This window comes from Microcaecilia unicolor, chromosome 9 (genome assembly GCF_901765095.1).
Source record: "Microcaecilia unicolor chromosome 9, aMicUni1.1, whole genome shotgun sequence".
Taxonomy (NCBI): Eukaryota; Metazoa; Chordata; class Amphibia; order Gymnophiona; family Siphonopidae; genus Microcaecilia; species Microcaecilia unicolor.
In genome coordinates, this window is record NC_044039.1 from 169,315,267 (window position 1) to 169,384,851 (window position 69,585).

Genomic DNA, 69,585 nt, shown 5'->3' on the forward strand with positions numbered 1-69,585 from the left:
CAAATCGGCATAATCAAAAGCCGATTTTGGGCATCATCAACTGCTTTCCGTCGCAGGGATGACCAAAGTTCACGGGGGCGTGTCGGAGGCGTAGCGAAGACGGGACTGGGGCATGCATAACACATGGGCATCCTCGACCGATAATGGGAAAAAGAAGGGTGTCCCTGACGAACACTTGGATGACTGTATCTGGTCCTTTTTTTCTTACGACCAAGCCACAAAAATGTGCCCTAAATACAGCTAAACACACATGCATTGTGGCACTTTTACCATTTATTAAATTTGCTATACCACTTTATTGCAAACAAATTAAAGTAGTTTACACTAAAATAATAAATACAATTAAATAAACACAGAAAGGAACGCCAATTTATGATATGAAAGAATAAACTACTAGTCACTCACACAACAGGATTCTATATATAGCACCTAAAAAAATCTGCACGGAAAACATTTCCTCCTAAGCATATTCTATAAGCTGCGCCTAGATTTAGGCACAGAACTAAGCACATCCATTTACACTAACAAAAACATGGTGTAAAGTCCGGCATGTAGATTTATGCGTACTGGGCCATATTGTATAACAATGCACATACATTTTGAAGCACCTATGAAATGTCCATTTCCCCACCCATAACCATGCCCCCTTTTGCCTGTGCACATTAAAATTTAGGCACAATGTGTAACAGAATACGCTTAGCGATTTGTGCATGGAAATTTTAATTATTGGCAATTAGTGGTCATTATTTCTTGTAAAGTGCTCCTAACAATGCTGATTGGCTTGTTAAGTCAATTAAGTTACGTGCATTGTTATAGAATAAGCTTGAATTTCCGCGCAAACATCTTGGCGCGATATATAGAATCTGGCAGAATGTGCCTACCAAAGAGAAAAGGATTAACAGATGGTGGAGATAGAGACCCAGTAAACCAACAGGCAACAGTTTTATCAGGATTCAAAACCAAATGATGATCATGCAGCCAACCTGCAACATGATCCAGGCAAGTTTGAATGTTAGGAGGCTTCTATAGTAAAAACATTCAATTAGACTTTGGCAAGAGGAAATATTTTTGCTTGATTGCATTGTTGATGTGAGTTTGGTCTTCTGAATTTCATATGACTCACATGATTGCAGTCTCAAGAGGGGTCATGTCTCCTCTGAAACATGATCAAAGAGTGATATAGCATTCCATATTTGTACTGATCCTATATAATAAAACTCACCCTCAACGTTCTGAGGACACTGACGTCACTGTCAGGTCCTCCGGGCACTTCCTTCCGGTTCAAAGCCTTCGTGGTGGTGAAGCCACCGAAAACACTGTGTTGGGGCCCCGCCCTCACGTCAAACGTCATGACATCGAGGGCGGAGCAATGTCATCAGATTGAAGGTGGTGCCGAGGTCCGCAACAATGGCGGACGAACGCCGACAGGGTGAGTAGGGATGGGGGGGAGGTCCGGAAGGAAACTGTGCTTGCGCCCGTTTCATTGCCGCAAGAAATGTGCAAGTTTTACTAGTATTTTTATAAAATATTAATATTCAGAAATTTCTATGATATTGATGACATAGGCTGTGTTCATGCTTACATAAAAATTAAGCAAACTTACTGAGTCTGTAGCCATTATAGTTGACCTAAAAGGAAATCAAAAACAAAAATTTGTCAGTAGATGTATTTTTACCAATATTGTAAAAAATGAAATACAAACCATACTTAGGTGAAAATGACTACTGGTAACACATTAGAAACCTGTTGCAAGCACTGCATTGCATTTATTAATGGATTATTTTATCACTATTGATCTGCTCTAGACTATATTATACATCAATAATTTAAGGGTATGTAGTTTGAGGGGCATTTTCAATATGACATTTAACTGTATATAATATGTAAGCCGCATTGAACCTGCTATGAGTGGGAAAGCGCGGGGCACAAATGTAACAAAAAAAAAATCTGTCGTTTTGCTCAAAACATCCCAAATTCAAGGGACAAATATAGTGATTTTCAAGACAGAAAATGTTTATCTTTGCTAGACATTATTGTACTCAGTGCATCTATCTTTTTGGAACATTTTTGAAAAAAAAAAAAGTCCAAGTGAAAAACACACAAAATCAAGCCATTGGGATGTAGGGGGAGCCAACAGGGGACTCGCCACACAGACATCCCAGCAGAGCAGTGGGGCACCCTAGGGGGCAATGCAGTGGACTTCACCTAAAAGGTCCCAGGTACATATCTCACTATTAACCCCTTATATTGCATGGTGAGCTCTCCAAAACCCACCAAAAACCTACTGTACTCAACTAAATACTACTGCAATTGCCCTTAAACCTGCAAGTGTCACCTATATGTAGATACAGTAGGTTTTTTGGTGGGTTTTAGAGGGATCACACTGTCCACCACAGGTGTAACACTTAGAGTGAGATATAGGCCTGGGTCCACTTCTCAACAGTACACTGTACCAACCACTGGGCTACTCCAGGGACCTGCTTGCTGCTCTAATAGAACAGGTTATAACATCTGAAGCTGTCAGAGGCTAATATGTACTGTATCTTTCACATCATTAGGGGAGTAAGGGAGGGGGTCAATGGCATGGATTTTTAAAAAGGGTTCCAGGGGGTGATCTGAGAAATTACAGACAGGTAAACCTGACTTCACTGCCGGGCAAAATAGTGGAAACTATTATAAAGAATACAATCACAGAACAAGTAGACAAACATGGTTTAATGAGACAGAGTCAGCATGGATTCAGCCAAGGGAAGTCTTGCCTCACCAGTCTGCTTCATTTCATTGAAGATGTGAATAAATATGTGGATAAAGGTGAGCCAGTTTATGTAGTGTATCTAGATTTTCAGAAATCGTTTGATAAAGTACCTCATGAGAGACTCCTGAGAAAATTAAGGAGTCGTGGGATAGGAGGCAATGTTCTGGTGTGGATTAAGAATTGGTTATTGGACTGAAAACAGAGGGTAGGGTTAAATGCCCATTTTTCTCAATTGAGGAGGGTGAATAGTGGAGTGCTGTAGGGATCTGTACTGGGGCCGGTATTATTTAACATATTTATAAATAATCTGGACTTTGGAACAACAAGTTAGGTGATTACATTTGCAGATGACACAAAACCACTCAAAGTTGTCAAAATGCATGTGGATTGTGAAAAATTACAGGAAGACCTTAGGCAACTGGAAGACTAGGCATACAAATGGCAGATGAAATTTATTGTGGACAAATGCAAAGTGATGCACATTGATAAGAATAATCTGAATCATAGTTATCTGATGCTAGGGTCCACTTTAGGAGTCAGCACTCAAGAAAAAGACCTAGATGTCACTGTAAACAAATATGCTGAAATCTTCTGCCCAGTGTGTGGTGACGGCCAAAAAAGCAAACAGGATATTAGGAATAACTAGGAGATGGATTCAAAATAAGACCAAAAATATTATAATGCCTCTGTTTTGCTCCATGGTGTGACCTCACCTTGGGTATTACATGCAATTTTGGTCGCTGTATCCCAAAAAAGATATAGTGGAATTAGAAAAGGTTCAAATAAGAGTGGCCAAAATGATAGAGGGGATAGAACTGCTCCCATATGAGGAAAGCCTAAAGAGGTTAGGGCTCTTCAGCTTGGAAAAGAGACGGCTGAGGGGAGATAAGTTTGAGGTCTACAAAATCCTGACTGGTGTGCAGCGGGTGGAGGTGAATCAATTTTTCATTCATTCAAAAAGTATAAAGACTAGGGGACACTCAAGGAAGTTACATGGAAATATTTTTAAAACAAATAGGAGGAAATATTGTTTCACTCAAAAAATAGTTAAGCTCTGGAACTTGTTGCCGGAGGATATGGTAACGATGGTTAGCATATCTTGGTTTAAAAAAGGTTTGGACAAGTTCCTTTAGGAAAAGTCTATAGCCTGTTATTGGGATGGAAATTGGGAAAGCCACTGCTTACCCTGGGATTGGTAGCATGGAATGGTGCTACTAACTAGCTTTCTGCCAGGTACTTGTGATCTGGATTGGCCACTGCTGAAGGAAGTAGGATACTGGGCTAGACAGACCATTGATCTGGCCCATTATGGCTATTCTTATGTCACAACTTCTCACAGCAGCTTGCAGTACTTACCGTGAGGCTGCCTTGAGAGGTTGTGGCAGCCATTTTCTTAAGGCAGCCACAAGGGACAGGAGCAAGTGGGCATCACTCCTGTCCCCACTGGACCACCAGGGAGCTAAGTGTCACGATTGTGACTATATCCCATGCCTATACTCACCTTGCCCCCGGGTGACTGGGCTCTGTTGTTGCTGTAGACTTTTTTTTCCCTGTTTCCTAGACATCTTTCAGATTCCATTCCAGTCCTGATGTTCCAGCACTCCAGACTTGCCCTGATGTTTTTACTGACAAGCAGGGCTGTGCCTAGGGTCTCTGGCGCCCCCCTGCAGCCTATCAGTTGGCGCCCCCCCCCCCTGCAGCCTATCAGTTGGCGCCCCCCCCTGCAGCCTATCAGTTGGCGTTGGCGGCGGCCCTCCCCCCCCCCCCGAAAATGATCGCTCACCACTTGCCACACTGACAGGAATTGTCAGCAATATTCTTAGAAACAAATTGCTATACATTGCAAAATAAGATAGCAGATGTAAATTCTCAAAGTGGACATATTCCAAACACTAAAATGAAAATAAAATGATTTTTTTCTACCTTTGTTGTCTGGTGACTTTCTTTTTCTGATCATGCTGGCTCAGTATCTGATTCTGCTGCTATCTGTCCTCTTAACTTCGTTTCCAGGGCTTCCTTTCCATTTATTTCTTTCCTTTCCTCCTTTCTTCTTCATTTCTGGTCATCAGCTTCTGCCTATTTTCTTCATCCATGTGCAGTTTTTCTCCTCTCTTCCTTTTCCCTCATTTCATCTCCTTCATCTCTCTTCCCTCCCCTCTATGTCCAGCAATTTCTCCTCTCTCCCTGAGCCCTGCCCTCCCAATCCATGCCCATCCATGCTCCTCTGTCACCTGCCCCCTCCATTCATCCCTATCCAGCAATTCCCCTCTCTCCCTGAGCCCTGCCCTGCAATCCATATCCATCCATGCCCATCTGTCCCCTCCATTCATCCCTATCCAGCAATTCCCCTCTCTCCCTGAGCCCTGCCCTCCCAATCCATGCCCATCCATGCTCCTCTGTCCCCTGCCCCCTCCATTAATCCCTATCCAGCAATTCCCCTCTCTCCCTTCCATGACCCCCCCTCGCATCCATGCTCCTCTCTGTCCTCTCGCTCCCATGTCCCAGCCTGGCCCACCCTCTTCTCCCCCCTTCGCATCCATGCTCTCGTTTCTCCCCTGCCCTCCCACTCCCATTGTTCAACTGCCCGCCCTCTTCTCTGCCCCCAACATCCCTTTTCTTTTTTTTTCTTTTTAAATTTACCTCCGTGGCGGTTCTGGCAGCGCAGCGTCAGGGAAGGAGGCGGCGCTCCCGACGTCTAGCCTTCCCTTCGCTGTGTTCCGCCTTCTTCTGACGTCATCCTTGACATCAGAAGAAGGCGGAACACAGCGAAGGGAAGGCTAGAGACGTCGGGAGCGCCACCTCTTTCCCTGATGCTGCGCTGCTGGAACCGCCACCACGGAGGTAAATTTAAAAAGAAAAAAAAAGAAAAGGGATGTTGCGGGAGGGCGAGCGAGGTGAGCATGGTGCGGCGGCGCCCCCCAGAGGGAAGCGCCCCCCTGCCATGCTTACCTCGCTTACCGTGTTAGCACGGCCCTGCTGACAAGCCTCACCTTTGACCTCCTCTGCTACTGCCTTTATCAAGCTCCTGAGAATTGTCAGACTTGCCTTTGCAACAGAGGTCTTCAGATGTGCTTTCGTCTGTGAGTGCTGGTTGCAGTTCTAGCTCTGCTAGTCCCTTTCTTGTTTGCCTTTAGCTTCTGTTCCCTACTGTTTGTATTTGCCTTGTTTGTTTTCAGCTCAGTTTCCTCTCCGGCTGTAGTTACTCTGTGTGTCTTTAGCTTCTGCTCCTTTCTGGTGTTTCAGCCCTGCGTGCCTTTAGCTTCTGTTCTTTACTGTTTATATTTGCCTTGTTTGTTTTCAGTTCTGTTTCCTTACCGGTTGTAGTTACTCTGTGTGTCTTTAGCTTCTGCTCCTTACTGTTGTATCAGCCCTGTGCGTCTTTAACTTCTATTCCTTACTGCGTGTCTCTGCCCTGTCTGTCTTTAGCTTTAGTTCCCTTCCTGCTTGTGCATCATACTTGTCCTTAGCTTCTGCCCTACCCTGCTTATGTCTGCCTTGCTTGAAAGCCCTGAATCCAGTCTGGCCAAGCCAAGTCTGTTCCAGCATCTGGTTCCATCTCAGCCAAGCCAAGTCCGTTCCAGCTTTTGGTTCCAGTTCGGCCAAGACAAGTCTGTTCCAGCATCTGGTTCCAGCTCAGTCAAGCCATTCCAGCATCTGGTTCCAGCTCAGCCAAGCCAAGTCCGTTCCAGCTTTTGGTTCCAGTCCGGCCAAGCCAAGACTGTTCCAGCATCTGGTTCCAGCTCAGCCAAGCCAAGTCTGTTCCAGCATCTGGTTCCAGTCCGGCCAAGCCCAGTCTGTTCTAGCATCTGGTTCCAGTTCAGCCAAGTCAAGTCCGTTCCAGCATTTGGCTCCACTCCAGCCAAACCAAATCTGTTCCAGCGGTTTGGGTGGTTTTCCTGCTGTTGCAGGTCACTGGCAGCAGCCCAAGGGCTCACTACTTCGGATTGCGCGTAGCGGCGTGACACTAAGGTAAGCCTTGGAGGTGTTTGTGTGATTGTTCCAGAGGGGATAAGGGGTACTTAAAGGCATGGGCTTTGGGGGGGGGGGTTTCCCTGGGTTTATCTCTCTTGTATATACATGGTATCCGAAAAAATTGGAACCCCTTGCATTTTTTTAAACATTTAGAGGCCCTTTCACCAAATGGCAGTAAAAGGTGGCATCAGCGCGTGGGATTGCCGTGCAACAATGCACGTTTTACAGCCACCAGTAAAAGTGTCTTTTTCTTAAAGGGCCAGTAAATGGCCATGCAGTAATTATATTTTATAGTTTGTTAAAACTTGATATACTACTGTTGCAACAGCATTGATCTCAGCAGTTTATATATTAAAAAAACATAAAAGTTTTAAAAGAAAAGAATGCCATAATTAAATAGAATATAATCACACATGCCACATGGACATTTACTGCTGGTGCCCTTACTGCCAGTGAGGGATCCAGTGGTAACCGACCGGTAATCAGGCAATGTGTGGCACTGCCCAATTACTGCAGAGCACACACAAATTAAAAGTATTTTCTAGCACCAGAAATGGTGCAGGAGAAACTTGGAACTACCGCTAAGCTCCTGGTCCAGCCTGGTAGTAGGGCCAATTTGCCACACACCAAGCTGGTGGTAGCCCTACTGTCCTTTGATAAAGGGCCCCTTAGTATGACCTTTGAAAATACATTAGTAGTATAATGGGGGGGTTTCTTAGTTAATTCATAATTTGTGTTCAGTGTCCTTCACCCTTGACACATTCATGAAGACTTCAACACCACTGAGCTGTTGGCTCAATGAATTCTGGGGTTTCATTAATTAAGAGCTCAAGTGTTTTTTGAGCTTGCAGCTCTAGCCTGTTGAATAATAAAATACCCAGAAATGTCTCGAATTTCAGGTAGACGTTTCTGCTGCAGTAGGATTGTGAAAAATTGCAAGACGATCTTACATGACTGGAAGACTGGGCATCTAAATGGCAGATGATGTTTATTGTGAGCAAGTGCAAAGTGATGCATGTGGGAAGGAGGAACCCGAACTAAAGCTATGTGATGCAAGGTTCCGCATTAGGAGTCACCGACCAAGAAAAAGATCTAGGAGTCATCGTTGATGATACTTTAAACCCTCTTTTCAGTGTGCTGCGGCTGCAAAGAAAGCAAATAGAATGTTAGATATTATTAGGGAAGGAATGGAAAATAAAAATGAGGATGTTATAATGCCTTTGTATTGCTTCATGGTGCGACCGCACCTTGAATACTGTGTGCAATTCTGGTCACCGCATCTCAAAAAAGATATAGTGGAATTAGAAAAGGTACAGAGAAGGGTGATGAAAATGATAAAGGGGATGGGACAACTTCCCTATGAGGAAAGGCTGAAATGGCTAGGGCTCTTCAACTTGGAGAAAAGATGGCTGAGGGGAGGTATGATAGAGGTCTATAAAATAATGAGTGGAGTGGAATGGGTAGACATGAATCGTTTGTTTACTCTTTCCAAAAATACTAGGACTAGGAGGGCACGCAATAAAGCTACAAAGTAGTACATTTAAAATGAATCAGAGAAAATATTTCTTCACTCAACGTGTAATTACACTCTGGAATTCATTGCCAGAGAATGTGGTAAAAACAGTTAGCTTAGTGGGGTTTAAAAAAGGTTTGGATGGCTTCCTAAAAGAAAAGTCCATAAGCCATTATTAAAATGGTCTTGGGAATATCCACTGCTTATTTCTATGATAAGCAGCATAAGATGTATTGTACTGTTTTGGGATCTTGCCAGGTACTTGTGACCTGGATTGATCACTGTTGGAAACAGGATACTGGGCTTGATGGACCTTCGGTCTGTCCTAGTATGACAACACATATGTATTTATGTAGGATGTTTTTGGGTTATTTGGAAAAATGTTGGGGTCCTGTTTTTTTCCGGACACCATGTAGTTATGCAGGTCTGACTGACATTCAGTGCCACGGCATGCATAGTTAAGAGGCTGAAATTAGGATACTCAAAAGCTGAATATTGTGGTTACTTGCATAACTGCTGGTTCCTCATCAATGCCGCCTCCTGTACCGCCCCTGACCTGCTCACATTTGTTTGGGCCGATCCGAGCCGATGTTCATTGGCACTGCCAGTAAAATGCAACTGAATATCGGCAGTTGGATGGTCCCATGCAATTTAAGTGGGTAGGAGAAGGGTAATCGGTGCTAATATTGAAGAAGACTGGGGGTAATGGTCATCCTAGAAAGCCATTGAAAATAAAGGAAAATTAATGAAGAGTGAACAAAATGAACACACAAATGATGGTCTAAACAGAAAGAAAGTGGCAGATTTACAGATTATACAAGAAAGATTAGACTCTGAAGAGAATTCTGAATAAAAAGTAGACCACTGAGGATTCAGATAACATAAACATAAGGTTTTAGTCACGAGAAACAGATTGGACAGAATTACTTTTGGTAAAAGGCTTCTTGTTCAGGTGGAAGACTTCAGATATGGAAATAGCTACAGGAAATTATAATGAATCTAATGAGACACAAGACTAAGGTGTCCTTTTATTAAAATGTGCTAACATTTGCAATTGCTGTGGCTTATTGCAGGATGTTACTGTGCGGTAACTGTAAATTTTACACCGCACCTTTTGGGGGTGTTCCCACTATTTTTATTATAGGTCATTCATTAATGTTCCCATTAGTGCGTGGTACCTGCTGAGAATTAACTTGGGACCACTTACCACCTCCTACTGCATTAGCCAATTAGTACACAGTAAATGTAACATGCTAGCTGGCTAATGCTTCCATACCCATTCTCTACTCATATCTCCCCCCGAGGGAAAAAAATCTGAAAAATGCAGTAATGTGCGGTTTAACATGCAAAAACGGGCAAACTGCCACAATACCGCTTAACACAGTTGTGCAGTATCCTGTTTCCATGCGTTAACCATGCATCACAAGCTTAATGCGCTTATAGAGCCCCTAAATGTCAGTACAAAAATGGATGACATTAAACTGAAAATATCAGCCAGAAAATGCTCATTTAAGGAATTCATGAGTGAGAGAATAGAATGTGTCCATCAGCCACTCACTGGCAGCTGGTATTAAATGATAGAAGAGCTCCATAAACCTTGAAGTTGGTTTATCAGACTAGTCTAAACCTCTCGTTTAGACTACTGCAATCTGCTTCTTGCTGGCCTCCCACTTAGTCACCTCTCCCCTCTCCAATCGGTTCAAAACTCTGCTGCCCGTCTCGTCTTCCGCCAGGGTCGCTTTACTCATACTACCCCTCTCCTCAAGTCGCTTCACTGGCTCCCTATCCGTTTTCACATCCTGTTCAAACTTCTACTAACCTATAAATGTACTCACTCTGCTGCTCCCCAATATCTCTCCACACTTGTCCTTCCCTACACCCCTTCCCGTGCACTCCGCTCCATGGATAAATCCTTCTTATCTGTTCCCTTCTCCACTACTGCCAACTCCAGACTTTGCGCCTTCTGTCTCGCTGCACCCTACGCCTGGAATAAACTTCCTGAGCCCCTACGTCTTGCCCCATCCTTGGCTACCTTTAAATCTAGACTGAAAGCCCACCTCTTTAACATTGCTTTTGACTCGTAACCACTTGTAACCACTCGCCTCCACCTACCCTCCTCTCCTCCTTCCTGTACACATTAATTGATTTGATTTGCTTATTTTATTTTTTGTCTATTAGATTGTAAGCTCTTTGAGCAGGGACTGTCTTTCTTCTATGTTTGTGCAGCGCTTCGTAAGCCTTGTAGCGCTATAGAAATGCTAAATAGTAGTAGTAGTAGTAGTAGTAGTAGAGAGATGTGTTAGTCCACTTTTAAAGGTAATCAATAGAAATAGAATAAAATAAAACCTAGAAAAGAAAATAAGATGATACCTTTTTTATTTGACTAACAATACATTTTTTGATTAGCTTTCAAAGGTAGCCCTTCTTTGTCAGATCAGAAATAAGCAAATTTTGATAAGTAACAGCATTTATAAGTGAAACATCAAAGTATTTCAGTGACAGTCTGAAAGGATGAGGGAGGGGTGGGTTAGGTGAGAAGCAGGGAGGGCTGAGAGGATGAGGGACAGGAAGAAATGCATGGTTATCAGAGGGTGACAAAGCAGTACAATTTTATGGTTTACAATGGGCTAGAAGAAAACCCAGATTTTTTTTAAAGTCCTGTCATGCATTATTATTGTTCCAATTTCTGTGTAGCATCCCTGCTAGAAGACATTATTATAAAAATACCCTTGCCCTTGGCAAACAGGCTTTTAAAACTAGAATCCTGAGCTTCTCAGTACATGTGGGACTAGAATCAGTAAGTGACAGACAAATTTAGGAACCGAAAAAAAGAGCACTGAGCAAGGGGGGGGGGAGGAGTCAAAGATGGCGGCACAAAGTCTTCGCGTTTAAGCTGGTTCGAGGAGAACACGGAAAAAGAAGATACCACATTTTAAAAGAAATGCCACATACCAAGCGTAAGGGTACGGTCAGGGGTGTAGTCTCCACGCCCAGGACCTCCTCTCTGTTGCAGTCCTCTATCGACCAGTTTTTCGTGAGGACGCCAGATCTTCAGTCCGGGAGGAGTCCCGCTGTCTCGGAGGGAGGAGACTTCCGAGACCAGGGGTCGAAAGTCACGCTCTCACCCCCGGGGCCCAATCCACCGCCTCCAGCCGCTGGCGCTTTCAAACAGCGGGGAACCCCCTTGCAGAACTCAAAGGAGGAGAAACCCGAGAAGGAGACGCTGAGGGAAGTCAAGCCAGCGGAGGTCTGGGACGAGATATTCCCCAGGCACAGCCACAAGCTTTTCTAATGAAGCCGGAGATGGTTACATTAGAGAGTATATGGGAAGCTCTCCAACAACTTGATGTCAAGCTCACCAATTCAACTGGAGAAATAGCAACATTAGTGAGTACTGTTGATACGCTTTCTAAATCTTTAGAGGGAATTAAGAAAGACTCAGACAATCAATTGACAGTCATTAAAGAAGAAGTTAAAAAACTACAAGAATTTTCTACTATGACTATAAAAGATAAACATATTCATAGAAAAATTGAACAGATAGAAAATTATAATCGGAGATTGAATTTGCGTCTAATAAATTTCCCTAAGTCTTTGGGGACTTCTCCCCTGGGTGCTTTCAAGACATACCTAATAGAGGTTTTAAAGTACTCCCCTGATCATATTCCACCAATTAACAAAATATATTATATACAAAAAAAAAGATACGGGAGTAGATTCTGAAGTAACACAAAAACAAGAACAGAACAATTAAATTTGGACATAACTCAATTGCTGGAAACATCTATATCAGAAACTTCTGACCGAGCGACTTTAATCGTTTCCTTTATTTTTCAACAAGATTTAGAAGCGGTTAAACGCTTATTCTTTAGAAATTCGCACTCACTATTTTATGGTGAAAAGATTTGGATGTTTATGGATGTAACTAAACAAACACAGGAAAGAAGAAGAGCTTTTCTTGCTATTAGGAAGGAGGTGCTGGCAATAGGCGCCTCTTTCTTTTTGAATTATCCCTGTAAATGTGTTATAAAATATTTGGGAATTAAATATGTTTTCTTTAATCCTGACCATTTAAGAAATTTTGTAGAATCCAAGAAATTGGTGACTTCTTGACATCATGATTGGGATTAATGAATATTAGTTCTGGATTATCGTGTAAAGCTATATTCAATATGAAATATTCTGGTAGTTTTTCTCCTGAACAAATGTACTCCTCCTCCCTGTTTTTGTGGTCTAAAGAGGACTGTCTATAATTTTTTCCTAAAGTTTTATTCCACTATCTGGTGTTATAAAAAATGTCTGTTTTGCTTTCAATAATATCTTTGTATATTAATGTACAATTCTGCAAAATAAAAAATTTAAAAAAAAGCACTGAGCAATAGTCTATAAACAGTGCTCCGGGTTGGGTGCTGTTTATAGAATAGTGATTAGTGCCGAGAACTGCGCCCAACTTTGGGCACAAGGATTTACACCAAGTGAACCCTGGTGTAAATCCTCATGAGTAAATTAGACACGGATCATCCAGTTTCTATTACATCTTTAGGGAATGCCCCTGACCCTCCCATTCCTCTCCCAGAGCTGTGCCCCCTTTTCAGTTGCATGCTAAAAGATTTATACACACATCTTTATAGAATTGCGCCTAGCAAGATGCACGTGTAAATCCAAATTGTTGCCAATTAGCACCAATTGATTGATTCTGGCTAACTGTTGGCACTACTTGGCTCATTACTCAATTAGATTACACTTGCAACTTTGAGTGCCATATATATAGAATCCAGGGGATGGGGTATAACTTTATAACAGATCATCAATGTGAAATGTCCAGAAAGGCAAACATTTTATAGGTGTCCATGCACCTTTATAATATGGACTTGTAGTATTTCACCCATTCTCTTACCCAAATGTACATCTGCTCCAAAGAAACTTCTAAATATGTGTACATACTCTATGAGTAAATCTTTTTATTAGAATAAACAAAAATACAACAGGAAATTTCAGTAAATGAAAACAGTGTATTGAGTAATCTACCATGGAAACACCGATCATAAGCCAAACCCGAAAAACCTACCCTTCCCCCCTACTTTATACAGCCTAGAATCAACAAAGCAAAACAGCACAGATCCTTGTAATAAGATTGATAAAGAAGCATGACAATGATTGGATATAAAATAATCACAGCTCCACCCTAGCACTACCCAATGTACATTCCCAGGAATGCTTATGCTCAGAAATAGGAGGCATCTTGGTGCACTTATGTTTTCCAAGTGTATACTCAGGTATAATTTTATGAGAGCCAGTTTCTACTTGCAAAACATGTTTTACACATGGAAAAAGCTTATAAAATTACCCCCAAACTGACTATCCTCTAGTTTCTCTGGCACATTCACCTGCACTAGAGGATAGTTGAGCAGACAGATACTTGTTTACTGTGTTATCAGCTCACTTTGGGGTTTAATCATAATACTGAAAAACATTTGCTCTTTCCTATATCTAAAGAACATATGGAATGCACACAGATATTCTACAGAAAAAGAGTATAACTATCCAGCTCATTTTCGAAAGGGATCGCCGGCGATCTTCCAACACAAATTTTATTTATTTATTGCATTTGTATCCCACATTTTCCCACCTCTTTGCAGGCTCAATGTGGCTTGATCGCCAGCGATCTCCTGATCCTGACCAAATCGGTATTATCGAAAGCCGATTTTGGCCGGCCCCAACTGCTTTTTCGTCGCAGCGCCGGCCAACCTTCAAGGGGGCGTGTTGGTAGAGTAGTGAACGCGGGATGGGGGCGGGGCATGGTTACGGGATGGCCGGCTTCACCTTATAATGAAAAAAATGGCCGGCTCGAACGAGCTTTTCGCTGGCCAGACTTGGTCCATTTATTTTTAGGACCAAGTCTGAAAAAAGTGCCCCAACTGACCAGATGACCACCGGAGGGAAGCGGGGATCACCTCCCCTTACTCCCCCAGTGGTCACCAACCCTCTCCCACCAAAAAAAAAAAAAACTAAAACTTTTTTTGCCAGCCTTTATGCTAGCCTAAGATGTCATACCCAGCTCCTTGACAGCAGTATGCAGGTCCCTGAAGCAGTTTTTAGTGGGTGCAGTGCACTTCAGGCAAGTGGACCCAGACCCATCCCCCCTACCTGTTACACTTGTGGTAGTTAATGTTGAGCCCTTCAAACCCCCCCCCCAAACCCACTGTACCCACATGTAGGTGCCCCCCTTCACCCCTTAGGGCTATGGTAATGGTGTAGAGTTGTGCGGAGTGGATTTTGGGGGGGGAGTTGGGGGGCTCAGCACCCAAGGTAAGGGTGCTATGCACCTGGAAGCTATTTTTTTAAGTGACCACTAGGGTGCCCGGTTGGTGTCCTGGCATGTCAGGGGTGCCAGGGGACTACAAATACTGGCTCCTCCCACGACCAAATGCCTTGCATTTCGCCGGGTTTGAGATGGCTGGGCCCGGTTGTCATTATGGCTGGAAAACGAAGCTGGCCATCTCATGTAAACCCGGCGATCTTGCTGTAAACCCGGCGAGCGATTTGGCCGGCGCCAAGCGTATTTTGAAAATATGCTTGGCTCCTCCCCCTTGCGGAGCCGGCCCCGAAGATGGCCGGCCATCGATTTGGCCGGCGCCATTCGATTATGCCCCTCCATGTGTCTTATATTCTTATTTCAATAATTTAAATAAACATCATTGACAATTTTCTGACAAAAGATGCCTCCTCCATATTAAAAGATGCCACAGGGACACTAAAGAATCTTTAAAAGCTTGATTTCTGAGTCATCCAATATCCTTTCTTTACATATTAATATTTACCTTTATCAGTGTAGACATATTACTGATAAGAACAGTTTAAAATAATCCTCCCACCCCAATTTCACTCCATGTCCTGATCATGCATTATCACTGCAGTGTAAAACCTACTGATATAGTTACCTCAGAGAAACGTTTGGTGCCCTTGATATCTCTCGATGGAAGTGTCAGACTTCGATTCAGTCAGGGAAGATGTAACTTCTTAATATAGCTCCTGGAGCAGACACTTTTACCCCTACCCCCCCCCCCCCCCCCGGGCTCTGTTAAGATGATATGAGTAACTTTTCCAGATATTCATGTAGTAAATATGAAAACATTTAAAGTAAGCTTTTTTTCTTTTCATCTCTTTCTTTGCAGTACAGATCGTGCTATAACTTAAACATCCAAACACGCCAAAATAAATAATTTACGCGAACAGTCTCTATCAAAATAAGACATCATATTTAAGTTTTTGCTGTATCTTTCATCATGTAGAACAAACACAGTAGAAGCCACCGTACAGGTACCTGAAACCAGTAATGGGGTGCCTTCCTCTTCCCTTTAGCGTTCATTCCGATTGTATTGTGTAACGCTATCCCTGAACAACTCTTTTCCTTTTTTCACAAACTGGGAAACTGGGCACATGGCACCTAAGCATTCTCCTTTCATACCACACCATTTACAACATATATCGACACTTGACAAGTTGTCCAAGAAAAAAGTGGAATTTATTATGGCCACAGCACTGTACAACTTAATAAATGTAAACACATTCACAGTATTGATCAATTTCATTCAAGTATACATGCTATAGTAATAAGCAATTACCTATATGCGTCAATTCTTCTAGCTAGAGCATTTAGGGGCAAGTGGCCTAGCCTTTTTGAGTCACACAGCTTGCTTTACCTCTGCCTTAGTCCCAAAGGCATATTTTCTGGTCCGCTTGGGGGCATGTACCTCTGACATGCCCAGATGCCATCATCACAGCTATTGATGAGGAGATTGCCGTACAAGCATCATTCCCTTCTCAACCACTGACTCTGCTTTTGATCAGGAGATTGCCATACAAGCACCTTCTCAACCGTTGACTCTCTTTCTGAAGCCTTCAGCCTCCCCATTTCATCCAAGTCTGAGGTAGACCCCACTGACCTCCCCCTCCCATACAAGAGGGGACCTGTCCCTGGCCTTATCCATCACCCAGGCCACTGCTAGCTTGGGCCACCAACCACTTGCCATTTGACCTTGATTTAGCAGCCCGGCAGTAGTCCCCACCCACAGCATGTGCCATTTCCGGCGCTACAAAAATTTTTTTTAGTTTTGTAACGCTGGTGTTTACCCGGTGGTAATAGGGCAGTGCTGTGCATTGCCCAGTTACCACCAGGTTAGCGTAGGAGCCTTTACTGCCACCTCAATGGGTGGCGGTATGTGCTCTCCCCCCACAATGGCCGCACGGCAAGTGGTGCACTTACTAGATGGCCAATTCTGAAAGAAAAATATACATTTTATCCACTGCAATAAAAGGGGGTCTCAGCACACCTCAAAAACATTCACTGATACCAGCACAGGCTCCCCTTTACCACAGCTTAGTAAAAGGGGCCCTTTGAGAAATATTTCGATGAACAGGAGTCTAATGCTGTGGCATATGGTTGACTGCGCTTCATATTTGCCTGGATTATACCACTTATTATGTGGAGGAGTGGTCTAGTGGTTAGAGCACTGGTCTTGTAATCCAGAGGTGGCTGGTTCCAATCCCACTGCTGCTCCTTGTGATCTCAGGCAAGTCACTTAACCCTCCATTGCCTCAGGTACAAACTTGAATTGTGAGCCCTCCTGGGACAGAGAAATATCCAGTGTACCTGACTGTAACTCACCTTGAGCTACTACTGAAAAAGGTGTGAGCAAAATCTAAATAAATAAATCTGAGGTTGGGGGAAGTCTCTGTCTTACTCCTTATACCATCCTTCCCCTCAACCCTCCATTTTTCATCCATTTGAGGGTGTTGTTATGGGGGCACATGTCTCTGTTTTCAAAATTGCTTTTTCCTTTATTTTCTTTTTTCTTCTCTACTGTACATTTTGTACTATTTTGAAGGTTACTGTCTATCTGTCACATAATGGATCAATATTTCTTATTTTCAACTTGCTGCCTTACTCACATTCTATTGATGTGGTTGTTCCTAAGTAATGCTTGCACAAACTAAACTATTTTTTGTATATTTTGGCTAAAAATCTTCAGATTTTGTCATTGAATTTTAAAGGACTATCTTATCCAATTAAGAGGAAAAAGCTTCAGCTTCTATTATATTTTTAAAAAGCTTCATCCTGATATAGCTTTCCTACAGGAAACACATTTGTTTTCAAGTGAAGCCTTGAAATTGAAACATGGCTGGGTTAATGATTGCTTTTTCTCTCCTGCACCAGGTAAACAAAATGGTGTAGCCATATTCTTAGCTAAATCCTTTTACTCAATTGTCTCTCAACTACATGACATGGATGGCAGATGGGTTTTACATGTAACAGCTGGCCTATCAAAAATATGCTCTGCTCAATGCCTATGCTCCAAACTTGGATGACCCTGAGTTTTTTGCTATGCTGTCTTCGCAACTGGCTTTATTGAATGTTGATCACATTATCGTTGGTGGAGACATGAATTTACCTCTTGACCCTATTCTGGATTGTAAATCCAAAGTAAGAGCAGAACCATTGAAGGCCAATGGGTCCCTCTCTAATTTTCTTGATTCCTGGGAGCTAATTGACTCATGGAAGATTACTCACCCTAAGGATTTAGACTTTGCCTCTTATTCTGCTTCTCATGACTTGTCAAGATTGGATTATTTGTTCATTTCCAAACGTTTAGTTACAAGTCAAGAATGACACGGGGACAAAGTTTGTCCCCATCCCCGCCCCGTCCCCGCCCTGTCCCCATCTGCAGAAGCCTTGAACACTTATGATTTTATATTTAAATCTTTTTATTAAAGTATAAAAAGGAAAATATGCTATGTAACTGTTGTGTATAAATTTCAAATAGAGAACAATAATAACAATGAGCAGCTATAATAACTCTCCTTCCCACCACCACCCTCTACCCTTCCAACCCCAACAATAGGTGATTTCTACTACACCAAGGAATCCTAATTCACACTGTTAAAATGTCCAGGGATATAAAATACAACCCATTCTATATGCCCTAGAGGGGAAAAATATGCCTTATGAAGCACTGTTATGGTTTTTAAATCTGTGTATACATAAGAAGTCATCAACAATCTCAGGATTCAATCTAGCTCTCCTGTCTTCCACAGTCCTTCCTGGAATAGAAGTTGTCTTCTTAGAAAATGTGCTGGTAGCAGGATGTACAGGATCTCCCATGCAGATTTTGCCAGTTGTGGCCAGTATGTTTGCTTGTTGTTCCAAAAAATCAAAATATCTTTGTAGGCATCACTTAAACATAAATAACAGTCTAGTTCATTAGGCTTCAAAGTAGAAAATGACACAGGGACAAAGTTTGTCCCCATCCCCGTGGGCTCTGTCCCCATCCCCACCACATCCCCGTGGGATCTGTCCCCATCCCCATCGCTACTGCGGGTCCCCAACCCTGTGTCATTCTCTAGCACTTATAGGGTAATTCGCCCACTCCTTCACCTTTCAGAAGCACTAAGAATATGAAACACTCAGGGGCCATTTTACTAAGCTGCAGTAAAAAGTGAGTTGTGGCAGTATTGACGGTGAAATTTGCATGCACTGGGTCATTTTTTACCATGGCTGGGAAAAAAAAACAGCTTTTTTTAATGGGGCAGTAAATGCCCATGCGCTAAAATTAAAAGTAGCACAAGGCTATTTACTGCCTGAGCCCTTACTGCCAACCACTGACCTGGCAGTAAGGGCTCCTGCACTACTTGTGTGGAAATCAGGCAGTGTGCGCCAATATGACCATGTTGTCGATTACCACTGGGAGTGCCACCCCATGATAGAAAATAGAAAAATATTTTCTATCATGGGAAACGGTGTATGCCAATTTCGAATTTACCACCAGGCACCCGTGCTACCCCGGTGGCAGTGTCGACTTGGTGCACACTACCCGTGTTAGCCCTACCGCTGCTTAGTAAAAGGGCCCCTAGAGACAAATGTTTAATGTTCCTTTAACGCAAGCACTGCAAACTGTCTATAACCATAGACTATATCCTGCAGTAAAGGAGAAGGCTGATTATTCTACTAGCAAAATGATGAAAATGACACCATAAACCGAATTATTGACACTTATACATAGATTATAAATTCTTCACATTTATTTTGCTGACACATTTAAATACTATTTACTTATGATTTTTACTGCTGGCAAACTAGATCTCCTGACAAAGATCATATAAAAAAAAATAATGAATGCAATAAATAAAACAAACTTTATGATAGGAGAAAAAATTCACAAGCAATGTAACTTTCAGATTATGTTTCACATACTAAGGATGATTTAAGTTTGCTTTTTTTCTGTATTTTGATGTAAATTTTTTTGTATCCACACTTTGAGAAAAGGTGACTTGCAGATGCAACAATTAAATTAAATTAAAATTTTGCATTACATTTGCAAAACCTATGAAAGTGTGTTATGCATGGTTTTAGCTCATGGTAGCAGCTAACACACAAACATGGTAACCACTTCTATAGTATTTTAAGGTTACCTTGCACTAAGTCCTGCCTTAAGGGCATTTTGTGTTAGAGGGTGGAACTAGATGGGGCACATTTTTAACACACGTTAACCATGTACACGTGATAACTGTGTATGCGCCTACAGTATCCCTAAAGGAGCCTAGACGATTAATGCTCATGCGAATTGTAGGTGCTTTAAAAACGCTAACATGCCTTAGTAAACAGGACCCTTAGTGACAACATGAATATGAATTCACTCAAATTTGAAAAAGCCAATTTATCGCTGGCTTTTTCAATTTAAGTGAATTAACATTGATTTTGTCACCCAGAGCCAGACTAAGGATTTTTTTTTCCTCTGGCTGTATAAATATTGTCTCCCAACTTAGGCTTGGTGTGTATTTGCCTTTTGCTGCTTTGAAATCCTCCTACAGCTAATTCTTTCCAAACTTGTAGCAAAATCCCTTCCTCGTCAATACCTGATGATCAGAATTCATGCCAGCACTTTGAATTTTTTTTTCTTTTTGTGGAAGGTGGGGAGGAAAGATGGGTTGTTGGGGGAATGAGATAAAGCTGGCACTAAAAAGATAAAAGGGCAAATGTTTCATCGACAACATTTTAACTGGGTAACTTGAAACTTAAATATGGCTGTAATATCCTTCTAGAATTCAAGTGTTAAACTATTTTTCAGTTCCATTCACTTTGTCTTTAAGATTCTACAAGTTGAAATGCCATAGGGCGTGTTGACTATTTGGGCCATTATTATACCTCTTTTACGGCCAGTTCCAGTTCAATAAAATGTTAACTTTGCAATTCTGAAAAAAAAAAGAAGGTGAGAAAGGGGCAAGATGGCGTCCAGAGGGGTTGAGTGTTTGTGAGCTCCGGAACCTCAGCGAACATTACTGAGGAAGCAACCTTCATACTCCAGATACATCATGGGGAAGAGGAAAGGGAAAGTCGGGATACAGACCTCCTCTAATCCTGAAAGTCCTGCTCCCAGACAGTCGACGCTGGAGGAATTCAGTGTCCAGAAACAGGAGTTACAGATGCCCGCGCTGGTTGGATCCGATGGATGCCAGCCGGACCGCAGCATAGAAGCGGCTTCGCTGAGCCCGCCTACGCTCTCAGCCCCTCCGAGACCCGGATGTATTTTGTTGTCGGAAGTGTTGCAGCAGGAGACGCCGTCTGATGAGGAGAACCTGCCGCTACTTCAACCCCAGAAATGCCATCAAAGAGAAGTATGAAGGTAGATAACCTCACTTCTCTTTCTAAGCTTGGAACTACACCCTTGGAAACCGGTGCTTGTAAAAGGCCAGCAGTGATAACAATGGAAAACCTGTGGGATGCCATTCAAGGTTTGAACACAACCCTTATTCAGGTAACAAAATCTATGAAAGAAGATTTTTCTGAATTAAAGCAATCTCAAGAGCTCTTGTCTGGCAGAGTTCAAGTAAATGAAAATAAAATTGATCAATTCAGTTGAGAAATCAAGACTGTACAAGGTTTAACAGGATCAGTGATTAAGGACAGGAATATTCTGATTAGGAAATTGGAATATCTTGATAACCAAGGGAAGAGGAATAATTTAAGGTTTTTAAATTTTCCAAAAGCACCTTTAATTCCTGCAATTGATATGTTAAAAAAGTATTTTGGAGTTCCGACAGAAGGCTATCCACCTATCGTTAGAGCTCAGTATATAACTGGGATTAAATCTCGGGCCTTGGAACCTCAACCTGAACTTAATTTTACTGAATTCTTGGAAAACTCATTAGAAGTGGTAACACAAAGAACAACTCTCCTAGTTTCATTTGAGCCAGATAGGAATAACATGTTTTTATTATATTTTAGACATATGAATGCTAAATTCTTTGGTGAAAGGATTCAAATATTTCCTGATTTAAATAAAGATATACAAAAAAGAAGACGAGAATTCATGGTTTTAAAACCTAGAATACTCGCCTTAGGTGGTACTTATCTGTTAAAATATCCTTGTAGGTGCTTTGTATCTATTAATAATGTAAATTATATATTTCTGGATCCAAAGAAAATACAGGAATATATAATATCTAACAAAAAGGATATCAATAGAAATGAAACAAAATAAAACATGGAAAAGAAAATAAGATGATACCTTTTTTATTGGACATAACTTAATACATTTCTTGATTAGCTTTCGAAGATTGCCCTTCTTCGTCAGATCGGAAATAAGCAAATGTGGTAGATGACAGTATAGTTATAAGTGAAACATCCAAGCATTTCATTGACAGTCTAACAGGGTGGGGGTAGGTAAGAGGTATGCATGGGAACATCAAAGCATTGCATTGATAGTCTAACAGGACGGGTGTGGATAGGAGAGAGGAGGGTGATAAACATAGAAATACAACTTTATGGTCTATAATAGGCTAGAAAACCCAGATTCTTAAAAAGTCCTGCCTGTTGAGTGTCAAAATATTCAATCATTCTGACTTCAAAGGTTTTACGTTCCTGTGTTGTTTTAAAGTTACCTTTCAGGATTCTTACTATGAAATCACGGGTACAGTGTCCTGGTCTTGTAAAGTGTTGGCCCACAGGGGTGGGGGTCTGACTGGCACCAGCAAACCTCTTACCCACCCCTACCCTGTTAGACTGTCAATGAAATGCTTGGATGTTTCACTTATAAATATACTGTCATCTACCACATTTGCTTATTTCCGATCTGACGAAGAAGGGCAACCTTCGAAAGCTAATCAAGAAATGTATTAAGTTATGTCCATATCATCTTATTTTCTTTTCCATGTTTTATTTTGTTTCATTTCTATTGATAACCTTTAAGAGTGGACTAACACAGCTACCACACCTCTCTATTAAAGAAAAGGATGAAACTCCTACCTGAATCTTCGACCGGATGCTATGCTGTTAATACCGCTAGCAAGCAAACTGTGCTCCCCTCTCTGATATGACTACTTTTTCTTTTTCTCTCTCCCCCCCCCCCCCCCCCCCACTATATCTTGCCTCCAACAGTGTGGTCAATGTAGAAGGTAGATTTTTTTCTTAACTTCAGTGATTAATTTATTACTAATTGTATATTCTGAAGTTCTTGCATTTGTATGAATATGAATGTAAATATTGAAAATGCATAAATAAAAGTTTTTTTTAAAAACATTGATTTTGTCACTAAAATGTGATTTTTTGAACATATAGATAGATTGCACATTTTTGCATTTAATAAATTGTACTTTCCACTTGGAGTTCTAGCCTGATTAATGAGGTGCAATAAGTTCACCCTTTTAGTGGTCATTTATTTTGATCACCACATGGGTGTGTTATAAATCTGAGGGCTTTAAACCATATTTAATTTTTCTCTTCTACTCCTGGTTTGGTTTTGTAACCTTCTTAATGCCATCTCTCCTACTCTTATTCCTTTTATCTGTCACATTCTCAACCTCTCACTTTCCACTGCGACTGTCCCTGCTGCCTTTAAACATGCTGTGGTCACACCTCTCCTTAAGAAGCCTTCACTTGACCCTACTTGTCCCTCTAATTACCGACCCATCTCCCTCCTTCCTTTTCTCTCCAAATTACTTGAGCGTGCTGTTCACCGCCGCTGCCTTGATTTTCTCTCCTCACATGCTATTCTTGACCCATTACAATCTGGTTTTCGCCCTCTCCACTCAACTGAAACTGCGCTTACTAAAGTCTCCAATGACCTATTACTGGCTAAATCCAGAGGTCAATATTCCATCCTCATTCTTCTTGATCTTTCCGCTGCTTTTGACACTGTCGATCACAGCATACTTCTCGATACCCTGTCCTCACTTGGATCCAGGGCTCTGTCCTTTCCTGGTTCTCTTCCTACCTCTCCCTCCGCACCTTTAGTGTTCACTCTGGTGGATCCTCTTCTACTTCTATCCCTCTGCCTGTCGGCGTACCTCAGGGTTCTGTTCTTGGTCCCCTCCTCTTTTCTATCTACACTTCTTCCCTTGGTGCATTAATCTCATCCCATGGCTTTTCCTACCATCTCTATGCTGATGACTCCCAAATCTACCTTTCTACCCCTGATATCTCACCTTGCATCCAAACCAAAGTTTCAGCGTGCTTGTCTGACATTGCTGCCTGGATGTCTCAACGCCACCTGAAATTAAATATGACCAAAACCGAGCTTCTCATTTTCCCCCCCAAACCCACCTCCCCGCTCCCCCCGTTTTCTATTTCTGTTGATGGCTCTCTCATTCTCCCTGTCTCCTCAGCTCGAAACCTTGGGGTCATCTTTGACTCTTCTCTCTCCTTCTCTGCTCATATCCAGCAGACCGCCAAAACCTGTCGTTTCTTTCTTTACAACATCCGTAAAATCCGCCCCTTTCTTTCCGAGCACTCTACCAAAACCCTCATCCACACCCTTGTCACCTCTCGTTTAGACTACTGCAATCTGCTTCTTGCTGGCCTCCCACTTAGTCACCTCTCCCCTCTCCAGTCGGTTCAAAACTCTGCTGCCCGTCTCATCTTCCGCCAGGGTCACTTTACTCATACTACCCCTCTCCTCAAGACCCTTCACTGGCTCCCTATCCTTTTTCGCATCCTGTTCAAACTTCTTCTACTAACCTATAAATGTATTCACTCTGCTGCTCCCCAGTATCTCTCCACACTCGTCCTTCCCTACACCCCTTCCCGTGCACTCCGCTCCATGGATAAATCCTTCTTATCTGTTCCCTTCTCCACTACTGCCAACTCCAGACTTCGCGCCTTCTGTCTCGCTGCACCCTACGCCTGGAATAAACTTCCTGAGCCCCTACGTCTTGCCCCATCCTTGGCCACCTTTAAATCTAGACTGAAAGCCCACCTCTTTAACATTGCTTTTGACTCGTAACCACTTGTAACCACTCGCCTCCACCTACCCTCCTCTCTTCCTTCCCGTTCACATTAATTGATTTGATTTGTTTACTTTATTTATTTTTTGTCTATTAGATTGTAAGCTCTTTGAGCAGGGACTGTCTTTCTTCTATGTTTGTGCAGCGCTGCGTATGCCTTGTAGCGCTATAGAAATGCTAAATAGTAGTAGTAGTAGTATGTGATATATTACCAATGAGAGTTAGAGATTATTGTATTTGAGCCTTTTGAAATAGATATAAAATAGCTTTTTTGGAATTTTTTTTACATAGGTGCACTGTTATGATGTTATCCTACTGCTTCCCAACCCCCCATATATCTTCCTTAATTTTTGGAATGGGTGTCTTGGCCATTTTCAAGTAATGATTGATCAGATCAATAACATCAGAGACCGAGAGGAAGAGGCATGGGAGCTCTCTCTATATTTGTGTTGGGACTATCATCATGGCAGGCTAATAGGCCCATTGTAGCTCAAATCTCTTTATTGAATCAGAAACAAGTAATCTTTCCTGCCCAAATAAGCATCAGATGGGTTATTTCAGTATTATTTTACAGCTTATAGGGAGGTCAGGGCAGGTTCAGCTTGACCTGGGAAGCCGATTGACACAACAATTCACTCACTCAGCACTCTGCTTTCATCTATTTATTTATTTGGATTTTGCTCACACCTTTTTCAGTAGTAGCTCAAGGTGAGTTACATTCAGGTACACTGGATATTTCTCTGTCCCAGGAGGGCTCACAATCTAAGTTTGTACCTGAGGCAATGGAGGGTTAAGTGACTTGCCCAAGATCACAATAGCAGTGGGATTGGAACCGGCCACCTCTGGATTTCAAGACCGGTGCTCTAACCACTAGGCCACTCCTTTACTCTAATAAGTCAGTTCAGGCTGAAGGTTTAGTTCTGAACCAAAGGGTTTATTTAAACTTAGATTTTTAGGCAGAACAATGGGATAAGGTAGAAAAATTTGTTTCCAACTATACAGTCTCTAGTAGGCTTGCGTGTGGACCCTCTCCCTTGAGAGAGGCCTTTTTACAGCTCAATACCCTCTAAGTTCATCTCCCAGAGGGAAGCTGGTCTGCAAGTCTCTTATTAATTATACAAAAGACTCTCTGAGTCTTTTCAGTACAACATCCTAAGTAGATGGTCTCTTCCCCAATGGGGATCTTCTAGGACTCTCTTTTAGTCCCTCTTACTCATTCAGTCTTGATATTTCAGTACTTCACTCCTTTACTTTCTCCTGAGAAGGCTGTGGTAATGGCTGGTTCCCCATTCAAGATTTCACTTGTGAGTTGTACAGCAGCTTTATAGGCTCTGTAACTGCTGTCTACTCCTTCTGTTTCCAGGTTCAGTTGCTGTGTTAGCCAGAGACCCTCTTCCCCTCATGTGTGGTATGATGGCCAGGGAAGCAAGGGTCAAAGACAAGAGGTTTGAAACTGGGTTGGGGTTTGATATCAGCACAATTTCCCTCCAAGAGGTATCTCCTTGTACAATTGTCTGTCACAGGATAGCCAGCACCTTCTTTCAAAGCTCTAGGGTATGTAAAAGTCAGCATACACTACAGTACTGTGGTAGAGCTATTGGAGGTCTCTGCAGTTCCTTTAAGGATCATCACTACATCCACAACTACAAATCACAGTGACCTCATGTCCATATTGATGTACATACTATGTATCATTGTATGGCATTAACCACTGCTCGAGCTACCATTTCCCCTCCCCCTTTGGTCTCGCCCACCTAAAATCTGGGACCTATTCACCCCCTGCTAGCCAGGAGATACTATACAATCACAGGTTACCTGAATGTAACTCACCTTGAGCTACTAGTGAAAAAGGTGTGAGCAAAATCTAAATAAATAATAATCAATCCCCTTCCCAGTATATGGTACAGCTGCTACTGGTACTTTATTACAGTCCATATCTGTCTAACTTCCCTCCTGGACCTCTCTACATACCCCCTCCCAAAACATTTCACTCCTATCCTGACTTTTTGAACAAAGAAAATTCAACACATTAATTTTGGCCGTTGGAAAGATTATTGGTAAAAGGTCTTTTGATACTTCCAAATAGGACTGCCTACACTTCAGTATCCAGGCCCCACCCATAATCTATCTGTTTCCATCTACTGGGGTAAAGTTCTCCAAAAAGAGGGGACGTGGGAGGAGCCAGCATTTTTAGTAGACTGGTCCCCCTGACATGCCAGGACAGCAATCGGGCACGCCAAAGGGGCACTGCAGTGGACTTCATAAAATGCTCCCAGGTACACAGCTCCCTTACCTTGTGTGCTTAGCCCCCCAAAACCCACTACCCCCAACTGTACACCACTACCATAGACCTTACAGATGAAGGGGGGGCACCTATATGTGGGTACAGTGGGTTTCCTCCACAAGTGTAACAGATAGGGGGGGTATGTGCCTGGGTCCACCTGTCTGATGTGCACTGCACCTACTACTAAACTACTCCAGGGACCTGCATGCGTTGTAATGGACCTGAGTATGACATCTGAGGCCGGCATAGAGGCTGGCAAGTAATGTTCTTTATCACAGTTCTGGGAGTTGGGAGGGTGGTTAGTGACCAGGGGGGGAGTAAGGGGAGGTCATCCCCAATTCCATCCAGTGGTCATCTGGTCATTTTGGGCACCTTTTTGTGCCTTATTCATAATAAAAACAGGTCCAGCTCAAAACATCCAAGTTTTAGTCCTGGGCATCTTTGCTTTGTTCCATTATGGCTCAAAGACGTCCAAGTCTTAGGAATGCCCAAGTCCCACCTTAAACCCACCTCCGATACGCCACCTTGAGATTTGGACGTCCTTCTGACGGACTTCAGAGAAAGACATCCAAAATCAGGTTTCGATTATACTGAGATGGACGTCCAAATGCCGATTTATGTCACTTTTTGGATGTTCATCTTTTTCGAAAATGAACCTGAAAGTTATTCAAAGTTGTTAGATCACAAGAGGACTGTGAAAAATTGCAAGAGCACCTTAAGAGACTTGAAGACTGAGCATTCAAATAGCAGATGACATTTAATGTGAGGAAGTGCAGAGTGATACATGTGTGAAAGAGGAACTCAAACTATAACTATATGATGCAAGGTTCCACATTGGGAGTCAGCAGCCAGGAAAAGGATCTAGGTATCATCGTTGATGATACATTGAAACCCTCTGCTCAGTGTGTAGCAGCAGCTAAGAAAGCAAATATAATGTTAGGAATTATTAGGAAAGGAATGGAAAACAAAAATGAGAATGTTATAATGCCTTTGTATTGATCCATAGTGCAACCACACCTCAAATACTATGTGTAGTTCTGGTCACTGCATCTCAAAAAAGATATAGCAGAATTAGAAAAGGACACAAATGGGTGACAAAAATGATAAAGGGGATGGGATGACTTCCCTATGAGGAAAGGCTAAAGTGACTAGGGCTTTTCAGCTTGGAAAAGAGAAGGTTGAGGGAAGATATAATAAAGGTCTATACAATAATGAGTGGAGTTGAACAGGTAGACGTGAATCACTTGTTTACTCTTTCCAAAAATGCTAGGACTAGGAGTCACGAAATGAAGTTACTAAGTAGTAAATCTTTTAAAAACAGAGAAAATATTTTTCTATTCAACGTGTAACTAAACTCTGGAATTCATTCCCAAGAAAATTGAACCTTCAATGCCCAAACTAGAACCCTTCAAAAACGGACTAATTTGCATGCCAACTAAGCTTCAGTAACCTTATAGCAAGGAAGTACAAGTATCTAGCACCTAACTTCCACCATTAAAACCCATGCAAATTATTTTAAAATGTAATTTCAATACTTTTAATCTTGCAAGTGTCAGTGCAGGTCTTCATTAACACTATTGCGCATGCATCCAAATTCGCGCTGTTTTACAGTTACTATGGCAACTAAAGACGCCTCCAGAGCTCCCCCTTTATTTCCCAGGCTCCCTCAGGTAAATTTAATTATAAATTCGCCACATGCATGCTTTTTGCGCATGCGCGATTACATACAGCCTACAATTTCGTTCGCCATCTTTATTTTCATATCTGACCCTTTAAGGGTTATAAAAAGTTTCCCCACCATATCTTTGTTAAATCATTGGTGGCTGAGTGTTTCCCATTGCTCCGATTTACAAACGGGGCCAGTTGTAAACAATGAAGTGTTACCCCTACGCAATTGACGTCATCGATGACGTCATCGCGCATCCGCACGTTGCAGACCCGATTTCTCATGGTTTCCTACTTCCCCAGGGAACCCACTCTTCTCAACAGTTCTGAATCACCTCTCCTTTATCCTGGATCGCTCCAGAACACCGTGAATCATGGCGGAAATGCGATCCCACCTCGGACACGCCCCCTGGGCACAAAAACATCCCAGATCCTCCCCACAGCTCCCAAATGCCAGGTACTAAATAAATAAAAAAAATTTCTTCCACTGGTTACACTAACCTTCTAACATTGCTTCAGGTTCAAGGTTTTTTTTTGTTTTGTTTTTCTTTTTAAATAACAAATTCACATAATGGACCCCGATGGGAGGCTCCATCCATGTTCCATGTGTCCTAGGGCACTTGCTGATGTGACAGATGAGTGGACTTTACTCAGACAACTTGGCATTTTCACCATTGTTGTTTTACAAGTATCCCTATCACACAGCCCCCTGTTCTGAGCTATTTGTTTGTTCAGCTTATTATGACTCATTAGCTTATCAGGGACACATTAAGCTGTGTATCCTCAGGTACTTTCCTGAAGGACAAATGTCAACTTGCCCCAAATACTTTCTTCTATGTGTAAACAGGCCCTGGCTGTTCTGGAACATGTGAGCTTATTCTGAGTCCAACTTAAACATCATAACTTGAAAAATAGCAAGCAATGGTAAATTGCATGAAATCTGCTCAGGCATCATTCTGAGTCTCCACTGCAAGCCATTTTAAAGAGGATATATATATATATATATATATATATATATATATATCTTTCCTCTTTAAAATATATATAAAATAAGGTAAAAAGGCTGGGCTGGAAGGCAAAGACAGAAGACGCTGGACTGGGGGAGACAGAGTCTAGATAGAAGCACTATTCATTCTAAGCTGAGTGGGTGTCCTTCAAGTGCATTGCTACCAGTAGGGGGTGGTGCTTCAAAATTGTATTTTCAATCTCAAGGGACAGGCAGATTCCATGGAGATTCACAGATCTTGCCTGTCCCTCATTAATGAAAATATGATAGTGAAACAGAATCTCAACTGGCAGGACTGTAGATGGAGGACTCCTGCTCAGTTTAGAGGGAACAGTGGATAGAAGGGGAAGAAGGGGAGCCGAGGCTGGGTGGAAAAGAAGAAGATAAGGACAGATGCTGGATGGAAATGAGGAGAAAGAGGGAGAAGAGAAGGAGATCAGATGATGGATGGAAAGAGGAGTGAGAAGTAGAGCAGATGCTGGATGGAAGGAGGAGAGGAGGGTAAAGTTTTGATGAAAGAGAGAAGGGAAAGAGGACACACCCTGTATTGAAGGGGGAGAGAAAGAGGGCAGACACTGGATGAAAATGAGGAGAGGGGACAGATGCTGGATGGAGGGGGAGGGAAGGAGGGCAGACTCTGGATGGAAGGATGGAGAGGATGAAAAGGCTGGATGGATGGAAGAAATGTCCCCATAATGCTCAATTTCAGTAAAAGGAGCGTGCAGGACGTGACGGGGATGAGAGAGCAGGGCAGGCAACGCGGCGCTGCCAGAGACCGTCGCTGGACAAGGCTTCATCTGGCGGGGGTTGGGGACCCCCACCAGCAAAACCAGGGGCCCAGAGGAAATTTAGGGGGGCCCAGGTCCCTGTGGCCCCACGTTTCAACGCTACTGATATATACACTAAATAGTCTACTTACCTGAGGAAGAGTCCTGAGTCTTGAGGAACTGCTGAACCTATGTGGTACCTTTTCCCTGAGAGAGAGAGTTGCACTTGAAGTATCGGCCATTGACTAAACTGCAATGGTAACAGTTGGATGTGGCTGGCTTTAAGGGGTAAGGCTTACAATAGCAAACAAAGAAAATCAACTTACTGTTCAGTTGCTTGGAAAGAATTGTTGCCTCCTGCAAACAGAGTCTGTAAATAGCAAGGAGATGTCCAGACCCTCAGCCCAGCTGAGAGGAAAAGTTTCAATAATCAAAGGAAAAAGTGTTGGAATCTTTTGGTGAAGAATTTTGATGGAATCATAGTAGATTAAGGAGGGATCAGCCCCTAGAACAGCTGCTGATCACAAAGGTATGCTAACAAGACTGGGAATCTCTATCACAGCCCCCAGGGGCAGAGGGGAAGGGCTGGCCCTAGCTCTGAACTGAGATCCAATAGGGAAAGCTCAGAAGGAGTCAATCACAGGAAACTGCAAACTATAGGGATAGCAGTCCTTGTATACAGTGATATCTATACACAGACAATGCAACCGAATACAAATAATACTCATACTAAATGTACATCACAATGCACCCTGCTACCATCAATATGGGGGGCAGAACAGTCAGTAATAATCTATGACATACTGTACTCATTTACAGTGTTATTTCCTATGAGTGTTTGTAGAGACGATAGAGTCATTCTCCTTAAAGGAACTGCAGAGACCTCTAATAGCTCTACCACAGTACTGTAGCGTATGCTGACTTTTACATATGCCACAACTTCTAGAAGAAGGGGCTGCCTATCCTGCCTGTGACTAACAATAGTACAAGGAGATACCTCTTGGAGGGAAATTGTGCTGATATCAAACCCCAACCCAGTTTCAAACCTCTTGTCTTTGACCCTTGCTTCCCTGGCCATCATACCACACATGAGGGGAAGAGGGTCTCTGGCTAACACAGCAACTGAACCTGGAAAGAGAAAGAGTAGACAGCAGTTATAGAGCCTATTGAAGCTGCTGTACAACTCACAAGTGAAATCTTGAATGGGGAACCAGCCATTACCACAGCCTTCCCAGGAGAAAGTAAACAATGAGCAAGAAGGGACTAGAAGATCTTCAAGGATAGAGACAACCATTAGCTGAGTTCCCATTGGGGAAGAGACCATCTACTAAGGATCTACTCAGAGAGTCTTTTATACAATTGATGAGACTTGCAGACCAGTTTCCCTCTGGGAGATGAACTTAGAGCTGTAAAAGGGCCTCTCTCAAGGGAAAGGGTCCACATGCAAGCCTACTAGAGACTGTACATGTTGGATACTAGTTTTTCTACCTTGTCCCATTGTTCTGCTTAAAAATCTAAGTTTAAATAAACCCTTTGGTTCAGAACTAAACCTTAAGGCCTGAACTGACTTATTAGATGAAAGCAGAGTGCTGAGTGAGTGAATTGTTGTGTCAATCGGCTTCCTAGGTCAAGATGGACCTGCCCTGACCTCCCTATAAGCTGTAAAATAATACTGAAATAACCCATCTGATGCTTATTTGGGCAGGAAAGATTAGTTGTTTCTGATTCAATAAAGAGATCTAAGCTACAATGGGCCTTTTAGCCTGCCATGATGATAGTCCCAACACAAATATAGAGAGAGCTCCCATGCCTCTTCCTCTCTGTCTCTGATGTCATTGATCTGATCAATCATTACTTGAAAATGGCCAAGACACCCATTCTAAAAATTAAGGAAGATATGTGGGGCGTTGGGGAGCAGTAGGATAACATCATAACAGTGCACCTATGTAAAATAAAAATTCCAAAAAAGCTATTTTATATCTATTTCAAAAGGCTCAAATACAAAAATCCCTAACTCTCATTGGTAATATATCATATACATTACAAAAACAAACAAGGGGTAGAAGACAAAAATTAAATATGGAGTAAAGCTCTCAGACTTATAACACACCACGTGTGATAGCTAAAAAGGGTGAACTTATTGCACCTTATTTATCCGGCTAGAGCTCCAAGTGAAAAGTGCAATTTATTAAATGTAAATATATGAAATCTATCCATATGTTAAAAAAAATCACAGTTAGTTATACAAAATCAATGTTAATTCAGTCAAATTCAAAAAAGCCAGCGATAAATTGGCTTTTTCCGAATTTGAGTGAATTAACATAGATTTTGTCACACTAACTGTGATAACACTACACTACACTACACTACACTACACGTATTTTAAGAGAATGCCCATGTCCTTCCTATAGCCACACCTCCATTGCAGATCCGCATGGAAACACTTAGGCACTTTTATGAATTGGCACATAAGTGTGTTTTCTCACAGATCTGCCATTTCTGCCTTATTTTGGTGTCTTGCATCTGTTAGAATGCTTTTCCACAACCAGAATTCAGCATGGAAGAAGTGCCTAACCATGCATAACACACTTTAGTAAAACAACCTCTTGGTTTGTTAAATTACATGCACAAAAAGTGGGCATAAAATCAATCTAACACATATTAAGCTACAAATTAACCCATATAAAAGTTAATTTTCATGTGTATAAACGTTCTTGAGGAAGGTAAGAGGTGTGTTAGCCGTGTTAGTCCACTCTTAAAGGTAATCAATAGAAATCAAACAAAATTAAAACATGGAAAAGAAAATAAGATGATACCTTTTTTATTGGACATAACTTAATACATTTCTTGATTTGCTTTCGAAGGTTGCCCTTCTTCATCAGATCAGAAATTATTTTGCTTATTTCTGATCTGATGAAGAAGGGCAACCTTCGAAAGCAAATCAAGAAATGTATTAAGTTATGTCCAATAAAAAGGTATCATCTTATTCTCTTTTCCATGTTTTAATTTTGTTTGATTTCTATTGATTACCTTGAGGAAGGTAAAAAGCTTTATGCTTAAGAAAGTTTGAAATAAATCAAGAAATGTCTGAAAAAAGTCCAAAAATAAAATTAATATTTTCTGTGTGCACCCCTTAGAAGATGAGGCTTAAATAGCCTCATATGCTCACCTTGCACTTTTTTGTAGCTACCCTTCCCCCTCCCCCTCCAGTCTCACCCTCCTAAAAACTTCAAAAAGGTGTGATGAGAGGCAAAGTATTGTAATGCAAGAAGTACCACAAGAAACCACAATCTACAAAGCTTCAGGTTTTGCAAAACTGATTTTTTTTTTTTTTTTGTTACATTTGTACCCCGCGCTTTCCCACAAATGGCAGGCTCGATTAACCTTCAGGAACATTTTCATGGAGTTCATTAAGGGCTCCTTTTACAGAGCTGCGGTAAAAAGTGGCCTGTGGGAGTGTTGGCACTTTTTTTTTGTTACATTTGTACCCTGTTCTTTCCCACTCATGGCAGGCTCAATGTGGCTTACATGGGGCAATGGAAGATTAAGTGACTTGCCCAAAGTCACAAGGAGCTGCCTGTGTCTGATATGGGAATTGAACTCAATTCCTCAGGACCAAAGTCCACCACCCTAACCACTAGGCCACTCACTTGAGATTGCTGTGCACCGAGGCCACTTTTAACTGCAGCCATAAAAGCCTTTTTTTTCAATTAGGGCTCTTAATTGCTGTATGCTAATTTCACAATTATCATGCGGCCATTACTGCCTGAGCCCTTACCCACCACCTATTTAATTGGTAAGGGCTCACGCACTAATCCACGGGAAATGGTCCATGGCAAGAGCAGAACTACCGCAAGATGCCTGGGTACTAGTGTTGCTTTGCTAGACGCTACCCGTGCAGTAGCCCTACCACCCTTTAGTAAAAGGGCCCCTAAATCTTGCACTAGTTAACAATTACAAATCTTTGTGAACTTCTATTGCTGCTAAACTTCTGTAGTTTTTGAAATCATGTTCACAGGTTTTGCAAATGTAATGCAAAATTTTAATTTAATTTAATTCTTGCATTTGCAAGTCACCAATCATCAAAGGTCAAAGTGTGGATACAAAAAATTACATCAAAATACAGAAAAAAGCAAACGTAAATCATTCTTAGTATGTGAAACACAATCTGAAAGTTACGTTGCTTGTGAATTTTTTCTCCTATCATAAATTTTTTTTTTATTGCATGCATTTATTTTTTTATATGATCTTTGTCAGGAGATCTAGTTTGCCAGCAGTAAAAAATCATAAGTAAATAATATTTAAATGTGTCAGTAAAATACATGTGAAGATTTTCTAATCTATGTACAAATGTCAATAATTCGGTTTATGGTTTTATTTTCATATTAGTTAATTTTGCTAGTAGAATAATCAGCCTTCTCCTTTACTGCAGGATATAGTCTATGGCTATAGACAGTTTGCAGTGCTTGCGTTAAAGTAACATAAAACATTTGTCTCTGAGTGTTTCATATTCTTGGTGCTTCTGAATGGTGAAGGTGTGGGTGAATTACCCTGTATGTGCCACTTCTGGTCATGAGGCCACCGACAATAACAAATCACTATATACTGCAAAAAATAAACATTTTGCTTTATAATCAGTCTGTGGCGGTAAGCGATGTCTGAGTCACTTACAGCCACGAGCTGAATTGATCCCAGATATTCAAGGCCAAAGCATGTGTGGCTCCCAGTATTGAATATCTGGATCTCAGCAGTCACCCAGAACTTAACCAGACGCTGGCCTATATTCAGACCGGTGCCCAGTTAACTTCACTGTATAAAGTTGCATAAGAACAAGACATAAAAGAATAGCCATACTGGCTCCATCTAGCCCAGTATCCTGCTTCTAACAATGGCCAGTCCAGGTCACAGGTACCTGTCAGAATCCCAAAGAATGGGTCCAAGAAAGCAGAAAGGCAGACGATCTGCAAACTCCAAACTGGAAAATGAACAGAGCAGATCGTTGTTATGAAACAAAATATAATTTATTAATGAGTACTAAAATAGTATATACAAGTCAGCCCGACACAGGCCGTGTTTCGCCCAACAGGGCTGCTTCAGGGGCTACAAAACAAATAAAATCGCAGTTTAAAACATCATATAGAAATAACAAAAATATGTGTATTTGCATATCATATATTAAATACATAAAGTAAATATGACATGAAAAAATAAATAAAACAAATATCTCACACATATAGCAAATGACTTAAAAAAATAATAATTTGTGTTTGCATATTTCATATTAAATATAAATACATCTCACACATATAATAAATAACTGAAAGAATAATAAAAAGCAAACAAAATATATACATAATTACTAATATTGATTTATCATGAATTAAAAACCATGATTAGTAATTATGTATATATTTTGTTTGCTTTTTATTATTTATTTTTATTATTCTTTCAGTTATTTATTATATGGGGATGTATTTATATTTAATATGAAATATGTAAACACAAATTATTATTATTATTATTTAAGGAAAAGCATCACACAATACAATCACAATGAACATTAAAGGGGAGAGGGAGGCACCTCACTACTGGTTTCAGATACTTGTACAGTGGCATCTACTGTATTTGCTCTCCTTGATGAAAAATGAAGTAGGAGCTGAAACATGATGTCTTATTTTTATAAAGTTTGTTTAAGTGGTTTATTTTGGAGTGTTTGAATGTTTAAGTTACACCAAGATTAGTGCCACAAAGAAAGTGATAAAAAAAGCTTTATTAAGTGTTTTCATATTTATATAGGGAAATCTGTAAAAATTATTCATATGATCTTAACAGAGCCCAGGGGGGTAGGGGTTGAAAGTGTCTGCTCCAGGAGCTATATTAGGAAGTCACATCTTTCCTGACTGAACCAAAGTCTGACACTTCCATCGAGAGATATCAAGGGCACCAAACGTTTCTCTGAGGTAACTATATCAGAAGGTTTTACAGTGCAGTGATAATGCATGATCAGGACATGGAGTGAAATTGGGGTGGGAGGATTATTTTAAACTGTTCTTATCAGTAATATGTCTACACTGATAAATGTAAATATTAATATGTAAAGAAAGGATATTGGATGACTCAGAAATCAAACTTTCAAAGATTTTTTAGTGTTCCTGTGGCATCATATAACATGGAGGAGGCATCTTTTGTCAGGAAATTGTCAATGATGTTTATTTAAATTATTGAAATAAGGATATAAGACAGATAGTTATACTATTTTTTTCTGTAGAATATCTGTGCGCGTTTCATATGTTCTTTAGATATAGAAAAGATCAAATGTTTTTCAGAATTATGAAACCCCACCAAAGTGAGCTGATAGCACAGTAAGGGGTCTTTTTATTAAGCTGCAGTAGCATTTTTACCTCAAGGTATAAATCTGCCGATGGTAAACACTGAGATGCCCTTTCATGGCAGCCTCACGGTAAGTATTGCAAGCTGCTGAAAGAGGTTGTGGTAGCCACAAGGGACAGAAGTGAGTGGGCTTCGCTCCTGTCCCCACTGGACCACCTGGGAGCAAAGGTAGACCCAGGCGGGCTTACCAAGATGGGTGGGTTCAGGTGGTCACTCCAGGTGGAGAGGGTACTTAAAGGCATGAGCTGAGGGAGGGAGAAGGGAAGCACGGTGCTCCCAGTGCTCGTATCTCTTTTATATAGATATGAGGGTCCCAGCCACTATTCAGCCGGGGCCCACATAAGATCCCGCGTCCTGCCCCGCTTAAATTAGTCCCAGATATTCAATGCTGTTGCCCAGACATGGCCCAGCACTGAATATCTGGGGCTAATTCTGCCCACAGCTGTCAGTGATTAAAAAAACACTGACCACCATGGGCTAATTATTACCCCCTCCCCTGATTTTAGAAAGCTGGGATTTACACATGCAAATTCCAAGAGGGAATGGTCTGGGTGGGGTTAGAACTAGACAAGAGCAGGACCACAAAATAGATAGATAGATAGATAGATAGATAGATAGATAGATAGATAGATAGATAGATAGATAGGCCACATTTCAGAAGGGGAATGAATATGTATGCTCTAGGGTTTGCAAAAATGTTGTTCTAGGCCGTGCTCTACAGGATGAAATAGGGGAGGTTGCTCCCTTAATGTTCCCCCTCTCAAAATAATAATTCTTAACTGGGGCATTTGGATATGTAGGTTTCTAAAATTGCTAGCATACCTATCTATGTGTTGTGTATGTTCTGAATTACCTACTAAACTAACATCATTAATATTCTTGTAGATCACCAGAGGGTGAGGATCATGGAACCAATAATTCCATTAACTTCACCACTTATCTTCATACCAATGTATTTTTTTCAGAAAATTCTCCTCTGCAAATTCACTGTAACTTCAAATTCAGGGGTCCTTTTACAATGGCACGCTGAAAAATGGCTTGCAGTAGTGTAGGTGCAGGGTTTGGGCACTCACAGATCCGTTTTTTCAGCACGCCTGCAAAAAATGCATTTTTTTGCTGAAAATGGATGTGCGGCAAAATCAGAATTGCCACACGTCCATTTTGGGACTGAAACCTTACCGCTAGCCATAGACCTAGCGGTAAAGAATTTAGGCAGTAATGACCTACGCATGTTAGATGCCACTTGGCGCCGTCCACTACGCACACCAGAAAATAAAAAATATTTTTCAGACGCGCGTAGCGGACGCATGCCAAAATTGAAATTACCGTAAGGGCCACGAGGTAACCAGGCGGTAACTCTAATTTGGCGCGTGTTGGGCTTCTGTAGGCACCTACACAGCTTAGTAAAAGGGGTCCTCAATTAGTGATTCAATTTCAATTCATATCAAATTCTTATTTGTCAATCGCTTCAAACATATTATTCCAATCTTCATAAGTCAATAGAATCAAACAGTACTTAATCCGTAGATCTAAACTTGTAGTCCCACAGCATATACGTCTGACATAGCACTGTTTCACATTGAACTGTGTATCAAGTGAATGTTTATGCAAGTGCCTGAAATGATGATAAATTTACTCATTCTTCCCTGACACAGTTCAACGAAGTTGGTGATCTCCCTTGATAGTAAACCTTATACTGTCAACGAGGCTGTTTCTTCTTACAACAATACTCTATCCTCTGCCTTAGACACTCTTGCACCTTTGATGACCCGCCCTGTAAGGCGTACAAAACCCCAACCTTGGCTGACTTCTAATATCCGCTACCTACGTTCCTGTACCCGCTCCGCCGAACGCCTCTGGCGGAAATCTCGGGCCCTTACTGATTTCTTACACTTTAAGTTCATGCTGACCTCCTTCCAATCTGCTCTTTTACGTGCCAAACAGGATTATTATATCCAACTGACCAACTCTCTTGGCTCTAATCCTCGACTTCTCTTCACCACATTGAACTCTCTCCTCAAGGTGCCCCCTCCCCCAACTCCCCCTTCATTATCTCCTCAGACCCTTGCTGAATTCTTTCACAACAAGGTTCAAAAGATAAACCTTGCTTTCTCTACCTCACCAGCTCTCCCTCCACTAGTCCGTTCCCCTCTCTCTCCTTCCCCTCATTCCCTTTCCTCCTTTCCTGAAGTTACTATTGAGGAAACTACACTTCTCCTTTCTTCCTCAAAATGTACCACCTGTTCCTCTGATCCCATTCCCACCCACCTTCTTAATGCCATCTCTCCTACTCTTATTCCTTTTATCTGTCACATTCTCAACCTCTCACTTTCCACTGCGACTGTCCCTGCTTCCTTTAAACATGCTGTGGTCACACCTCTCCTTAAGAAGCCTTCACTTGACCCTACTTGTCCCTCTAATTACCGACCCATCTCCCTCCTTCCTTTTCTCTCCAAATTACTTGAGCGTGCTGTTCACCGCCGCTGCCTTGATTTTCTCTCCTCACATGCTATTCTTGACCCATTACAATCTGGTTTTCGCCCTCTCCACTCAACTGAAACTGCGCTTACTAAAGTCTCCAATGACCTATTACTGGCTAAATCCAGAGGTCAATATTCCATCCTCATTCTTCTTGATCTTTCCGCTGCTTTTGACACTGTCGATCACAGCATACTTCTCGATACCCTGTCCTCACTTGGATTCCAGGGCTCTGTCCTTTCCTGGTTCTCTTCCTACCTCTCCCTCCGCACCTTTAGTGTTCACTCTGGTGGATCCTCTTCTACTTCTATCCCTCTGCCTGTCGGTGTACCTCAGGGTTCTGTTCTTGGTCCCCTCCTCTTTTCTATCTACACTTCTTCCCTTGGTTCATTAATCTCATCCCATGGCTTTTCCTACCACCTCTATGCTGATGACTCCCAAATCTACCTTTCTACCCCTGATATCTCACCTTGCATCCAAACCAAAGTTTCAGCGTGCTTGTCTGACATTGCTGCCTGGATGTCTCAACGCCACCTGAAATTAAATATGACCAAAACCGAGCTTCTCATTTTCCCCCCCAAACCCACCTCCCCGCTCCCCCCGTTTTCTATTTCTGTTGATGGCTCTCTCATTCTCCCTGTCTCCTCAGCTCGAAACCTTGGGGTCATCTTTGACTCTTCTCTCTCCTTCTCTGCTCATATCCAGCAGACCGCCAAGACCTGTCGTTTCTTTCTTTACAACATCCGTAAAATCCGCCCCTTTCTTTCCGAGCACTCTACCAAAACCCTCATCCACACCCTTGTCACCTCTTGTTTAGACTACTGCAATCTGCTTCTTGCTGGCCTCCCACTTAGTCACCTCTCCCCTCTCCAGTCGGTTCAAAACTCTGCTGCCCGTCTCATCTTCCGCCAGGGTCGCTTTACTCATACTACCCCTCTCCTCAAGACCCTTCACTGGCTCCCTATCCGTTTTCGCATCCTGTTCAAACTTCTTCTACTAACCTATAAATGTATTCACTCTGCTGCTCCCCAGTATCTCTCCACACTCGTCCTTCCCTACACCCCTTCCCGTGCACTCCGCTCCATGGATAAATCCTTCTTATCTGTTCCCTTCTCCACTACTGCCAACTCCAGACTTCGCGCCTTCTATCTCGCTGCACCCTACGCCTGGAATAAACTTCCTGAGCCCCTACGTCTTGCCCCATCCTTGGCCACCTTTAAATCTAGACTGAAAACCCACCTCTTTAACATTGCTTTTGACTCGTAACCACTTGTAACCACTCGCCTCCACCTACCCTCCTCTCTTCCTTCCCGTTCACATTAATTGATTTGATTTGCTTACTTTATTTATTTTTTGTCTATTAGATTGTAAGCTCTTTGAGCAGGGACTGTCTTTCTTCTATGTTTGTACAGCGCTGCGTATGCCTTGTAGCGCTATAGAAATGCTAAATAGTAGTAGTAGTAGTAGTAATACTATAAACCATGCTAATTTATATTAAATATTGTACTGAAATATCAACACACGTGTAACTGCTAACACATAGATGTGTATGTAGCCTCCATTGATGTTTTAGGCATTGACAGATGTAAAATGGATGCTCCTACCACACCTAGCCAAAACATATACTTCCATTCCTGCATGTATTTTGGAAAAGGCTCATTGTTAACAGATACTTTTCAAAATGCTAGCAGAAACTGACACATCCTGACTTGAACATTTCCATTCTGCTTTCTTTGTTCTATAAAAAAAATGGGGTTTCACATCTATGCCACATCCATTTTCCCCTTCAAATTTAGAATTAGTAATAGTTTAAAGTGTAAATCATGAGGCATTATGGGGCTCATTTTCAAAACAGAAAAACGCTCAAAATGGCACAAAATTTTGATATTTGATATTTTGCATGTTAAAACATACAAATCACTATTTTCGTAACCCATTTTTAAATTTTTTGCTATGCAGGTCATTGGCAGTATGTCCAAATCACAAGGAGGCGTGCTGAAGGCATGTTGGGGGCAGGTTTGGGGCGTTCCTAACACTTGGACTTTATTTTTTGCCATAATGGAACAAAACCAAAACATCCGGGGCTACAATTTGGACATCTGAGTCTAGACCTGTTTTTATCACGACTAAGTCACAAAAAGGAGCCTTAAATGAGCAAATGACTACTGTAGGGATTAAGAACATAAGAATAGCCATACTGGGTCAGACCAATGGTCTATCTAGTCCAGTATCCTCCTTCCAGCAGTGGCCAATCTAGGCCACAAGTATCTGGCAGAAACCCAATTAGTAGCACCATTCCGTGCTACCAATCCCAGGGCAAGCAGTGGCTTCCACCATTTCCAACTCAATAACAGACCATGGACTTTTCCTCCAGGAAATTGTCCAAAACATTTTTAAACCCAGATATGCTAACCGCCATTACGACATCCTCCGACAATGAGTTCCAGAGCTTAACTATCGTTTGAGTGAAAAAATATTTCCTCCTATTTGTTTTAAAAGTATTTCCATACAATTCCATTGAGCGTCCACTGGTCTTTGTACTTTTTGAATGAGTGAAAAATCGATTCACCTCCACCGCTCCACACCACTCAGGAGTTTGTAGACCTCAATCATATCTTCCCTCAGCCTTTTCTTTTCCAAGCTGAAGAGCCCTAACCTCTTTAGCCTTTCCTCATATGGGAGCAGTTCCATCGCCTCTATCATTTTGGTCACTTTTCTTTGAACCTTTTCTTTTTTTTTCCATAAGAATTTATTGAAGTTTAAAAGTTATAACAAAGGAGAAAACCAAACATGAACAGTATTTTATTTTTTGAGATACTGCAATACTCAAGGTGAGGTTGCACCATAGAGCAATACTGAGGCAACTTGGCAGAAGATTTCAGCATATTGTCTACAGTGACACCTAGGTCTTTTTCTTGAGTGCTGACTCCTAAAATGGATCGTGGCATCAGATAATTATGATTCACATTATTCTTCCCAATGTGCATCACTTTGCATTTGTCTACATTAAATTTCATCTGCCATTTGGATGCTCAGTCTTCCAGTTTCCTAAGGTCTTCCTGCAATTTTTCACAATCCGCATACATTTGACAACTTTGAATAGTTTTGAGTCATCTGCAAATTCAATCACCTCACTCATCATTCTGATTTCCAGATCATTTATAGATATGTTAAATAGCACCAGTCTCAGTACAGATCCCTGCAGCATTCCAGTATTCACCCTCCTCCACTGAGAAAAATGGCCATTTAACCCTATCCTCTGTTTTCTGTCCAATAACCAAGTCTTAATCCACAGAAGGATATTGGCTTCTATCCCATTAATCATTAATTTTCTCAGGAGTCTCTCATGAGGTACTTCTTCAAAAACTTTCTGAAAATCTAGATACACTATTCTATTCTATGCCGGTTTTTCTATCCCGCTAATTTCACTCAAAGAATCAAAGCAGGTTGGAACATGTAATCATTTCACTACAATATCATTCACACTTCAAAATATTTCTTGAATAAAAAGTTTTTAAATATTTCCTAAACTGATAGACATCTGAAATCCCCCAGAGTTGAATAGGAATTGAGTTCCACAATTTGACTGCGGAATAGCTAAAAGAACTATCAAAAAAACATTTATATTAATTTTTGTACACTGAAGGAAGAGCTAGATTTAAAGAATAATGTCTTTGAGCAGGTAGGTGTACAGAAGAACAGTGGATCAGAGTAATGTGATCAGATGGACTAGAACCATAGAAGATCTTATAAATTAAACCATCTTAAATTCAACGCTTGCAGAGACAGGTAACCAACTTAATTGGTTGCAAGGGTTGAATTTAAGGGTTTGTCTGTCTAAGCAAAGGTGTCACATGGTCATATTTCTTGCAGCTAAAGGTCATCCTCGCAGCACAATTCTGCAGTAATTGAAGTCTTTTTACCAGAAGCTGATTAATCCCAGCATACAGAGAACTGCAATAATATAGCTCAGGTATTACTATGACTTGGATCAACAATCTAAATTGGATCATATGAAAAGAGCATCTTATCGCTCTAAGCTGTCGTAATTTTGCAAACTCTTTTGGACAGATTCACAACTTGATGATTCAAAGTTAATTGTGTGTCTAGAACAAAGCCTAACACTCTAGAAGATGTATCATAAGGGAAAGATTCCCCAGTGTTGAGAATCGGATTTTGTGGTACTCTGCTTAAAGATTCCCCACATGCACCTAGAACCGTCTTATAATATTTATCTTGTTATATCACTACTATGCTTTATCATTATCATGTAACCCAAAATCCTTCTGTAATACCAAATGTTTAAACTGTCCTAGCTCCACTATTCATGATGTATTGTAAGCCACTTTGACCTGCAAAGAGGTGGGAAAATGTGGGATACAAATGCAACAAACAAACAAACAAATAAATAAATAAATAAATAAATTTATCAAGGAAGAGCAATTTATTCTTAGTAGTATTAGGCTTTAACAAGTTCATTGACGCCCAGAGATGTGTCTTAGAAATACATTGTGAAATTAAATCATCTATATCTGTAGTACCATTTAGCAATGGTACCAAAATAAAAATATCATCTGTATAAGAAGCAGCACAAAATATACTACATTACCTTTATCACATGTTTATTCACACTTTCAAAGAAATGAAGTAAATTGGTGAGGCAAGACCTCCCTTGGCTGAATCCATGCTGACTCTGTCCCACTAAACCATCTTTGTCTACGTGTTCTGTAATAATATTCTTTATAATAGTATCTACTATTTTGCCCAACACTGAAGTCAGGCTTACTGGTCTGTAATTTCCCTGGATCATCTCTGGAACTCCTTTTAAAAATCAGCATCACTGACCCCTCCCTTACTCCCCCAATGATGTGAAAGAAACAGTACATAACAGTCGCTATGACAGCTTCAAATGTTACAACCAGTCCTATTAGAGCAGCAAGCAGGTCCCTGGAGTAGCCTAGTGGCTGGTGCAGTATACTGTAGAGAGGGAGACCCAGGCCTATATCCCACTTTAACTGTTACATCTGTGTGAGCCTTCCAAAATCCACCAAAAACCTACTATTCCTGCATATAGGTGACACTTGCAGGCATATTGAATACAGTAGGCTTTTGGTGGGTTTTGGAGGGCTCACCATACAATATAAGGGGGTAACGGTGAGATGTGTACCTGGGACCTTTTAGGTGAAGTCCACTGCAGTGCCCTCTAGAGTGCCTCACTGCTCTGCTGGGATATCTGTGTGGCGAGTCCACTAAGAATGTTGGCTCCTCCTACATCCCAATGGCTTGATTTTGTGTGCTTTTCACTTGGACTTTTTTTTCCACAAAATTTTACAAAAAGATACTGAGTACAACAATGTCTAGCAAAGATTAAAAAATTTCTGTTTCGAAAATCACTACATTCGTCCCTTGAATTTGGGACATTTTGAGCAAAACATCCAAAGTCAGATTTGGATGTCATATCGAAAATGCCCATCCACACTACATACTCTTAAATTATTGATGTCTAGAGCAGTTCAATATTGATAAATTAATCCATTAATTAATGCAATGCAGTACTTGCAACAGGTTACTAATGTATTACCCATATTTATTTTCACCTAAGTACAGTTTGCATTCCATTTCTTACAATATTGGTAAAAAAAAAAAAATCTACTGACAAATGTTTGTTTCTGATTTCCTTTTAGGTCAGCTACAATGGCTACAGACTCAGTAAGTTTGCTTAATTTTTATGTAAGCATGAACACAGCCTATCCAGCTTATAATTGAAAAAGAAAAACATCTATATTGCGACCCAAATCGGGAGATAGACGTTTATCTCACAAAAACGAATAAAGCGGTATAATCGAAAGCCGAATTTGGACGTTTTCAACTGCACTCCGTCGCGGATGCGGACAAAGTTGATGGGAGCGTGTCGAAGGCGTGGTGAAGGCGGAACTGAGGCGTGGTTATCGGGCGATCAGAGATGGGCGCCTTTCGCTGATAATGGAAGAAAAATATGCGTTTTTAGCGAGAATTTAAAGCACTTTTCCTGGACCCTGTTTTTCCATGAATAAGGCCCCAAAAAGTGCCCTAAATGACCAGATGACCACTGGAGTGAATCGGGGATGACCTCCCCTGACTCCCCCAGTGGTCATAAACCCCCTCCCACCACAAAATATGCCGTTTCACAACTTTTTATTTTCACCCTCAAATGTCATACCCACCTCCCTGGCAGCAGTATGCAGGTCACTGGAGCAGTTATTAGGGGGTGCAGTGGACTTCAGGCAGGTGGACCCAGGCCCATCCCCCCCCCCACATGTTACACTTGTGCTGGTAAATGGGAGCCCTCCAAACCGCCCCCCAAACCCACTGTACCCACATGTAGGTGCCCCCCTTCACTCCTTAGGGCTATAGTAATGGTGTAGACTTGTGGGCGGTGGGTTTTGAGGGGCATTTGGGGGGCTCAACACACAAGGGAAGGGTGCTATGCACCTGGGAGCTCTTTTAACTTTTTTTTTGTTTTTGTAAAAGTGCCCCCTAGGGTGCCCGGTTGGTGTCCTGGCATGTGAGGGGGACCAGTGCACTACGACTCCTGGCCCCTCCCACGAACAAATGCCTTGGATTTATTCGTTTTTGAGCTGGGCGCTTTCATTTTCCATTATCACTGAAAAACAAAAACGCCCAGCTCACAAATTGTCGAATAAAACATGGACGTCTATTTTTTTTCGAAAATACGGTTCGGTCCGCCCCTTCACGGACCCGTTCTCGGAGATAAACGCCCATTGAGATAGACGTTTTTGTTCAATTATGCCCCTCCACGTCATCAATATCATGGAAATTTCTGAATATTAATATTTCATAAGAATATCAGTACAAATATGAAATGCTATATCAATTTCAGAGGAGACATGACTTCTCTTGAGACTGCAATCACACGAGTCATATGCAGTGCATTTTTTCTAGCAAAAAAGGTGCCGGTACTCATATGCTAGGCCACCCTTCAGGGGGTGGGGTGACCACTGAGGGACCCACCCCACAATAGCCAGGTCCCTTGCAACCAGTCACAGAATCGATGACAAGGCAGAATTGGTGTGTAGAGCCTGAGTTCCTTCATTAAAACTTGGGGTCCATGGGTCAGTTTTAGCAGACAATGGAAAAGGTGCCAGTACTCAGTACCCCCAAGTACCCCCTCAAAAAAAGCCCTGGGCATATGTCAACAATGCAATTTAGCAAAAATATTTCCTCTTTCCAAAGTCTAATTGAATGTTTTTACTATAGAAGCTTCCTAACATGAAAAGGGACATTTTCATTTCCAGAATAAGCACTTTATCATTGGGAAGACAACTACATAAATTAGCTGTCTGAAAATAGCCTCTTTCAGGTTAAAAGTGCCATAATGCATTTGTGTTTATCTGTATTTAGGGCCGGCATTACCAGGGGCCTGTTTTGGGTGACACTGGAAAATAATACACATAGAAGAAATTTTAGAAGGCTTAAGTGCCATTAACATATCTATAAAGCTGGTTTGCATGTGCAAATATTCATATGAGGAGTGGCCTAGTGGTTATGGTGGTGGACTTTGGTCCTGGGGAACTGAGTTCAGTTCCCAGCACAGGCAGCTCCTTGTGACTCTGGGCAAGTCACTTAACCCTCCATTGCCTGCCATGAGTGGGAAAGCATGGGGTACAAATGTAAATAAGATAAATAAATAAAAATATGTAAGCCACCTTAAGAACATAAGTTTTAACAACCAATAAAGTTATGGATCCCAGTACCGTACATTGAAATCGTAGAATGCTTCTAAAAAACCTAGTATGGTACCACAAGGAGAATTCCCAATGATACATTCATTTAAATGCTGTTTCTTATTTTTCCCTCCGTTGTTGGTGTTTAAAAATAAAAATAAAAGTCAGGAGGAAAAGACATCATTTAGACCTTAACCACTCTCTTGAAACTTCTTGTTTCTACATATGGGGTTTGGTCAAACAAGTCATCATTGATCTGAAAAACCTCCTGTTAATCGTTGTTGAACAACAAAATTTAGTCTACTTTATTCATAATCACAATAACTTTAGTTCAAACAATGAATATCTGAAAAAATGTTACTTAGCTTTGAGTAACCTTGCTTTTAAGCAACTGACTCCAAATGATCGTCTGATGGTTTTTGTTCTGTGGTCATATGCGACGCTTTCTACTACTTGGGACCGCCACCAAGCAGTGGTAGAGATGTACAACAGCCTATTAAGACACAAACATACAAATTAACAAATAGCACATACCTGTCAGCCTCATATGGTAATGAAGGAGATTTAGGTGACATATGAACGAACACAGTATTTGTATTTGCTCTGGTTATGTTCAGTACTCAGGCAAATTAAGGGTCCTTTTACTAAGCCATGGTAAAAAGTGGCCTGTGGTAGTGCGAGTGCGTCTTTTGGGTGCATGTTGAGCCATTTTTTACCGTATTTAGGAAAAAGGTCCTTTTTTTAAGGGACTGGAAAATGCATGTGTGCTAAAATTGAAGCCAGCATGTGTCCATTTATGGCCTGAGACTTTACCACCATCCATTGGCCTAGCGGTAAGGTCTCATGAGCTACCCACGTGGTAAGCATGCAGCGTGTATCAACTGCTGTTTACCACCAGGTAAGCAGCCCATGGTAGAAAATAGAAAATTATTTTCTACTGAGGGACTTGATGCACACCAAATTCAGAATTACTGCCCGGCTCACACGTTAGCCAGGCAGTAGTGCCAATTTGGCATGCGCTGTACACACATAGCCCCTTACAAAGCTTAGAAAAAGGGCCCCTAAGCACTTGGAGTGAGTAGATTAAAGTTCTGGATTTTTCTCTCACATTTTTGGCAGGCCGAAATCCAAATTTTTGGAGCCATATCAAACTAAAAAAAATTAAATAAAGAAAAAAAATCAAGAAAAATAATCAAGAATTCAATGAATAAAAACACTGGAAGACATTTTAAATTATATTCAAAATATATTAGGCAGAACTTTGTTTAGCATCTGTTTGGCTTAGCACAAACTTAGGAGCTAATCCACTGCGCAAGGGAAGGTCCACAAATAGAAGTTTATAAGTTCTGGAACAGCTGTTTCAACCCAATGATCTATGATGTTTGCTCTTATGTAATATCACAAAATACCATACCTTCAAATTCATCACACACAATAACTGCAGTCAGCTCAATAAATCAATAAAAAGCATTAGGCAAAAGCTTCCCATAAAAAATGCCTTTACTTTCCTCCAATACACAATAAAAATCCTTTACCATCTAAAGTTCAAGAGGCAAAACATTCCAAATTACAGACTCTGAAAAAGACAAATTCTTAATGGGCTGGAGCCTCACACTCCTCTCCCCAGCTCCCAAAGATTGAAATCTAGCAGATTCTCAAAGGTTGCAGTTAAGGCATATATAAAATGTTATAACTGGAATTATGGTAAGCCTATGGGGCAATTTGAGTAGCCTTCCTAGATGCAAGGTACTTAGGTGAAAACAACCAATGAACCTTATACCTCTTATATCTGTATGTCCCAGATGTATACAATGAGAATAAAATTTGGAACTACAACCAGGCATATCATTACATGTGAGAAGGAGACCTGAAATCATGCCCTGTGACTGATCTGTTTAGCACGATCACTACTTAATACTGTGTCCCTTCATTTGTTGTAGAATCAATTATTATAATTCTCTTCATAGTGGTCTACCAAAACATCAACTACAACTACATTCATGATGTGTTAAAAAATGCTGCAAAAGAAAATGTTAGAGTTACTCCGTTTCTTGTAGTAGAGCATTGGCTCCCAATTTCTTTCTGTATAACCTTCAAGATTCTGGCCTAGACCCACCAGATTATGCACACTGGCTTGCCCTCTTTTCTTCTGAGTCATTTGACTTCCTATAGTCTCTTGCAACTACAGCGGGGCATTTTCGATATGACGTCTAAATCTGAATTTGGACGTTTTACACAAAACGTCCAAATTCTGAACAGGAAAGAAGGTCATTTTCGAAAAAGTAAAACGTCTATCTTTTTTTTTCAAAAACACTATGGACATTTTGTTTTTTGGACGTTTTGTTTTTTGGTCCATTTTCAAGAAAAAAAATGTCCAAGTGCAAAACACACAAAATCAAGCCATTGGGATGTAGGAGAAGCCAGCATTTTTAGTAGACTGGTCCCCCTGACATCCCATCCGAGGACAGCAATAGGGAACCCTAGTGGACTTCATAAACTAACCATTGCTCCCTTACCTTGTTTGCTGAGCCCCCCAAAACCCACTACCCCCAACTGTACACCACTACCATAGCCCTTATGGGTGAAGGGGGCACCTATATGTGGGTACAGTGGGTTTCTGGTGAGTTTTGGAGGGCTCACAGTTTCCTACACAAGTGTGACAGCTAGGGGGAGGTAGGAGCCTGGGTCCACCTGTCTGCAGTGCACTGCACCCAACACCTACTCCTGCATGCTGTTTTAATGGACTGAGTATAACATCTGAGGCTGGCATAGAAGTTGGTAAGTAATATTTTTCATCACATTTTTGGGGGGTGGGAGGGGGTTAGTGACCACTGGGGGAATAAGGGAAGGTCATTCCTGATTCCCTCCAGGGGTCATCTGGTACTTTAGGGCACCTTTTCTTTAAATCTGGTCTCACTTTACAGATCTTCTGCTTTCAGTATTGTTTGCCACTACCCTATGGAATTCCATTCCTCTTGCTCAGATCAGGACCTTTTCAAGAAGTTCAAGGCTATGCCCAAAACTCATTAATTTTTCCCAGGCCTTTTCCCATAGGTCAGATTTTTTTTCCCTGGATCATTATCATTGTTGTCTCATCGCAACAACTTCACTGGCGTTGTTTTATTTCTCACTCCCTCCCCTCCTAATGTGTCTTACATACACTTTACATTTTTTTTCTCTTTTGTAAACTTTTATGTACATTTTAGAATATGGTTAACATTTTATATCTTTTCTGAAGCCTTGTTCCCCCTTTTAATGACTCTGTAAGCTGCTTAGATATTTTGTATTATTAGCAGAATATCAAATAAAGATGAAATGTGAAATCCAGTATAAAGGCAAAAATGTTGCTTAATGGAAAGGTTCTTTATTTTTGTCCCTATAAAAAAGTATTGCTAAATAATTATCAATGTTTATTCTACAGCAACAATGTGTTAAACGACAGCTGAATGGCATACTTATCCCTCATTCTATAGTAACAATTCATGGACAACTTAAGCATGATCCAGACAGGTATTGTAATATATGCTGCATTGTTACTTTTCTGTTTTAGATTTTAAAATACTTAATAGAGGAATGTTCTTTTGACCATACATTCAATTCATTTGGGCATATTTATTCTTTGTTCGCATTTACTTTACCGGGCAACTCTGACAGGTAGTGCTAGACGGTTTACACCCTAAAACATATAATAGAAAACTACAAATTATCAATAGGAAAGAAATACAGGACATATAATCAATTTAAAAAGATAGGGAAGGAATGAAGGGAAAAACGGGAAAGGATGAGGACAAGAAGGTGAGAAACATAAGGAAGGTACCAACCTCAGACCATATCAAGAGAGGGCAGGCATCTAATGACTATGAAGAGAGCCAGGTTTTAATGAATAATTTAAATTTGGGAAGGGAGGATTCACTGCAAATATAGAGAGGAAGACTGTTCCAGAGAGCTGGAGCTGTAAAGAAAAATGCGCACCTCCTGGTATGTTCCTGATGTGCTAGTTTAGAGCCTGGTAAAACCAGTCTATGATCATTCAATGACTGAAGGACTCATGATGTGGTGAAAGGAACAGTCAAAGTAGCTAAATAGGAAGGAGTACCAAAGTGATGAGCTTGAAAAGTCAAAAGGAAGATTTTATACAGCACTCGAAAACTAACAGGCAACCAGTGATTACGTTTTAGAAGAGGCGAGAACTGATCAAACTTCTTTGTGTGACAGAGAAGATGTATGGCAGTGTTTTGTGTAGCCTGAAGCTTCTTTGAGTGATGCCTGGGAAATACCCAAGTAAATAATGTTATAATAGTCAAGTCTGCCAATAATCAATGACAAAATGAGATCATGAAAGATTCATGACTGAAATAAGACCTGACAGTGTGAAGCTGTCGCAATGCACAGAAAGTAGATTTAACAACAGATGAGATGTGAGACCTGAAAGAAAGATGGGAAATTTAGAATACCAACAAGATAGTGAAAGGAATCAACGGGAAAGATAGAAGAGCCTAATAAAGAAAGTGGTTGGGGAGGAGATGTGGAACGATTTGTAAACCAACATGCAAAAGTTTTATCAGCATTTAAAATGAGATGATGAGAAAAGAGCCAGCTGGCTACAGATTCAAGGCAGGATTGAAGACCACCTAGAGATGGAGTATCCGGATCAGTATAGTAGATATCATCTGCATAAATATAAACTGAAATCATGATTTCTTGAATTATTTTTGCTAATGGGCTAAGAAGCAAATTGAAGTATAAAGGAGAAAGAATAGAACCTTGGGACACACCACAATAAAGTGGTTGCAGATCAGAAGAAGAAGATAATGAAGATGATAGAACCTTGAAAAAGCACCCAGACAGAAAAGAAAATCAATTAAATACAATTCCAGATAGATCACGTACAAAAGGTGAAATAATAAAAGATCATGATCAATAAGATCAAAAGCCATGGATAGATCCAGTGAAATGGCTCACACACTCTTACCTCTGTCAAGATTAAAATAAATTTCATTGAGGATACTAGTTAGCACAGTCTCTGTACTATAATGAGCTCTAAAACTGGATTGTTGCAGGTGTAATGCTGACATCTTTTCTGCAAAAGCTAAAAGTTGATTAAAAACACCTTTCTCCATGCTTTTGGAAATAAAATACAGATTGGAAATGGGGTGATAATGAGCGGGAATCGAGGGATCAAGTGAAAGTTTCTTTAGAATGGGTGAACCACAGCTGTTTTCCATGAAGAGGGTACTTGACCCAGAGAAAAACTGAGATTCACCAAAGAGAGAACAGAAGGGAGCAATCTAAGAGGAGTCTTATGCAACCAAGTGGAAGGTATACGATCAAGGTTACAAGTTGATGGTTTCACGTGTGCTAAATCTTTGAAAAGGAGAAAACTGATTTTAACTGGAAAGAAGACCATAAGGACGAAGCCAGAAATGAGGGAATCTAATCAATCTGTGGGATCTGAGTCACAAAATTATTCTGCAAAATGTTAATATTTGAACTAAAGTAAGAGGCCAGAGCATCGTCAGAAGGTTGCACTATACCCCCAGGCTGAGAGGGTGGAGATGAGAGAACGGTGACATATAATTCTCTCTAAGGATTAGTGGTATTATGACGCCTTAGTCTTTTTGAGATGATAGTTAAACTCTCTGTGCTGTGCATGACACAGTAGTAAATCTGAATGGAACTAAGTCTTCCTCCAAAGACTCTCAGCTCCACAGGTCTGACATTTACGTAAACACAAACCTCTATGATATCAACATCTACTGGTAGAGGAAGACAGTCATAAATTTCAGTGGAGCGAGAGAATCAAAAACATGTGACAAAGATGGGTGCCAGGATGCTGCATGATCTAAAGAACAGTGCTTATGTGGAATTTTGGCATATATGCACACGTATGCACACATATGCTAGTATTCTAAACAGTCACATGTGTAGCACGCCTATAAATGCTAGCACTTCTACAGAATTGCCCTCTATGCAGACAGCGCCAGAATGAAGCATTGTTGGAGCCAGGGTGGTTCATAAACGAATCCAGATAGTGGCAATATTCAGTTTGCTCTCCAGATAATCTAGATCAGATAGAAGGCCGTGCTAAGTTATCCAGCTAACAGACTAGATATTGCCACTATCCAGATAAGTCCTGGATGGTGGCAATACCCGGATAAATTTCACCTTACCTGAATATTCATTGCTGGCCAGTATCCTGTTTTTAGCATTGAATACCTAGATAGTTTTTGACTGCCACAGCCAGGATTTTGAGGAAAATGCTGTCCGTAGTGGCTGAATATTGATTCATTTGAAAACTGACTCTAACTAGGCAGTTCCATACTACAACTGACCACAAAACTATGTTGAAATGCTTCAGCTACCATATGTGACATTTAAAATCAGCAACTGTCCTCTTTCTATTGTAGGTTTGCAGTAGATTTCATGAAAGATGATACAACTGCTTCCTTACATTTGAATGTACGCTTTAAAGAGGGGAAGGGGATCATCTGTAACAATAAGAATGACAATGTTTGGGGAAATGAGGAATTCCAGAGTGACATTAGTGCATTTTATCCTGGCAAGGCATTCAAGGTAAGTTATTAAACAATAAAAAAAAGTTTAATAAGCAAACTATCAACTAGGAAAATGGGAAAATAAATTGATTTTAAATTGGTAGTGCATGAGAGCTACCTCTTCTAGGATATCCCAGTTTGCAAGCAAACATATTTTTATAAGACTATACCTATGTCAGAGCAATTGGGTTCAGGAAATCTTCATTTCCATATTGGATCTTAGATGTTCCTAAATATTGGCTGCATGTGTATAGCTGAAGTGTCCTATCTCTTAATCATTTACAATTTGTTTCCTGACCTTTTTATTTCAACTTATTACAGATGGACTTCGAGTGTTTGGAGGATTCTTTCAAGGTCTCTGTGAATGATAAATGTCTGCTAACATTCAATGCTCGTAAAAAACTCCTGAAAGACATCAACTACATCACCATATGGGGTGACATTCAAGTTCATGGATTTTCAGTTAAACTTATGTAAAATTAAAGGTGCACCAAAATTACTATGAAACATTAATAGTAATCAGAATTTTAAGTGCTTAAAATTTTCTAGTTGCTGGTCAAATGTTCCTTTTCAATCTTAAAATGTATTTCTGAAACATTAATCTTGGTTAACACAAATTTAAGACTTTGTTTAAAATCCTTCAGTTAATTTGATAAAATCTTTGTGGCCATATGCTTTTATGAAATAAACAAATTTGCAGGATGTAAAGCATTTGTTAAGTTTTTTTAGGTTCAAATCTGTGTTAATGGAACTTAAACGGCAATAAAAAGACACTTGGTACACATTTGTTTCTTATTTATTTAATTGGATTTAGCTCACAACTTTTTCAGTGGTGTTCTGGTAAATTTTTAACAACAGGCTCTCTCCCCAGTCCACCTTTCCCCACCCCCCCCCCCAAACTGCAGAGCTGGCTATACCCGGGGAGAAAGCCTGGGGGGGGGGCATGCATTACTCTCTCTGGGAAACATTTTTTTTAATGCTCCCAGGTTCCAATCTAATTCATGTTTAATGTGGGATAAAATGCCATAAATAAATGGCTCTGAATGTTGAGCACCTGATTCCCATAACATGATGTCTGTTTTAGAAGCCCTTTACCAGGAGAAAAAAAAAATCTCTGCATCTATAGCAGAGTTAGGTGTTCCTATAACCAGGTCGTCCAAATGACACATAGATTACGATTTATAAGAAATTACTACTCTACCTATGAAAAGTTATTCCCTTATTATACTTCCTCTGTGTACAACCCTATGCACAAGCCAGCGGCATTTTTAAAAATTTAACTTTTTTTTTTTACAGTATCCTCCCCACCCCACCTACCTATTACAGACCTCTTCCCCACTCCCCCAAGCCGAAGGGTCCCATTCCCAGTGCATACCTGAAGGCAGCGTCCCTGGTGTTCTAGTGGATTCTTCAGGGCAGGAAAGATCTCCAGTCTTTCCTGCTCACTGCCGGCGCTGACCCTCCTGCCGCATCTTCTTTAAAATGGCTGCTGAGACTTACAAGGGCAGCCTCACGAGACTTCAGCGAAAGTCTCACGAGGCCGCCCCTGGAAGTCTTGGCAGAAGGGTAAGCACTGGCAGCGGGCAGGAAAGACGGGGGATCTTTCCTGCCCCGTAAGACTCCACTAGAACACCAGGGACACTGCCTTCAGGTAAGCACTGGGCACTGCTTTTTTTGTAGGAAAAAAAGTGCCAGTTCTCATTATGGGCAGGGTCACCATCTATGGCTCTGCCCCTATAGTAGCCGCACCCCTTATACCAACCATTTCCTGTTTCCGCGAAAGCCTACTTGTTAATGCTATACTGAAAATGGTGCAATGACAATTTTGTGAAGCTGGCTGATCTGAATTTTAAATTTGAATCTAGTATTAAGATCCTGAGTGTATAATTTACAAATATGTTAATGTTTGATCTTCTTATTAATCTATTGATAAAGGTGAGGAAAATTGATGGTTTTCTGGATTTTGCAGCTTTTCAATTGGTGGTGCAAAGTTTGCATTTGTCCCAACTTGATTATTATAATGTTTTATATGTGGGCTGCCATAAATATTTACTTAGGAAAATCCAGACTATCCAAAGTACAGCAACCCATTTAATTTTCTCTGTGCATATTTATGACAGAGATACTCCATTTTTTGTGCAATTACAGTGGCTGGCAATTGAGTCTAGATTACAGATTAAAGTGTGCACCGATATATAAGGATCTAGTTCAGCTCTTAAAGGGAAGTAGATTGATGAGGAATTTTATGCTGCTATGTTTTCCAGAGCCCAAAGGGTTATGGTATAAGGGTATTTTTACATCAAGCTCCACTAATCTGGAACTCACTGCCCATAGGGATTAGAAAAGTATAAAATTAATTGCTGTTTCAAAAAATATTTAGGGATATGATTTGTTTTAGGTTTTAGTTGTTTCTTTCCAGAGATGTCTGGCCTCCTTGTTTTTTATTCACTCTGAACTTTATGATATGTAGCAGAATATAAGAATATTTGAATTTGTATTCGTAAAGGTCTTGAGTCTCGTCTTTGTCCTGGTCTTCTCACAGAAAGGCCAAAGTGCAAGAAGTTGTGTTTAAATGTCTTCAAGTTACAGATAGCTGATATTTTGTCACCTATAGTTAATTTACTGCTTTGCACATGCATATTTATTTATTTATTGCATTTGTATCCCACATTTTCCCACCTATTTGCAGGCTCAATGTGGCTTACAAAAACCTGTTATGGCATTGCCATTCCAGGAGACAGGTACAATTGGTGTTACAATAAGATCATGGATTTGTACCTGTCGCTCAATCAGTAAGAAGGATGCAAATGGAAGCTGACCTAGTGTATGGGGAAGGACAGCCCGAAGTGTAGCAGCTGAAGGGAGCCAGCTGGGTGAGACAAACTTTGTTTCCTAGAACATCGTGGCTTTACTCCACCCCCAGCTGTGAGGTCATCAACTGCTGCCTATTTCTTGGAGCCTCCCTGCTAGCGTCCTTGGCAGTGCAGCTCGCATGGTGTGCAATCTAAGAGGCATGTGACTAAAGGGGGTCATGCCCCTTTGGTGCCCCTTAGATGCCAGTTTGATGTGGCAGGTCCCTTTGTGTGTTATTCTTTGAAGATGGTGAAGAGAAAGGTCAAAGGGAAGGCAGCTTCTACTCCTTTGGCAAATATGAGTAGTCCTATGGATAGACATTTATCAACTCTGGCTCCAATGAGTACAGCTTCCCAGTTGACTTCTTCATACCAGTCTACTTCATGTTTAGGGGCATCTTTTAGCCCCATTGAGAGGGTACCCCCCCCCCCCCCCTTTCCTGGTAGATCACATGATTTAATTTTTACCAATAAAGTTACAAGACCATGATATTGCTGATGGTGGAGATTTAAATGACAAACAGGTGTCTCCTTTGGAAGTCTCTAGGAAATTGTTACCTATTCCAACACCAATAACTTTGCCTATGGCTCCAGTAGTAATATCTGCTGTCCCTACGGCTTCGGATGAGGTGACTTTGAAGGATATTTGGGCTCTACTCTCCAGAATCAAGTTGCTGCTGAAGACTGTGACTGACCAGATAGTGAAATCTTCTAATGGAACAGCTGAGAAAATGGGCGATATAGATGGGAGACTTAAAAAGACAGAAGATTCTCGTGATGTTTTTTCTTCTCAATTGTCTTCTTTACATTCACTAGGAACAGCAAGGGTCAAGGATAATAAAGTCATGCTTCAAAGGCAGACAGAAGTTTTGGAAACTTCACTAAGGAATAAAAATCTTAGATTACTGAATTTTCCAAAAAAAAACCTCATCTTTTGACACCAGAGATATTGTTTAGAAATTATCTTAAGCAAGTTTTGAATATCTCTGATGTGGATAATATGTTACTGTCTAAACTATTTTATTTGTCAGATTCAACTATTGAGTCAGAACAGGGAGAACAAGTTGTTAATGATCCCATAATTGCCAGCTTAACACAATTTCTTTAGACCTCCCAGGATATTATTTCCACTAGAGCTACTTTACTTGTTACTTTTGCCACTGAGAAGAATAAATTGTTAGTCTTAAAGGCTTATTTTTCAAAGAAAGATTTGATTTATTATAGTCAGAAGATTGCTATTTTTCCTGATGTTTGTAAAGCTAACAAGCTGAGAAGGAGACAATTTCTTCAATTAAATTCTAAAGTATTAGCTGATGGAGCTACTTTTTTTCTTACAGTTTCCTTGTAGATGTTTAATTTCCTATCAGCAGATTAATTATGTTTTTAATGATCCTTCTCAACTGGAGGCTTTCCTTTAAATAAGTAAATATAACTTAAAAAATATTTTTCCTCTAGGGAAAGATGGATATAGGGGGAATTAGATAAATCTACAGTATTACCCTTAGGGCCCTGTTTACTAAGCCGCACCGTCAATGTTTGCTGATTTCAACTCATTTATCCCAATGTGCAACAACTGCAGCAGCTGGGGACTCCTGAACAGTGGCGTAGCTAGGTGTGGCGCCAGGGGAGCAGCCGCTCCCCCAAACGGAGTTCAGCTGGCGCCGGTGCCTATTTTTTTCTTGTTGTGTTGCATTGAAAATGTGCGCCGGCGGAAGTCCACTCTCGCGCAGCTTTCGCTCCCTCTGTGCCATCAACCTGGCTCCGCTTCTGCTCCTGAGGTGGGTCCTTTGGCCGAGGCATGGCCGTGTCAAGTCTGTTGATTGAATAGTGGACTCTACATTTTAGAGCATTGTCCAATCCTTCTCTTTCAAGTCACTTTCGCTGTTTCCTGTGTGATTGCAAGGCCGTGAAGTTTTTGTTCTTCTGTGCATACATCGACTGAAGAGAGCTTTGGCGGAAACTCCAGTAATTGGAATGTGAGGACAGTGCCAGTCTGTGTCCCGCAAATGACAAGAAGGATTCGGATAGGTTGGAGTGGGCTTCAATGGCAACTTCAGTAGTAGGAACCTAAGGACAGGGCTGGGCGGATTTCTACGATCTATGTCCCACAAATGCCAAAGAGAGACAAGGATAGAGTATTTTACATCACATTCATTGTTGGTTTAATCGTGATTTGATAATAAGTGTGACTGTTGGGCAGACTGGATGGACCGTTCAAGTTTTTATCTGTCGTCATTTACTATGTTACTATGTTTTTAGCGCATGCTAATGATTAGTGCACGCTAACTGTGTAGATGCCCATAATATTCCTATGGGTGTCTACACAGTTAGCATGTGCTAATTTTTAGCGTGTGCTGAAAACACTAGCGCACCTTAGTAAACGGCCTTTATTGTTTTGTCATTTTTCTCTCTTTTCTCTACATTGAGGTTAGCGTCCATAATGTGGTGAATTGAATACTCTGTTTTTAATTTCCATCATGATAATGATGGTACAATTTGTATTGTGATTTCATTTCTATTGCAGTTTATTTTCAAATTTTATTGGCGCAGCACTTTCACAGAAAGAGGACCAATGACTCAAACGTGGAATTTTGTATGAGCTGAAATTCTCCACCTTAGACGGAGTGGCCTAGTGGTTAGGGTGGTGGACTTTAGTCCTGGGGAACTGAGTTCAATTCCTGGCACAGGCAGTTCCTTGTGACTCTGGGCAAGTCACTTAACCCTCCATTGCCCACCGCATTGAGCCTGCCATGAGTGGGAAAGTGTGGGGTACAAATGTAATAAAAATCTGATTCCCCTAGATACTATACCTTAAAATACTCAAGGGAGGTCCTAAGCCCCTGGAATCTGTGCACAAAATTCAAAAGAAGTGCTTGAACTGCAACATGGATTTCAAGTTATCGGTGGCAATTCTTTTGTTTAAATGAAAACAACTTTGAAAACATGATACAGCTAAAGCACAGAACGTTATGAGGAGGCTCTGAAGCTCTTGATCACCATATGGACAGTATATTTTTGCAGGCTGAGAACCAATCCCACTGCAGCTCCTTATGATCTTGGGCAAGTCACTTGCCTCAGGTACAAACTTAGATTGTGAGCCCTCTGGGGACAGAAAAATATCTACTGTACCTGAATGTATACTACTTTGATAGCTTTCAGGCTTCTACATGGTCTACAACAAGAAATGGGGAAAAAATGAAATAAAATGTTCTCCATAACTTGTGTATAGTAGGTCCTGGTGACCTCTAGTGACAAAAATGAAAAACACAAATTTTCCTGGTTCTTTTTACTACTACTACTACTTAACATTTCTAGAGCGCTACTAGGGTTACGCAGCGCTGTACAAATTAACAAAGAAGGACGGTCCCTGCTCAAAGGAGCTTACAATCTAAAGGACGAAATGTCAAGTTGGGGCAGTCTAGATTTCCTAAATAGAGGTGTAGTGGTTAGGTGCCGAAGGCGACATTGAAGAGGTGGGCTTTGAGCAATGATTTGAAGATGGGCAGGGAGGGGGCCTGGCGTATGGGCTCAGGGAGTTTGTTCCAAGCATGGGGTGAGGCGAGGCAGAAAGGGTGGAGCCTGGAGTTGGCGGTGGTGGAGAAGGGTACTGAAAGGAGGGATTTGTCTTGAGAGCGGAGGTTACGGGTAGGAATGTAAGGGGAGATGAGGGTAGAGAGGTAAGGAGGGGCTGCAGATCGAGTGCATTTGTAGGTTAGTAGGAGAAGCTTGAACTGTATGCGGTACCTGATCGGAAGCCAGTGAAGTGACTTGAGGAGAGGGGTGATATGAGTATATCGGTCGAGGCGGAAGATAAGACGTGCAGCAGAGTTCTGAACGGACTGAAGGAGGGATAGATGGCTAAGTGGGAGGCCAGTGAGGAGTAGGTTGCAGTAGTCAAGGCGAGAGGTAATGAGAGAGTGGATGAGAGTTCGGGTGGTGAGCTCAGAAAGGAAAGGGCAAATTTTGCTAATGTTATAGAGGAAAAAGAGACAGGTCTTGGCTATCTGCTGGATATGCGCAGAGAAGGAGAGGGAGGAGTCGAAGATGACACCGAGATGGGGACGATGAGGGTGTTTTCAACTGAGACAGAGAGTGAAGGGAGAGGAGAAGTGGGTTTGGGTGGGAAGACAATAAGTTCGGTCTTGGCCATGTTCAGTTTCAGGTGGCGGTTGGACATCCAGGCAGCAATGTTGGATAAGCAGGCCGATACTTTGGCCTGGGTTTCCGCAGTGATGTCTGGTGTGGAGAGATAAAGCTGGGTCTCGTCAGCATAAAGATGATAGTGGAAACCATGAGATGAGATCAGGGAGCCCAGGGAAGAGCTGTAGATTGAAAAAAGAAGGGGTCCAAGGACTGATCCCTGAGGAACTCCAACAGAGAGCGGGATAGGGGTGGAGGACAAACCATGAGAGTGTACTCTGAAGGTACGATGGGAGAGATAAGAGGAGAACCAGGAGAGGACAGAGCCCTGGAACCCAAAAGAGGACAGTGTGTCAAGAAGTAAGTTGTGATTGACAGTGTCAAAAGCGGCAGATAGGTCGAGGAGGATGAGGATGGAGTAGTGACCTTTGGATTTGGTGAGGAACAGGTCATTGCAGACTTTAGATAGTGCCGTTTCTGTCGAGTGTAGGGGGCGAAAGCCGGATTGAAGCAGATCGAGGATGACATTTTTTCTGCTCATGTTTGGGGTTTACCGAAATGAAAGGGGTGGGATTTGATCTGCTTTTCTGTGGTTACAATGAAAGTGCTTTACATATTATATACAGGAACTTATTTTGTACCTCAGATAATGGAGGGTTAAGTGACTTGTCCAGAGTCACAAGGAGTTGCAGTGGGAAATGAACCCAGCTCCCCTGGGTCTCAGGCCACTGCACTAACCATCAGGTTACTCCTCCACTCCCTGTTTTGGACATTTCCCAAGTAGTTGTAAATGACAGCCCATCCCTAGTGAAAACACTTGGTGATGGGGAAAGGCATCTAGTGGCCATGAGACGGGAGCAAGTGAACATCACTTGCCACCAGGGGCCCCCGGTAATACCAGGGAATGGGTTGGGGAGTTGAAGTTGGGAAGTCTTGTGTCTGACAAGGCTAATGTGAGAGTCTGGGGCCCATGGAGAGTCTTGTGAAGGCTGCCACTTATCAGACTCCTGCCCAAATGTAAAGGCATTTCCCACCTGGGAGGGCCCTGTGGAACTCTCTACTTGCAGGAATGGGGTCAAGCCTTTGTATGTGGTGAGGGGAGACAAGCTACGTATAGGATGGTCTATGTGTGTGAGAGGGGGTTCTCCCTCTCTCTCTCTTGGTAAGCAAATAGATTTCCTGTGCTCCAATCACATTTCTGTGTTCCCCAGTGCTCTTTTTCCTTTACAACAGGCAAACTGGTCAGAAACTACGAGTTGGGCCCTACTTCCTGTCTCTTTAAGGTAACAGCACTCACTAGCGCCACTGCTCCCACCTTCCAAATCTTTTCCCCATTAGCACTATATAGTGGCAGCAGCTTAGTTCATCAGTCTTTCTCCTCTAAAAGCCAGGATCAGATTTCCCTGATGATCTATCACTCCTCCTTTAGAGCACTGTAAGCCTCAAGGGTCAGCTGTGGATCAGAGTGGCAACCCCTGATTAGTTCAGGCTTTTGGGGACCAGACCGCTCTCCTTTCAATATGTACCAGGGCAGAGCTGTGGATCTGACCAGCAATTTGTCTGCTTTTCTCCTTTTCCTTTAGCCCTTTGAACAGGGAGCCAAAGCTCATGTGGGCCCCAGAGTGGGGTAACTTATCTACTGTGCTTCCATATGCTCTTTTCAGGACCACCTCCAAGAAGGAAGGGATACAGTTCTTCCCTTAACTTAGAGTATTATAGTTAGTTCCCTCCAAAAGCTTAAGCTTCAGTTCTATTGGGACAGTTTCTCAGAATAGACTGGTCCCTATTCAGATTTGATTGGCACCTTTCTGAAGAAGGGACCCGGAATGTTCTTCCTGCAACTTCACAGGAAAGCACATTTTAGCAGCCTTCTGCAGAAGTTTAACTGAATGACTGTACTGGCAGGGGGTTATGCATAGAAGGGCCATGCAGCTTTTGCTTGTATTATTTTTTTAATAACTAATTTAAAGGCAGTTGCTGGCTGTGAAGAGGTAGTGGACATGATGTGTAGCAATGTCATATTGCCTTTCCCCTTCCCTCTACTGCCTCCCCATATCTGTCTAGTGACATCAGTGGTCTGCTGGCCTCCCCATCTCCACTTTAACTGACACATCATTAGGCCCCAAGAGCTCTTGAGAACCAGCACCACTAAGAACATAAGAATAGCCATACCAGGCCAGACTAATGGTCCATCCAGCCCAATATCCTGCTTCCAACAATGGCCAATCCAGTTCACAAGTACCTGGTAGAATCCCAAAGAGTAGCAAGATTCCATGCTACCAACCCCAGGGATACATAGTGGCTTTTCCTATGTCTATCTTAATAGCAGACTATGAACTTTTCCTCTAGCAACTTGCCCAAACCTCTGTAAACCCAGATACACCAACTGTTGTTTATCATATCCTCTGGCAATGAGTATCAGAGCTTTACTACTTGAATGAAAAATGCTTTAAAAGTATTACCATGTAACTTCATTGAGTGTCCCTTAGTCTTTGTACTTATTTGAAAGAGTACAATTGATTTACAATTTACCCATTCTGCACCACTAACTGCTTATAATAATATGGTACCTAAAATGGTGACTCCCCCTTATAGAATTGCATGCTAAGACTTAACTGCATAAGTGTTTTTCTTTTTTTCTTTAAAGTCCTGTGATGGGTAACACAATTTTTGGCCAGACAACTTGATGTCAGCCAAGAGTTATCCATACAAAGGAGAAACCAGTGGCATTCCAGGGTGGGGATTAAAAGCTATTCAGATAATTTTGGCAGTCATTATAGAAGCACTATTCATGTTTTACATGTGGATTGCCCAGTATATCCAAGTCTAAACCATATAAAGCACTATTTTACAGCACCATAGCAAAAAATGTGTATGCAGCAAAAATGTCAAAAAGGCAGAAAGTGTGTCAAAGGCATTTTATTTTTATTTATTTTTGTTACATTTGTACCCCGCGCTTTTCCACTCATGGCAGGTTCAATGCGGCTTACATATTGTATACAGGTACTTATTTGTACCTGGGGCAATGGAGGGTTAAATGACTTGCCCAGAGTCACAAGGAGCTGCCTGTGCCTACAGTGGGAATCGAACTCAGGAGTGCGTCAGGGTGTGTCAGGGGTGGTGCACTGCTCCCAGCGTGTATCAGCGATCCCGGGTGGCATGCCAACGTGTGGGAAATGCAGCAAAACACTACCTATAGAATGCGAATAAGTACTGCTGAAACTTGTCTTTGTGACTGCTTGCATTGGTGCCGACTGGAGGAGAGCTGATATGAGAGTCTGTGAGTCCAGTTGCACTCTCTGTCCACATTTAACCCTCACTGGTCCCACCCATACCACAATCATGCCACAATCCCTCCAGAGCCCATCTCTCACCTCTCTGCTCTGCCTGCATAGACGTTAGCACCCCAAAAAATCTCTGTTACACCCCCTTTGTATCCCCAGTGCAGGAACAAGACTTTTTACTGTTCCCACAGGAACGGTAAAATGTTTTGCTCCCACACGGTTAAAAAAACAAAACCATGAATACTGCTGGTGCCCTCCTCCCTCTGCCCCCAACCTCCATTGTAGTCTCTTACTTATGCAGCCAGCAGCAGGATCCCCACAACAGGCCTGCTGCAGGACCTTCCCTCTGCCAGAACATGCCTTCTAATGCAACTTCCTGTTTTGCATAACAGGAAGTTATATTAGAAGGCGGGACATGGTGGAGGGAAGGTCCTGCAGAGCAGGCTTGCACTGGGAATCCTGTTTGTGTCTGCTGTGTGCATAAGTAAGAAACCACTGCCTGCCTGCGGCCTGCCTCTACATACCTCTCCCCTGCAACCCATTCCCACTTACCTGTGAGCCCCCTCAACATCCATCCCTGACTGAAGCCCAACTGAGTCCCTCTCTGTCTGTGTCTGCCCTGCTGCTGCCTCTGTGTCCCTAGCCCCACTTGCTGTCTGTCTGTGCCTGCATGTGTGTGCAAGTGAGGTGGTGTCTGTGTCTGTGCTCCTGCACTGTGTGTGTCTTGGGGGGGGGGGGAGTTGTGTTAGAAAGCTTCCCACCACCACCACCACCACCACCACCACCACCACTACCACTCAGTGCTCCCCAGCAGAAAGATACCAAGGCACTGTATTAAAGACATAGGCTGGACCACTTCCCCTGTAATCTGAAATGCAAGGATGAGGAGTTTAAAATTTGTGTTCTACATTTGGGAGCCTAATTCAAAGTCTAATTTCTCTAGTAGGGGGGTAGCATTAGATCTGGCCAGGCTTGTGAATACTCATCTTGTAGCTGTGTTCTACTGCCTATAATCTACAGGTAAGTCTCTGAAGGAGGCCCATGTATAGATAATTCAACTGAACAACAACTAAAGCTTGCATCACCAGTTTTAAAGTACTAGATTCCAAAAATAGATGCAGTTTTGTAGTTATTTGCTGGCCCATAGCAGTTTTACAACATGACTAGGGTCAGAGCTACCATTTTTGAACCTGGAGCCAGATGGGGTAGGAATGAAAGGAGACCTCTCTCACTCTGGCTCACTAGACCTCCAGGGATCATCTTCACATAAGTCTCAGGGGAGGTGGGGGAAGATTTCCTTTGAACTGGGCAGATAAGCCATTTAAATACCTTGGTATAACCTTGCCAGATTGTCCTGGGGACCTTGTATTAGAGTAATATCCTGCAGCTACTTCAGGATATGAGATAAAGATTAAAATACTGGAAAGACCTGCTTTGTCTTTAGTTGGGAGTACAGCTTTGTTTAAGATGACTTTATTTCCATGGTAGTTGTATATTTTGCAAGTACTTCCTTTGGGGCTGTTAAAAAATGATCTGTGAGTGCTCAATTCGATGTTACAGACTTTCTTGTGAAAAGGAAAGCAAGCTCAGATTCAGCTGAAAATACTGGCAAAACCTTGAAGCAGAAGAGCTTTAGGCCTCCCTGACTTAAAAGCCAACACTGAGGCATATCTTTCACACCACAATAAGGATTTGTTATTTGAGACCTCAGACTATACTCCACTGGAATTTGAGTCGTGTGATGGGCAAGGTAGGTCTATAGGGGAAGACATGGGGGTAAGGCTCTGCAAAGATAGGGATTCATCAGAACAAATAGGGGACTACAACTCCCAGCCTCCCTGGGATAGACCTAGAGAAAGAGACTCTGGGAGAAGGAATGCGAGGGGCACATGTCTTCAGGAACATTTGAGGGACTACAACTCCCAGCTTCCCCAGGGTAGATCACCTGACTCCTTTAGAGAAGATAGTCCATGCTACAATTCCCAAGATCCCGGGAGTCGGTCACAAGACACTTTTAATGGTGATAAGCCTGACTACAAATCCCAGGTTCCCAAGGGTGGGAGACCTTATCTTTCCAGGCCAGCTGAGGGTAATATGATTATCAGTTGCAGGACAGGAAAGGAGAGGAAGTTCCAATGGCGTGGCTACCCCCAGAAGAGATCTCAGAAGCTCAAAGGGTGGAAGGAAAGACTGAACCAGGGCCTATGGATACCTCTGCCCTGGCCAAGGTAAAGAGGGGGAGTTCTAAGGGAATGCTAGCAGCCTTAGTGGTTAATTTGATTCAATACATAGAGAAGAAGTTTAAGGGAGGCACCTGATTTGCTTGGATTGTGATAGAAGCGTGTCCCTGAACTCAAGTTTGACCCTGGGGTGGATACCAGAGAGCCAGTTGCTGGTATGTTAAAGGGTGAGGGGGTCCCCCCCTTTCTTCAGCAATTTCACTGAGGGAAGGCCCCAGAAGCTTGAGTCTGAAGGAAGACAATTATATTGAATGAACTTTCTTTAAATTACATTGAATGAACTTTCTTGAAAAGAATGCTTTGAATTTGAGGAGAGCAAACCCAAAAGAGGAGGGGGGGAGAGGGCTGAGGACTTTGCTGCTGCCAGAAGGGTTTTTTCCAGCTCCCCTTTGATAAATCTAGACTGTAAGCTTGGCAGTCTCAATGAACTAAGCTGTGGAAAGCAATAAGACTGTTCCAGAATAAAAGGGAAAGAAAACTCACCATTTATTAGAAAACTCACCATTTATTAGTTGTTATAATTTTGGAGTTGGTGAAAAGTTTTATAGAGAAAACCCAGAGAGTGGTGGCACACGCTAGGTTTGGACAGAGGAGAGCGCGGTCGAGCAGACACAGAGTGTGACAGTCGACTACAGATATGCATTACATGCAGAGGCAAAGGTGATGTCGGCCCTCTTTGGAAGTATCAAGTGACCTTTTACAAATACCCTTTCCAAAGGGCAGAATTAACGTGATGAATTTTCTTTAAATTCAAAAAGATATTAAGTTGAGAGGTTTTTAAGTTGGTTCAGAGAGTTAGGATGGGAGTGAAATGTTTTGAGAGGGGTTTGTAGAGAGGTCCAGGGGGGAAGGTTAAATGGGCATGAACCACATCAGTAGCAACTGCCATAGACTGGGAAGAGTTGATTATATTGGTTTCAATTTGGTTTCCATCCAAAACTTTCTACTGTGACACTACTAATTACAGTGTATGATCACATTAGAGTGGGATTTTATAAGAGAAGTTTTATAATAGTAGCATTAAGACATCTCAGCAGCCTTCAGTACAATACATCATGAACTTTTACTGGATCACCTAGAGGAAATTGGGCATAGGGGAAAAGTTCTGGCTTGGTTTAAATCCTTTTTGTCTGGTAAGAGTTTTCCGACTGGAAACCCTTAATGTTCCTCTGAGTGGATGGTGGTGCTTTTTGATCTCTACATGTTATCTCTTTGTAAGCACCTTTAAAGGGCTGGGAGTGTCCTATCAGATTTTCGCTGACAATGCACAATTCTTTTTTCCTATTGAGAAATCTGTCAGTGTCATTTAATTGCTTGGTACTATTTCTATCTTCAGTAAAAAGTTGGTTGACAGCAAATGGATTCAAGCATAATGTGGCAAAAACTCAGATTATGATTTCTTTCAGATCAGTCAGATATGATTTTCCCAGAGCAACTTGAATGGGGAGGAAGCACGATTATGATACGTGAGGTTAAATATTTAGGGGTAATTTTGGACTCAACACTGTCCTTCATAGTGTTGGCCTAATGGATAGTGCAGCGGGCTGCAGATCTAAGGAACCAGGTTCAATTCCCTCTGCAGCTCTATGTGACCCTGGGTAAGTCATTTTAGCCCTCTATTGCCCCAGGTACAATATATAACTTTGCACTGTCCCTAATGGGCTCACAATCTAAGTACCTGTGATAGAAATTGTAAACTGCATAGTTGCCTCAGGGATCATTTGTGGTATATCAAGTGCTGAAAATAAATAAATGTTGTTGAAGTTGTTAAGCAGATTGAGAGTTTTGCTATTAGAAAACGTCAAATAACGGCATAATATGAACCACCGTTCTGATTATTGTAATGCGTTACTGTTAAGAGCTCCTGGCTATTTGCATAGATGACTTCAAGTAGCTGTCTTGCTAAGCTTGCACTGGTTGCCTATATAATGGCACTATTAATGTGTTAATTTTTTAATGCTACTTCATATAACTCTAGAAAACCAGTTTAGGTAAGCAAAAGACAATTAAATCTAAGGAGGAAAACGCCTCGAGAAGCACCTCTTCTGCTCACTTGCAAAAGGAGGGCTAGGCCTTCTTCATCATTGGCTAAAAACCTCCTAGTCAGTATGACTTGTTTAGATTCTTCTACTCAACTCTTCCTTCTCAAATTTACATTAGCTTTATGTAAATGTACTTAACTTAAAGACGTGTGTTGTCCTTCCGTCTTTCACCGTGCTATGACTGTGGTCAACGTTGGCCCCCATTTCGCCTCTGCTGCTTCAGAACCTCCGGTCACATTTTCTGTCAACAAAAAAAGAGAGCACTAAAATTGTGCACCTAATGCTCAACTCATAGGTAACACAAAAGCTTACATTCCGTTCACTCTGTGACGGATGCATGAAGGGCAACAACAAAAAAAACATGGCTGCTTTTTCTACTTCTTATGACGTCAGATGCTGACTTTTTTTAAACAATGCTCATTTTTTTCTATAATGCAGACCTGCCCTATTCCCCTTTTGTTTACCTATACTGCTGGACTCGGGCTCCTGATTTGCAGCTTCCTTGGCACAGCGGTGTAGAAATTATGGAAAGTCTTGTGGTTTTCAAGCCCTACATGAATTCCCCAACTTGCCAGACGAACCCTCCTGACCTTGCATAGAGGCTTTCCCACCACTACATGCACGGCAAGTCCACTGTCCGCCGATACCAGGCAGTGTAGCTTGTCAGTGTCCTTCACACTCTGGCAGTGCCAAGCAACCTGCCTCCCACCACCGCACTTGGCTAATGGAGCCAACCTCGCAGCACACAAACTCCCTGCCCTGAAAACCGGAGCTGCGCCCAAACCAGCACATCCCTGAAAAAATCCACTAAGCACAGCTGTAGAGGTAAACGAGGGGGGACAGGGAGAGTGAAACTGGGGGAGGGCAGGAGAGTATTTATTTTTCTGTCTGGGCTATGCTGCTGCCTTTCTAGGGTTGCAGAAATCCGATTTTGAAGCAATTAAAATGTTTACGGTTGAAGAACAGTTGTATATATTAAACCCCTAACTAATAGGAAGCTCAGGGGATAGACCAGTTACCATGCAAGTCTCTCCCCAGTCCTTTTACAGATCAGACAGACAACTGTCTATTAATCCAGGACACAGGTGTTCAGGGGCGTAGCCAGACAGCAGATTTTGGGTGAGCCTAGGCAAGAAGCGGTGGGCACCAAATGTTCTCCCCCCCCCCCACCCAAAAAAATATCTCAGCTGGTGGGAAAATGCTTCTCTCCACCTTGGTAGACTGCAGCAGGCATGCGCTGAAAACTGAGCATTCACAGGTGCCAGTATCGTGGAGAGCAGCATTTTCATTACCATCAGGGGGAAGTCTTCAGCTGGCAGAGCTTGGGATCCCCACCAGCTACCGCTAAACATGTGCTACTGTTGGGTGGGCCTGAGCCCTAAGTGGGTGGGCCCTGACCCACCCAGGCCCATCTGTGGCTACGCCACTGCAGGTGTTTATGTGCCCTGAAAGTGGGGCAAGATTTGGGAGACAGGAGATATTTCCTTGCCAGTTTAGTATTAAATTTTGTTGAAAACTTTGGTGGTCTTTTACAAAGTCACACTAGTGTTTTTAGCACATTGTAAAAATCAGCTGGCGGTAATTGCTGAGACCCCCATTATATTCCTAGGGTTGTCTCAGCATTTACCGCCAGCTGATTTT

The 69,585-nt window shown here is 41.7% G+C and overlaps 2 protein-coding genes across 3 annotated transcripts in view; one reads left to right on the forward strand and one right to left on the reverse strand.

The window, feature by feature from the left end:
• LOC115477819 (galectin-3-like) overlaps positions 1-15,252 on the reverse strand; it is a 22,080-nt gene extending 6,828 nt beyond the window's left edge. For both annotated transcript variants that reach the window (XM_030214911.1, XM_030214910.1), the window contains exons 1-2: positions 15,182-15,252; positions 1,604-1,628 (exon numbers count right to left, since the gene is read on the reverse strand). In XM_030214911.1, coding sequence (XP_030070771.1) covers positions 1,604-1,618 — 15 coding nt within the window. In that variant the 5' untranslated portion in view covers positions 1,619-1,628; positions 15,182-15,252. The remainder of the gene's footprint in view (positions 1-1,603; positions 1,629-15,181) is intronic.
• Positions 15,253-36,119: 20,867 nt separating this feature from the next.
• Positions 36,120-54,168, forward strand: LOC115477900 (galectin-3-like). The gene is made up of 5 exons (XM_030215030.1): positions 36,120-36,200; positions 44,793-44,817; positions 50,254-50,342; positions 53,240-53,405; positions 53,708-54,168. Exons 2-5 carry the CDS (start codon positions 44,803-44,805, stop codon positions 53,861-53,863), a joined length of 426 nt encoding a protein of 141 aa, XP_030070890.1. The 5' UTR covers positions 36,120-36,200; positions 44,793-44,802; the 3' UTR covers positions 53,864-54,168.
• The last annotated feature ends 15,417 nt before the right edge of the window (positions 54,169-69,585 follow it).

Bases quoted from the DNA above. Each gene is read 5' to 3' on its own strand.
- LOC115477900 (XM_030215030.1), top strand. The intron at 50,343-53,239 runs GTATTGTAATAT...TTTCTATTGTAG, and splicing joins CTTAAGCATGATCCAGACAG to GTTTGCAGTAGATTTCATGA. The intron at 53,406-53,707 runs GTAAGTTATTAA...AACTTATTACAG, and splicing joins ATCCTGGCAAGGCATTCAAG to ATGGACTTCGAGTGTTTGGA.